The sequence below is a fragment of the Lissotriton vulgaris genome, unplaced genomic scaffold (assembly GCF_964263255.1).
Source record: "Lissotriton vulgaris unplaced genomic scaffold, aLisVul1.2 SCAFFOLD_9582, whole genome shotgun sequence".
Classification (NCBI taxonomy): Eukaryota; Metazoa; Chordata; class Amphibia; order Caudata; family Salamandridae; genus Lissotriton; species Lissotriton vulgaris.
Window position 1 is genome coordinate 1 of NW_028242701.1, and position 60559 is coordinate 60559.

The window sequence follows — 60559 nt, forward strand, 5'->3', positions numbered from 1 at the left end:
TTAGCGGCTGGAGAGTGATTTTACTAATATCTGTCTACCGCTCACAGTCAGTGACAATTGGAAAGGGGCGACCACTCGGTCCCCCCGAACGTATGGAGGAGTACCCCGATCCCCCCGGGAAGCCATTTTGGGCGGGAGGCGAGTCTCGGCTGGTATGCCCGAAGCGGCGTAGCCGGGGCGCGCCTTTTCCCGCCCAAGAGAGGGTTGTCCTAGACAACGACACCGCTAGCCACGCCCCTGAGGCGGATTGGAGGTGGGTCCACGCCCGCCCGAAGAAGGATAAAAGGAGCGACAAGCCAAGGAAGCATCCTCTTGTTCCTGTGCTCTGAAGCTGCACCTCCCCGTTGCACGTGAGCTCGAGACGGAACGAAGAGACAATTTTGAGAATTTAATTTTGTGTTTATTCTTTCAGTGAGTTCGGAGTTTCCTGGCCTAGGACCTCGTGGAGCATACGTGGACGATGCCTAGTAAGAAGGTCGGAAAGAGGGTCGGGACCGATCAGATGTTTCGTATGCTGATGAAGGACATGGCGGATATGAAGAAGCAGATGGCGGCAATGAATGGTGCGGGGGGACCTAAGAGAGTCATCGGACCAGCATTGCCGGGAGTGGTCCCTAACGGGAGAGGTAGAAGGGCCAAGAGGGGAGCGTCGGCTAGGGAGGCCCCGGTTCCCGAAGCACCCCCAGCACACCCGGTCACCCCGATCGAGGCCCCGACTCCGGTCCCGAACGCGGGGCAACCAATCCCTGTGGTAGTCACTCCTGTGAACGGGGAGGATATGCCTCCTGAGCTGGCTGCCCAGTTGGCGGCATGGTTGGGCAAAGAGAACGAGGGGGCCACGGCTGATGAAGCCAGGGCGATAATGAAGCAGTTGCGGCAATCGAAAGATGCTGCGAAGGCACCGTGTCCTTTTGTTTCCCCGCAGGCTCCTGTGGAACAACCAGTATCGGGCGTTGGTTCGGCAGGGACTACGGTCACAGTTATCGGTTCAGGTAAGCAGCCATTGCCGATGGCGGGGGAGGGATCGGTACCTTCAAGGAGGGAGAAAGTTGTTCAGCATATCCCAATTGAGGTAAAAGAAAGGATATGGGCTGATAAATATGTGAACATGTTTTCCTTGCTGACCGATCACTATGAGATTGAGCATGTAAAAAATCAAAAAGAGTTTCTGCATCCTAGTGTATGGCGCGCCAAGATGGCCGGTTTCAGAGTTGATGAATCGATAGGTAATTGGGGCAGAGCGTTTGGAATGTTCACTGCAATTATGGGGGAACGTAGGCCCGAATTATTGGTGGAATTAGCCGTGTATCAGACACGTATCATGGAATTTTATGAGACATATGGTGGCAATCAATGGTTTTGTTACGATAGCATATTTCGTAAGTCCAAGGAGCACGACACATCCCTGACGTGGGATTGTTTCGACTCCATTTCCTGGCAGAAAATGGAGAAGTCAGGTACGGCGAAGTCGCCATCTTTAGGGGGAAACGTGGTCGAGTTTTCCCGCCATTCGTCTGGGGCGCCCTTTCGGGCGGGATCAAGCAATGATCAGCACACAAGGAATAATGGCAACTCAGGTAAAAAAGGGGCATGCTGGAGCTTCAACAGAGGCAAATGTACTAGGCCGCAGGGGTCTTGCAGGTTTAGGCATGAATGTGCAGGGTGCGGGCAGTCCTCGCACCCCAAGACCATGTGCAGAGCCAAGACTGGTGATACGGGAAGTAGAGGGGGCGCCAAACAGGTCTGAAATAGTCCGAGGGGCGCCTCTCCCTACCCCGGTTGATATCATGGCAATGATTCCTTGGCTGAACGAATATCCGGATCATATCTCTGCTGGGGTGTTGCGAGATGGTTTTTCGTATGGTTTCCGCATCCCGGCGGGGGATTTTCAGGGTAAAGCACAATGTAGGAACCAACTGTCGGTTCTGCAGAATACGGCGGTGGTACAAGCAAAGATTGGGAAAGAGGTGACCCGAGGTCGGGTTGCCGGACCATATGACATGCCACCAGTTGCTAATTTTGTTTGTTCGCCTCTGGGAGTGGTCCCCAAAAAGGACCCAGGGGAATTCAGGTTGATACATAATTTGTCAGCTCCAAGGGGTCTTTCGGTGAACGATGCGATTGACCCGGAAGTTTGTTCGGTGCGGTACTCATCAAGACGTCGCCGTGTTGAATCGCCTGGGGCCCGGAGCGCTGATGGCCAAATCAGACATTGAGTCGGCGTTCCGGTTGCTCCCGGTACACACAGATGATCAGCGTCTCCTTGGTTTCGTGTTTCAGGGACGCTATTACATGGATAAATGTATGCCAATGGGTTGCTCCATCTCTTGTGCGTATTTTGAGAAATTTAGTAGTTTTTTGCAATGGGCGTTCACAAGAACAACGGGGTTTACACATGTTATGCATTATCTTGACGATTTTCTATTCCTGGGGGCAGCCGGGGACATAGAATGTGCACAGGCTTTGAATGAATTTTGTGATCTCATGAATCGCTTTGGCGTGCCATTGGCACCAGGTAAGACAGTAGGCCCGACTACTTCGCTCGGGTTTCTTGGAATAGAGCTCGATTCCGAAGAGGGGTGCTTCCGTTTGCCTAAGGAAAAGGTAACGAAATTTAAGGCATCGCTTGAAACATGTATTAGCGAGATGAAGGTAAATTTGCATCAGTTGCAGCAGGCTGTGGGTCAGCTGAATTTTGCCCTTAGAGTAATACCGATGGCTCGCCCCTTTTCCCGCTCTATTGCTCAAGCCATGGTCGGCCTTAAGGAAGGGCACCACCGCACAAGGCTCTCGGCAGAGGTTCGCCAGGACATGCGCATATGGTTGGCATTCCTGGCGGATTTCAACGGTCGTGTCGTGTGGAACAAACCAGCGGTTTCCTCCGAGGAGCTGGGGTTGTGGACTGACTCGGCAGGGAGTGTGGGCTTTGGCGCCATCTTTGGTAATCATTGGTCAGCACAAACCTGGCCGGCATGGTGGCACGAGAGTGGGCTGACAGGTAACATTGGGTTTCTCGAACTGTTCCCTATTCTGGTGGCCTTAAAAACATGGCCTGACGGCTTTCGTGATCGCTCTGTGGTGTTCTGGTCGGACAACATGACCGTGGTGGAGTGTATCAATAGTCAGGCAGCCCGCTGCAAATGGATCTTGAGATTGTTGAAGGAAATTGTCCTGCTGTGTATGAGACTGAACGTTCACTTTAGGGCAAGACATGTGCCAGGGGTGTTAAATCAGGCAGCTGATGCGCTTTCTCGTTCCCGTATGCAGGCCTTCTGGGGTTTTCTGCCCTCAGCGGACCCTGTGCCGGCACCATTTCCCGAAGCTCTCTGGTCTCTCGGTGCCCCGGATTACAAGACCTCGTGGGAGAGAGTCTAGCACCCAGGACAAGGAAGGCTTATGAAGGGGCGTTCCGTTCTTATTTGTCCTTTTTGGGTTCAGCTAGGGGGGAGCTTTGGGGCCAAGAGGAGTATGTCCTGAATTTTTTGTTATCATTACATCAGGCAGGCAAATCAGTGGCTACGGCCAATAGGCACCGGGCCGCCATTTCGTTCATGGCACGGGCCCATGGCATACAGGACCCCACAGCGTCTTTCTTAGTACAGAAGGCGCTGCGTGGGTGGCAACGCCGTGAGGGTTGCAGAGTGGATGAGAGGCACCCGATAGGTCTGGAAAGGTTGGCCCTGTTACTGTCCGTACTCCCCGCGACATGTTCATCTCAATCAGAGACAGTGCTATTCGGGCCGCTTTTGCATTAGCATTCCATGGGGCTATGCGGGTAAGCGAACTGGTAGCAAGGAACAAGCAGGATACGGGGGGAGGTCTGTGCCGAGAGCACATTCAAATTAAGGGGGAGACAATGGTAGTCTCATTTGCCAGGTCCAAGACCGATCAGAGAGCGATCGGGGACAGCGTAGTAGTCCAGCGGATTCCGGGATCCCCCATGTGCCCGGTAGCATGCGTTGAGGAGTATTTGGCGCAGAGGGCGGCATCGTGGGGGGGAAGCTTGCTGAGGCACGCCGATGCCACCCCACTGACTAGGTTTCAGTTCCAGCGGGTGCTAACAATGGCAATCGCAGCTGCGGGCTTGAACCTGTGCGAGTTTGGGACCCATTCCTTCCGGATAGGGGCTGCTACAGAGGCTACAGCCAGGGGTCTGAATGTGGAAAAAGTGAAACAGTTGGGGCGTTGGTCCTCGAATTGTTATAAAAGGTATGTGCGGTTGCACATGTTGTGAAGCTAATGTCATGCACTCACGCTTCTTGTTTTTGTTTGGTTTACAGTTTCGCGAGCTTACGAGGCGGGGCGGACTGTGCAGTCGACCCGACACCTGGGAACCAGCGGTCAAAGATCACCGGCTGAGGAAAGAGTGGTGTGGGTCGTGGGCCACTCATACGTGAGGCGTGCCGCAGACGTATTCAAAGCAGGTGACATGATTCACATGGCTGGGGAATACGGGTACAGGGTGACCTTCTACGGAAGGGGCGGGCTCTGTATTGACCAGTTCCAAACTTTTATGGAGGGTTTGTTAGGGCGGACGAGGTCACCGCCATCTGTAATCATAGTGCATCTTGGGGGCAATAATTTGGTGACCACTGGTCGACGAGTACTTCTCGAGTTGATACTATCCACAGTAAGTTGGTTGGCGAGAAGGGTTCCGGGGTGCACGATTGCATGGTCCCATATGATTCCACGGAAGGTGTGGCGGGGGGCTAACTCTGTGTCTGCTATAAATCATTCGGTGAAGAAAGTGAATAACAAACTTGGTAGATTGTTCCGTACAAGTACATTGCATTCTATTTCTCATGGATGTATCAGGGGGGACCAGATGTATCTAGAGGATGGGGTCCATTTGTCCCGGGTGGGGAATACTTTACTCATAGGAGACCTCGTAGCTTGGTTAAGGAGTTTGCAGCCATGACCTTTAAGTAGGAGTTTTGTGGGGGGTGCGGATAGCCGGTCAACTATCCGGCCTGTGGCGGTAAGGTCATGATCGGTGAGCAGTAATTGGAAGATCCCTAGAGGTGGGGGCGTCACCCATTATGGATGGGAGCGCCCGGGGGCAGGCGGCCATTGGCCCCTCAAACGGGGAGGCGGTCCCCTCTAAGGATGGGGATGCCGAAAGGGAAGGCGGCCATGGGCCCCTCCCTGGGGAGGAGGGGCTACGGGCCCCTCCTGGGAATTTCCCGGGGCCAGGACATCTGCGACGGCAGATGTGGTAAGTTGTGTGGGGTGGGAGGGAGGTCTACGCTACCTTCTAGACACCTCACACGAGTCCTCGGACGACCACTAAGATGGCGTCGAGTTAACAGGGGGCCCCCGCTAAGACAAGGGAAATTGGAAGTAGGCACAGAGGTACAGTCCTCTGTGCGACCGCCCCTCACAAGTGAGGTGGGAGTTCTGGTATTGGGGATCTGACACCGGTTACGACCTTGCCGCTGGCCCCTAATGTTAGGATGTACAATTTCAATTTTGAGAAATGCATTTGCAGGATGTTTAGTATCGGCTAGGAGAACCTTTGTATTAGAGATGTGTTAAGGTCAGCCAAGAACATCGTAATGTGGAAATGAAATTGTACATGATATGAAACTGTTATTTTAATGTTTTAATTTTGTTTCATATTTTAATAAATACGGCCGGGAGGGTAACTCCCTCCTGCCTTCCAAAAGTTCAGAACCGTTTCCGTCTTCCCATCCTTGGGGATTGTGTTGAGAGGGGGTGGTGGGTATCTCAGCCATATGGAAAGGGGCGACCACTCGGTCCCCCCGAACGTATGGAGGAGTACCCCGATCCCCCCGGGAAGCCATTTTGGGCGGGAGGCGAGTCTCGGCAGGTATGCCCGAAGCGGCGTAGCCGGGGCGCGCCTTTTCCCGCCCAAGAGAGGGTTGTCCTAGACACCGACACCGCTAGCCACGCCCCTGAGACGGATTGGAGGTGGGTCCACGACCGCCCGAAGAAGGATAAAAGGAGCGACAAGCCAAGGAAGCATCCTCTTTTTCCTGTGCTCTGAAGCTGCACCTCCCCGTTGCACGTGAGCTCGAGACGGAACGAAGAGCCAATTTTGACCCACCCACCAGCCCCTGATGACAGCGATTTGTTTGAATAAAGTCGAGTGACGTGATATTGTTTCTCTTACAGGTTCTTCTGAATAAAAGTTGGTAATTTGGTATGTAATAAAGTTGATAATTTTTCTTTTCAGCATGTTTTATTCAGCAAAGTAGTCGCACCAGAGTTGAACAGTAATGCTCAGTAGAACTTTTTGCTTAAGTGAAATTGTCTTTTCTCCTCTTTAGTCTTCGATTGCCGTATTTATTTTTGGTCGGGTGGTAAGGTCATGATCGGTGAGCAGTAATTGGAAGATCCATAGAGGTGGGGGCGTCACCCATTATGGATGGGAGCGCCCGGGGGGAGGCGGCCATTGGCCCCTCAAACGGGGAGGCGGTCCCCTCTAAGGATGGGGACGCCGAAAGGGAAGGCGGCCATGGGCCCCTCCCTGGGGAGGAGGGGCTACGGGCCCCTCCTGGGAATTTCCCGGGGCCAGGACATCTGCGACGGCAGATGTGGTAAGTTTTGTGGGGTGGGAGGGGGGTCTACGCTACCTTCTAGACACCTCACACGAGTCCTCGGACGACCACTAAGATGGCGTCGAGTTAACAGGGGGCCCCCGCTAAGACAAGGGAAATTGGAAGTAGGCACAGAGGTACAGTCCTCTGTGCGACCGCCCCTCACAAGTGAGGGGGGAGTTCTGGTATTGGGGATCTGACACCGGTTACGACCTTGCCGTTGGCCCGTAATGTTAGGATGTACAATTTCAATTTTGAGAAATGCATTTGCAGGATGTTTAGTATCGGCTAGGAGAACCTTTGTATTAGAGATGTGTTAAGGTCAGCCAAGAACATCGTAATGTGGAAATGAAATTGTACATGATATGAAACTGTTATTTTAATGTTTTAATTTTGTTTCATATTTTAATAAATACGGCCGGGAGGGTAACTCCCTCCCGCCTTCCAAAAGTTCAGAACCGTTTCCGTCTTCCCATCCTTGGGGATTGTGTTGAGAGGGGGTGGCGGGTATCTCAGCCATATAGTCCCTTTGCCCATATTTTTTCCGTAGGTCCCTGTAGGTGTTATGAGCCACCCTGTGGCCAGTGGAAGGGAAGCTGTCTATTGTCTTCCTGGAGTTGGTGTGACTACCCAGAGCCCACCCAGCACTAACAGGTCTTGTGGAGTCTCACATGAGGCTCCTGTAGGGATGAAAGCCAGCAAGAGGAGTGAGGGTCATATTTTGGGAGCATTTTACTTTTCCTGCTCCATTATCCTTAAAGGGTTAGACCACTGACAGAAACAGGGGTGCACCTCATGTTCATATTTTCATGTAAATAAGAGCACAATCAAAAAAGGCCTCAACCATGTATTCTGCCAGCAGAAAAACACCGACCTCCATACACCCTTTGAAGACCAGCAAGTCAGTACCACAAACATAAATCTTCTATTTCTACTGGCTGGTTTGTGAATACTGTAATGTAAGGGGGTCCAAATATTCAGGAAGAGTGATACTCCAAGAGTGAAACATAATTGTTGGACCCGGCCCGTTGGGCAGGTTCACCCCTAGACTTTTTTTGCTTTTTCCTAGCCTGTTTATGGAACCTGGTGTTGGTGATTTTAGGCCTCTGCGCACTTTTTCACTGTGGTACAGTGTAAAGTGCTTGAGCTCTCTGTATGTGTGGTGAGTGACCTGCCCTCCCATAGGAATGAATGGGGAATATGTATGGCCATGGTATTTCCTGATGTGTGGGGAGTGCAGGGGCGAGTTTGGTATGTATGAACTCGTGAGAATGAATGCTGCAAAATGATATATGCGGCATGACTTTGTCTAGTTTAGAAGTACTACTTTTGGAAGTTGGCATCTTTGTGTAAGTTGGTGCTGGCGTGTGATTGGCTGGTGAGCCTGGCCCAGAGTGCCTGGGCCTGCTTGTGGATTGACTGTCTGGTTTGAGGATGACAGGGGCTAGAGAGCCCAGGAGGTTGTCTGAAGTCAGCCCATGGATGAAAGGCAGCATCTGCTGCCAGGGAAGTGGGAGGAGATGGCACCTGATAGTGAAGGGCTGTGCCTGCCTAACTACAAAGCTGGCTCCACCTCCCGCTGGGCGACTGACACCTCTGTCCCTGATACTGAAGGGACTTCCCTATAACCAGTTCTAGCTGGTTCTCACACTGCCTGCTTCAAAGGACTTCAAAGGACTTCAAAGGCTTTTCTGTGTATAAAAAGGGGCTGTGTCCCCATCCAAAGTGTTCTTGTTTCTAACTTGAATCTGCCAGGGGCATGCTGCTGCTGGAGCTCAGGGGAATCCCTGGGCCCTGCCCATCCCCTGGACCTCTGATGGACTTTCCTGGACTCCTGGGGGACCCCTCTGCCTTGCTGGGCTGAGGGGGGGGACTTTGCTTTGCCCCCTGGGACTCTCTGGGACCTTTTTGCAGCATGGCGGAGCTGCATTTCCTGAAGGACCTTGCTGCTGGATACTATGCCCTTTGGCTAAGGCTTATTATAGCCTAAAGCGCCTGGAAGCGCTGTACTTTGGGCTTTAGCGCTTGAAAGCGATTTTTGCCGGTTTGCGGGCATTTCGTTGCACGCATTTTGCGTGAGGTTTGTCAGTTGCCGTTCTGCGAGTGCCCACCTCGCTTATTTTTGATTAATTTGCCCTCTGGCAGGTGCCTACCCTGCCAGGGACCTTGCCGCGATATATTATTTTCCACGAAGGAGCCCACTTCTCGCGAAACTTTGCCTGCCCGCCTGCCTGTCTGAAAACGGGCAGCTGCGCTGCCCGCGGTGACCCGGAAGTGCTTGGCCGGCCGGCCAATCGCAGCGCGGCCGGCCGGAAGTCCCGCCCCCGCAGCCCGAGAGGAGAGAAGCTGCTGAGTAATCACCGCCGGGCCCGGGGAGAAGAGGAGGAAGAGTGATGGCGGCTGGTCTGCGGGGCTCCCGTGAGCGGAGGGAGCCTTGCAGCGAGAGGAGCGGTAGCGGGGGGGAGCGAGGCACATTGTCGGTGCCTGCCCCCACCGCAAGTGAAGGAGAGCCGCCGCCCGGAGGAGCCCGCCCCTGAGAGCCCGGTGAGTCAGCAGGGCTGGGGGGGGCTCCGTGTGGCTGCGGTTAGGTGCCGGTCGAGGCACTGAGGAAGGGCGGCCCCGAATGGCAGTGGGTCGCCCCACCATGGTTGCAGAGCCCGTGAGAGGCTCTGGGGGGCATGTTGTAAAGCTAGAGTCCCCCGTAGGGGACTCCACCGTGAATGTCGAGTCAGGGCGGCCCCGATTGGCAGCGGGTCTCCCCAACGTTCTAGAGCCCCGAGAGGCTCCCTGGGGGGGCCATTTTAATTGGAGGGGGGCGCCGGGGTACATTGTCGGTGCCCGCCCCCTCCTACCAGAGAGCACATTGTTTTTAGAGCCTCTGTGGCTCCAACGATGGCCTGCCTTGTCCCAGAGCCTGTGTGGCTCCAACAGTGTGGCGCAGTTTGCGCCTAAGGGCCAGTGAGGGCCCTGGCGCAGTTTTGGTTGATTCTCCAGTTGCCCAGCACTTTGTGGGCAGCTGCCACGTTTAGGCTTTTTGTACTCTGTGACTGGCGCTGCATGGCAGCGCGCTCTGACATTGGACTCAGGGCATCCTTGCCCCACTAGGCCAGTTGGCCTAGGGACTGCCACAGGTGGTGGCTTATGTAAGTTATGCGCAATGTGATTCCTATGTTTTTAATAGTAATTGCCTACTGTGTGTTTTTGCGCTATTGACTTATGTTCTGGCACCTCTGAATGTGTAGGTTTATGCATTATGTGTCTTTCTTTCCATGCGCTGCACCTCTGAATGTTTAGTCATCATGTGTCTTCTTGCGCTGCACCCCTGAAGGTATTTTATTGCATCATGTGCTTTATTCTTAACACCTCTGAATGCTTTAGGCATCATGTGTTTCTCTTTATTACTCCTCTGAATGTAGGTTATTGCATCATGGGTAATGTGTTCTTTTCCTAGACCCCTAAACGCTGAGTGATACTTAGGTGGTTGTCTTTTCTACTCCTCTGAATGTAGGTTTATTGCATCATGAGTAATGTATTCTTTCTTAGACCCCTAAATGCTGTGTGGTACTTAGGTGGTTCTTCTTTTTTTTAGTACAGGTGGTCCTAGTAAGGTCCTGGTTCCTGTTACCAGTGGTTACTGGTTGTTATCTTTGATTATTATTTTAGGTTACATTTATTCTTTATTCTAGAAGTGATTTTATATTCTACATTTTATCTAGAAGTGCTACATCTGAATGTGACAGTGGCCCATGTGGCCCTGTCTTGTGAATAATCCCATGTGAATATTACCCGTGCCAGTTGGCACAATGTATATGTGTGATTTTTATCTGATGTGTGTTTTTACAACACAAAAGTTATTTTTATAATAACCTTGTGTGGAGTCCCTTTTGTGGTGTGCCTAGGATGTTGTTGCTGTTGTGCGCTGACGCAAATGCTTTACACATTGCCTCTGAGTTTAGCCTTACTGCTTGAGCCAAGCTACCAAGGGGGTGAGCAGAGGTTATCTTGGCGTGTGACTTCCTTGCCCTGACTAGAATGGTGGTTTCTGCCTGGCTTTGGCGTCAGCCTTAGCCTACCAGAAATAGCCAGTTCTAACATTGTTGGTCAGCGGTGCGGATTTGGACTTGTGTTTGCGCAGTGCCATAGCGACAACTGGCTACATTACAAAACTCTGCAATCGTTTTTTTTCAGATAGTCACATGTTTGGGATTATTGTTCTTGATTTTCGTTTTTCGTCAAAGTGTCATTTTCAAATGTGTTTCTGCGCTTTATGTTTAGTGGCAGATGAGAGAAAGTGACAGGGTGGGACGCCATTAGAGGGGGAGGTTCCCATAGATTAGGAATCCCTTGCTGGGTCCAGTGTCCAATCCCAAATCCTGTCCCTGTGTGGGTAGGTGGAAGAGAGGGAGTGTGAGGAGAAATGACTAGCTCAGGAGGGTGGTTGTTCCCTGAGTGTAGTGGGTGTGTCTGGATTCCCCAGTGTGGTAGGATCCAGTGGTGGCAGCTTAAATGTGTCCAGTGCGTGTGAAGTCCCATTCCCAGTTCCCAGAGTATGGTGCTTGGTGCTCAGTAAGAGGGTGACAGGTTGTGAGTCAAAGGCAGTAAGGAACTGTCTCACCAGTCTGGAGGGGGAGTGTGTGGATGAGTGGTGTCTTGAACTGGAGGAGTTGGTGTGAGTTGTTTTTAAAGAGCTTTCACGTGAGGTGTACCTCTGGTGGTGTGCAGGAGGTCCTGCAGAGGCACTGGACAAGAAGGTGGATGTCTGGCGGTGTGCTAGATGTCTTGCAGAGGCATTAGGTGGTGATTCTAAAAGGAGTGGCTTGTGTATCTGATGATCCTGTGAAGGGGAAGAGGTTCATGTGTAACCCAGCTAGGTCCCAGTAGTATGGTAGGGGTGTAGGGGCTCACGCCCTGTCTCAGTGGAGGCGGAGTGAGTGTGGGACGGTGTTTCCCACGTTGGCCTGAAACCCTATCTCAGGGCCTGGAGGGTTCCCTAAGGGAGCGCCAGGTCAGGGGCCTAAGCTGTACATAGGTCATTTGAGGAGGATCTTCCTGTGTCTGGAGGACGGGGAGTGTCTGTAACCAGAACTCCGGCGGTCCTAGTGTTGGGCAGTACCGCTCCTAGTGGAGGGTGCAGAAGTCCTGGCTCGCTGAGCATTTGACCGTCTAGAGTGCTTGACCATTTGTGGGGCCTCTGGAGGTCGTTCCCCGAGGAGGGGGGAAAGCCGGGTTGGGGTTGTGGCCTGACCTGGGAGGAGTACTGGAGGAAAGTGTGTCACTGATACGCCGCTGGTGTGTGCTCTGTCTAGCCTGGGACATACTGAGAATCACCCTGTGATAGGGAGTACTGGAGGAGAGTGTGTCGCTGATACGCCGCTGGCGTGTGCTCTGTCTAGCCTGAGACATACCGAACTGGAAGGGGGTGCAGAGGGACGGTGTCCTTACTTCTGACCCTGGTGTAACCTGAGAGTTTAGATCTTAGGTTGGGAGATTAGGAAACTTATTGGTCAAGAGGAATCTCTACCAAAGTGGATCAACTGAAGAGACTGAGGGGGCTGCCCTTGCTGTGTGTTCTGGGGCTCACCTGCAGTTTGTTGTTTCCACTAAGGTAGAGGAAAGGGGACTTTGCTGTGTGCTGTGTCCCCCCACCTGCTTGAAGAGGGACTGTGCTGTGTGCTTTGTACCTCAGAAGTGAAATAGTTTCCAGGTGGTAGACCAGTGATGGAGTGAGGTCCTGATCTGGTAGGAGAATTGTGTTCTGGTGAATGCTTCTCTGTGAGGGTGCGGAAACCCAGAAGTAGAGGTAGGGTGGGGCATTCTTGCCCGTGACCTCTGGTCAGCCTGAGGGTGTGGACCCTAGGTTGTTGGATCAGTGGTAGTTGTAGCTACACTGAGAGAGAGAGTGGAGAATGGCTATTGTGTGCCAGGGGTTACTACCCCCCACTCTTTGGATTAGTTAGGACCTATGATTTGGATGGCCTATGGCCTGGTCTTGGCTGTGGATGACTAGGGAGTACCAGTGTGGTATCCTAGTTGTGTCAGAGAGTTATTGTTTGGAGGTAACCAGGTGGGTTCAGAGTGGCGTAAAACCGGAGGGTGTCCCTGCCGTGCAGGTCCGTGTCCGTGTTTTGTCGCCCAAAGAAAGGAAGCCCATCAGTGGAGTGATTGGTCTTCCCTGCGTTTTGGCTGGAAGGGGGTTGTGTTGGACCCGGCCCGTTGGGCAGGTTCACCCCTAGACTTTTTTGCTTTTTCCTAGCCTGTTTATGGAACCTGGTGTTGGTGATTTTAGGCCTCTGCGCACTTTTTCACTGTGGTACAGTGTAAAGTGCTTGAGCTCTCTGTATGTGTGGTGAGTGACCTGCCCTCCCATAGGAATGAATGGGGAATATGTATGCCCATGGTAGTTCCTGATGTGTGGGGAGTGCAGGGGCGAGTTTGGTATGTATGAACTCGTGAGAATGAATGCTGCAAAATGTTATATGCGGCATGACTGTGTCTAGTTTAGAAGTACTACTTTTGGAAGTTGGCATCTTTGTGTAAGTTGGTGCTGGCGTGTGATTGGCTGGTGAGCCTGGCCCAGAGTGCCTGGGCCTGCTTGTGGATTGACTGTCTGGTTTGAGGATGACAGGGGCTAGAGAGCCCAGGAGGTTGTCTGAAGTCAGCCCATGGATGAAAGGCAGCATCTGCTGCCAGGGAAGTGGGAGGAGATGGCACCTGATAGTGAAGGGCTGTGCCTGCCTAACTACAAAGCTGGCTCCACCTCCCGCTGGGCGACTGACACCTCTGTCCCTGATACTGAAGGGACTTCCCTATAACCAGTTCTAGCTGGTTCTCACACTGCCTGCTTCAAAGGACTTCAAAGGACTTCAAAGGCTTTTCTGTGTATAAAAAGGGGCTGTGTCCCCATCCAAAGTGTTCTTGTTTCTAACTTGAATCTGCCAGGGGCATGCTGCTGCTGGGGCTCAGGGGAATCCCTGGGCCCTGCCCATCCCCTGGACCTCTGATGGACTTTCCTGGACTCCTGGGGGACCCCTCTGCCTTGCTGGGCTGAGGGGGGGGACTTTGCTTTGCCCCCTGGGACTCTCTGGGACCTTTTTGCATCATGGCGGAGCTGCATTTCCTGAAGGACCTTGCTGCTGGATACTTTGCCCTTTGGCTAAGGCTTATTATAGCCTAAAGCGCCTGGAAGCGCTGTACTTTGGGCTTTAGCGCTTGAAAGCGATTTTTGCCGGTTTGCGGGCATTTCGTTGCACGCATTTTGCGTGAGGTTTGTCAGTTGCCGTTCTGCGAGTGCCCACCTCGCTTATTTTTGATTAATTTGCCCTCTGGCAGGTGCCTACCCTGCCAGGGACCTTGCCGCGATATATTATTTTCCACGAGGGAGCCCACTCCTCGGGAAACTTTGCCTGCCCGCCTGCCTGTCTGAAAACGGGCCGCTGCGCTGCCCGCGGTGACCCGGAAGTGCTTGGCCGGCCGGCCAATCGCAGCGTGGCCGGCCGGAAGTCCCGCCCCCGCAGCCCGAGAGGAGAGAAGCTGCCGAGTAATCACCGCCGGGCCCGGGGAGAAGAGGAGGAAGAGTGATGGCGGCTGGTCTGCGGGGCTTCCGTGAGCGGAGGGAGCCCTGCAGCGAGAGGAGCGGTAGCGGGGGGGGCGCGAGGCACATTGTCGGTGCCTGCCCCCTCCGCGAGTGAAGGAGAGCCGCCGCCCGGAGGAGCCCGCCCCTGAGAGCCCGGTGAGTCAGCAGGGCTGGGGGGGGCTCCGTGTGGCTGCGGTTAGGTGCCGGTCGAGGCACTGAGGAAGGGCGGCCCCGAATGGCAGTGGGTCGCCCCACCATGGTTGCAGAGCCCGTGAGAGGCTCTGGGGGGCATGTTGTAAAGCTAGAGTCCCCCGTAGGGGACTCCACCGTGAATGTCGAGTCAGGGCGGCCCCGATTGGCAGCGGGTCGCCCCAACGTTCTAGAGCCCCGAGAGGCTCCCTGGGGGGGCCATTTTATTGGAGGGGGGCGCCGGGGTACATTGTCGGTGCCTGCCCCCTCCTACTAGACAGCACATTGTTTTTAGAGCCTCTGTGGCTTCAACGATGGGTCTGCCTTGTCCCAGAGCCTGTGTGGCTCCAACAGTGTGGCGCAGTTTGCGCCTAAGGGCCAGTGAGGGCCCTGGCGCAGTTTTGGTTGATTCTCCAGTTGCCCAGCACTTTGTGGGCAGCTGCCACGTTTAGGCTATTTGTACTCTGTGACTGGCGCTGCATGGCAGCGCGCTCTGACATTGGACTCAGGGCATCCTTGCCCCACAAGGCCAGTTGGCCTAGGGACTGCCACAGGTGGTGGCTTATGTAAGTTATGCGCAATGTGATTCCTATGTTTTTAGGTCTCGCCTGTCGATGCGCATGCGCATCGAGCTTGCGAGACTATGGGGGCTTATCCACTCTTTATCCAACTTTCAAGGAATCGTGGCGATTCCTTGCAGTGCACGAGACATTTTAGACTAATGCGCATGCGCAAACAGCTTAAAAGCGCGTGCACAAGCCTGCATTGCCTTCTCTCTCTTTGACAGCCTCCCCCAGCTCCGCCTCTTCACTTTTTGATTGCACGGATGTTAGGCCGTGCCTCCCCTACTCTACTCCCCCCTCCTTCTCCACTCCCCCTCACGACGCACCTCCGGATCCGCCCCCTCCCCATTTTGTCTACCACCGTGAAACTCTTTGGCACACGAAAGTCTTACCATTACCACGACATATTTCCTTTCAGCTCTAACTTCGGCTAATGTATTTTAGTGGACAATGAAACATACTTATTTGTTACGAAACATTTGTACAGCCTTCCACATGTCTTCCACAACCCACTAACGCCCGAACCCCCCCCCCCTCTGTCCCCGTACACAGCCACGCTCGCATTTCAACTCCCCCTCTCCAGACGCACTTTCGGATCCGCCCCCTCCCCATTTTGTGTACCCCCGTCAAAGTGTTTGGCACACGAAAGTATTACCATTATCCCGACTTTTTTATTCCTTTCAGAAAACATTTCACTCTTCAACGAAACATTTGTACAGCCTTCCACATGTCTTCCACAACCCACTAACGCCCGAACCCCCCCCCCTCTGTCCCCGTACACAGCCACGCTCGCATTTCAACTCCCCCTCTCCAGACGCACTTTCGGATCCGCCCCCTCCCCATTTTGTGTACCCCCGTCAAAGTGTTTGGCACACGAAAGTATTACCATTATCCCGACTTTTTTATTCCTTTCAGAAAACATTTCACTCTTCAACGAAACATTTGTACAGCCTTCCACATGTCTTCCACAACCCACTAACGCCCGAACCCCCCCCCTCTGTCCCCGTACACAGCCACGCTCGCATTTCAACTCCCCCTCTCCAGACGCACTTTCGGATCCGCCCCCTCCCCATTTTGTGTACCCCCGTCAAAGTGTTTGGCACACGAAAGTATTACCATTATCCCGACTTTTTTATTCCTTTCAGAAAACATTTCACTCTTCAACGAAACATTTGTACAGCCTTCCACATGTCTTCCACAACCCACTAACGCCCGAACCCCCCCCCTCTGTCCCCGTACACAGCCACGCTCGCATTTCAACTCCCCCTCTCCAGACGCACTTTCGGATCCGCCCCCTCCCCATTTTGTGTACCCCCGTCAAAGTGTTTGGCACACGAAAGTATTACCATTATCCCGACTTTTTTATTCCTTTCAGAAAACATTTCACTCTTCAACTCTAACTTCGGCAAATGTATTTTAGTGGACAATGAAACATACTTATTTGTTACCAAACATTTGTACATCCTTCCACATGTCTTCCACAACCCACTAACGCCCGAACCCCCCCCCTCTGTCCCCGTACACAGCCACGCTCGCATTTCAACTCCCCCTCTCCAGACGCACCTCCGCATCCGCCCCCTCCCCATTTTGTCTCCCCACGTGAAACTGTTTGGCACACGAAAGTATATACTTTCAACAGAAATCGTCTACACCACGAGATAATGACATACGCTTTAAAAGTTACATCGGCTTGTACATTGAGAAATCTGCAGGACTACCATTGAAATCGTCTACACCACGAAATAAAGCGTGCTACGTTAAAAATACCGATTGTATCTCTAGCATTGCACCTAAAATAAAACATTTTAGTCCCATTTACATGAACACAAAGTCAGGCCACAGACTGCAAGGCTTTCGTCACGAAAACTACAGGATGCTAGACTACTTTAAGCACCGTCGCCAAGATTGTAATCACTTGTGAAGTTCCTTTGGGGATGTGCTAATTTAGAACAGCAGGATGCGACGCGGGTGTTAGCTCGATAACAACAACAAACCCCCCCCCCCCCAACCCCCCAAAAAAAAAACCACTGAAAGGAAATACTTACACTACAAACGTAAAACTTTTTTGCGAAACGTAAGCAATGTCACTGTACGCAAATATTAACACTAGAAACGTGTCGTTATTTTAACAATACTTATTTACTTTACATAACCATGAATTTTTTGGGACAAGTTTCTCGACTGCGTGGTATGTAAATTTGTCTTATTCTACGTTTACGCTTTTACAGACTAAATTTTTTTATGTTTCCTCACTGAAACATTTCCGATTTTGCCTTCTTTTGTATAATCACCACTGTATTTTAACGTTCCCACACACACATTAATGTTGGCATGATATAACAAAAAAAAAGACAACTTTGAAGGCAAATACATCAGCTCTAAACATTTTTTTATGTTTCCTCACTGAAACATTTCCGATTTTGCCTTCTTTTGTATAATCACCACTGTATTTTAACGTTCCCACACACACATTAATGTTGGCATGATATAACAAAAAAAAAGACAACTTTGATGGCAAATACATCAGCTCTAAACATTTTTTTATGTTTCATCACTGAAACATTTCCGATTTGGCCTTCTTTTGTATAATCACCACTGTATTTTAACGTTCCCACACACACATTAATCTTGGCATGATATAACAAAAAACAAGACAACTTTGATGGCAAATACATCATCTCTAAACATTTCGCCACACGTCTCTAGATTTATTTTTTTCCATAAACAATATGTACCATCTTATAAATTTCCCACTCTATTTTTACGTTCCCACACACACATCAACCACTCACCCTCAACCACTCACCCTCAACCACTCACCCTCAACCACTCACCCTCAACCACTCACCCTCAACCATTCACCCTCACTCACCCTCCCTCACCCTCACTCACCCTCCCTCACCCTCAACCCCTCACCCACCCTCAACCCCTCACCTTCACTCAACACCTCAGCCTTGCCCTCACTCGCCATCACCCTCAACCCCTCACCCTCAACCCCTCACCCTCAACCACTCACCCTCAATCACTCACCCTCTACCACTCACCCTCAACCACTCACCCTCAACCACTCACCCTCAACCACTCACCCTCAACCACTCACCCTCAACCACTCACCCTCAACCACTCACTCTCAACCACTCACTCTCAACCACTCACCCTCAACCATTCACCCTCCCTCACCCTCCCTCACCCTCACTCACCCTCCCTCACCCTCAACCCCTCACCCACCCTCAACCCCTCACCTTCACTCAACACCTCAGCCTTGCCCTCACTCGCCATCACCCTCAACCCCTCACCCTCAACCACTCACCCTCAATCACTCACCCTCAATCACTCACCCTCAACCACTCACCCTCAACCACTCACCCTCAACCACTCACCCTCAACCACTCACCCTCAAACAGTCACTCTCAAACAGTCACACACAAACACTCACCCTCAATCACTCACCCTCAATCACTCACCCTCAAACAGTCACCCTCAAACAGTCACCATCAAACAGTCACCCTCAAACACTCACCCTCAAACACTCACCCTCAACCACTCACCCTCAACAACTCACCCTCACCCACTCACCCGCACCCAGTCGCCCCCACTCACCCTCAACCACTCACCCTCAACCATTCACCCTCACTCACCCTCCCTCACCCTCACTCACCCTCCCTCACCCTCAACCCCTCACCCACCCTCAACCCCTCACCTTCACTCAACACCTCAGCCTTGCCCTCACTCGCCATCACCCTCAACCCCTCAACCTCAACCACTCACCCTCAATCACTCACCCTCTACCACTCACCCTCTACCACTCACCCTCAACCACTCACCCTCAACCACTCACCCTCAACCACTCACCCTCAACCACTCACCCTCAACAACTCACCCTCAACCACTCACCCTCAACCACTCACCCTCAACCGATCACCCTCAACCATTCACCCTCCCTCACCCTCCCTCACCCTCACTCACCCTCCCTCACCCTCAACCCCTCACCCACCCTCAACCCCTCACCTTCACTGAACACCTCAGCCTTGCCCTCACTCGCCATCACCCTCAACCCCTCACCCTCAACCACTCACCCTCAATCACTCACCCTCTACCACTCACCCTCAACCACTCACCCTCAACCACTCACCCTCAACCACTCACCCTCAACCACTCACCCTCAAACAGTCACTCTCAAACAGTCACACACAAACACTCACCCTCAATCACTCACCCTCAAACAGTCACCCTCAAACAGTCACCATCAAACAGTCACCCTCAAACACTCACCCTCAAACACTCACCCTCAACCACTCACCCTCAACAACTCACCCTCACCCACTCACCCGCACCCAGTCTCCCACACTCACCCTCAACCACTCACCCTCAACCATTCACCCTCACTCACCCTCCCTCACCCTCACTCACCCTCCCTCACCCTCAACCCCTCACCCACCCTCAACCCCTCACCTTCACTCAACACCTCAGCCTTGCCCTCACTCGCCATCACCCTCAACCCCTCACCCTCAACCACTCACCCTCAATCACTCACCCTCTACCACTCACCCTCTACCACTCACCCTCAACCACTCACCCTCAACCACTCACCCTCAACCACTCACCCTCAACCACTCACCCTCAACCACTCACCCTCAACCACTCACCCTCAACCACTCACCCTCAACCACTCACCCTCAACAACTCACCCTCAACCACTCACCCTCAACCAATCACCCTCAACCACTCACCCTCAACCAATCACCCTCAACCAATCACCCTCACCCTCAACCCTCACCTACCCTCACCCTCAACACTCACCTACCCTCACCCACCCTCAACCCCTCACCCTCACTCAACACCTCAGCATCGCCCTCACTCCCCCTCACCCTCAACGTCTCATGCTATTTTAAAGGGTAACTTGGCGCTGACAGTTCAAGTCGAATGACAGTAAGGTAGAAAACGTCATTCACCCTCAACCACTCACCCTCAACCACTCACCCTCAACCACTCACCCTCAACCACTCACCCTCAACCACTCACTCTCAACCACTCACCCTCAACCATTCACCCTCCCTCACCCTCCCTCACCCTCACTCACCCTCCCTCACCCTCAACCCCTCACCCACCCTCAACCCCTCACCTTCACTCAACACCTCAGCCTTGCCCTCACTCGCCATCACCCTCAACCCCTCACCCTCAACCACTCACCCTCAATCACTCACCCTCAACCACTCACCCTCAACCACTCACCCTCAACCACTCACCCTCAACCACTCACCCTCAACCATTCACCCTCACTCACCCTCCCTCACCCTCACTCACCCTACCTCACCCTCAACCCCTCACCCACCCTCAACCCCTCACCTTCACTCAACACCTCAGCCTTGCCCTCACTCGCCATCACCCTCAACCCCTCACCCTCAACCACTCAACCTCAATCACTCACCCTCTACCACTCACCCTCAACCACTCAACCTCAACCACTCACCCTCAACCACTCACCCTCAACCAATCACCCTCAACCACTCACCCTCAACCACTCACCCTCAACCAATCACCCTCACCCTCAACCCTCACCTACCCTCACCCTCAACACTCACCTACCCTCACCCACCCTCAACCCCTCACCCTCACTCAACACCTCAGCATCGCCCTCACTCCCCCTCACCCTCAACGTCTCATGCTATTTTAAAGGGTAACTTGGCGCTGACAGTTCAAGTCGAATGACAGTAAGGTAGAAAAATTCTATAGTCACTCACCCTCAACGCCTCACCCAACATCTCACCTTGAATCACCATCAACATCTCACCCTCACTCACCCTCAAAACATCAGCCTCAATTCCTCACCTCAACCCCTCACCCTCAACCACTCACCCTCAACCACTCACCCTCAACCACTCACCCTCAAACAGTCACCCTCAAACAGTCACCCTCAAACAGTCACACACAAACACTCACCCTCAATCACTCACCCTCAAACAGTCACCCTCAAACAGTCACCCTCAAACACTCACCCTCAACAACTCACCCTCAACAACTCACCCTCACCCACTCACCCGCACCCAGTCGCCCTCACCATCAACCCCTCATGCTATTTTTAAGGGTAACTTACAGACTAAACATTTTCTATGTTGCCTCACTGAAACATTTACGATTTTGCATTTTTTGGATAATCAACACTGTATTTTAACGTTGCCACACACACATTAATGTAGGCATGCTCTAACCAAAAAAAAAAACAACTTTAATGGCAAGTACATCAGCTCAAAAAATTTCGCCACACCTGTCTCTAGATTTATTTATTGGCATAAGAAAAAAATGTACCATCTTATAAATACCCCACTCTATTTGAACGGTACCACACACACATCAACTACTCACCTTCAACCATTCACCCTCAACCACTCACCCTCAACCACTCACCCTCAACCACTCACCCTCAACCACTCACCCTCAACCACTCACCCTCAACCACTCACCCTCAACCACTCACCCTCAACCATTCACCCTCACTCACCCTCCCTCACCCTCACTCACCCTCCCTCACCCTCAACCCCTCACCCACCCTCAACCCCTCACCTTCACTCAACACCTCAGCCTTGCCCTCACTCGCCATCACCCTCAACCCCTCACCCTCAACCACTCACCCTCAACCACTCACCCTCAACCACTCACCCTCAACCACTCACCCTCAACCACTCACCCTCAACCACTCACCCTCAACCACTCACCCTCAACCACTCACCCTCAACCATTCACCCTCACTCACCCTCCCTCACCCTCACTCACCCTCCCTCACCCTCAACCCCTCACCCACCCTCAACCCCTCACCTTCACTCAACACCTCAGCCTTGCCCTCACTCGCCATCACCCTCAACCACTCACCCTCAACCACTCACCCTCAACCACTCACCCTCAACCACTCACCCTCAACCATTCACCCTCACTCACCCTCCCTCACCCTCACTCACCCTCCCTCACCCTCAACCCCTCACCCACCCTCAACCCCTCACCTTCACTCAACACCTCAGCCTTGCCCTCACTCGCCATCACCCTCAACCCCTCACCCTCAACCACTCACCCTCAATCACTCCCCCTCTACCACTCACCCTCAACCACTCACCCTCAACCACTCACCCTCAACCACTCACCCTCAACCACTCACCCTCAACCACTCACCCTCAACCACTCACCCTCAACCAATCACCCTCAACCACTCACCCTCAACCACTCACCCTCAACCAATCACCCTCACCCTCAACCCTCACCTACCCTCACCCTCAACACTCACCTACCCTCACCCACCCTCAACCCCTCACCCTCACTCAACACCTCAGCATCGCCCTCACTCCCCCTCACCCTCAACGTCTCATGCTATTTTAAAGGGTAACTTGGCGCTGACAGTTCAAGTCGAATGACAGTAAGGTAGAAAAATTCATTCACCCTCAACCACTCACCCTCAACCACTCACCCTCAACCACTCACCCTCAACCACTCACCCTCAACCACTCACCCTCAACCACTCACCCTCAACCACTCACCCTCAACCACTCACCCTCAACCATTCACCCTCACTCACCCTCCCTCACCCTCACTCACCCTCCCTCACCCTCAACCCCTCACCCACCCTCAACCCCTCACCTTCACTCAACACCTCAGCCTTGCCCTCACTCGCCATCACCCTCAACTCCTCACCCTCAACCACTCACCCTCAACCACTCACCCTCAACCACTCACCCTCAACCACTCACCCTCAACCACTCACCCTCAACCACTCACCCTCAACCACTCACCCTCAAACAGTCACCCTCAACCACTCACCCTCAAACAGTCACCCTCAAACAGTCACACACAAACACTCACCCTCAATCACTCACCCTCAAACAGTCACCCTCAAACAGTCACCCTCAAACAGTCACCCTCAAACACTCACCCTCAACCACTCACCCTCAACAACTCACCCTCACCCACTCACCCGCACCCAGTCGCCCTCACCATCAACCCCTCATGCTATTTTTAAGGGTAACTTACAGACTAAAGATTTTCTATGTTGCCTCACTGAAACATTTGCGATTTTGCATTTTTTGGATAATCAACACTGTATTTTAACGTTGCCACACACACATTAATGTAGGCATGCTATAACCAAAAAAAAAACCAACTTTAATGGCAAGTACATCAGCTCAAAACATTTCGCCACACCTGTCTCTAGATTTATTTATTGGCATAAGAAAAAAATGTACCATCTTATAAATACCCCACTCTATTTGAACGGTACCACACACACATCAACCACTCACCTTCAACCATTCACCCTCAACCATTCACCCTCAACCATTCACCCTCAACCACTCACCCTCAACCACTCACCCTCAACCACTCACCCTCAACCACTCACCCTCAACCACTCACCCTCAACCACTCACCCTCAACCACTCACCCTCAACCATTCACCCTCACTCACCCTCCCTCACCCTCACTCACCCTCCCTCACCCTCAACCCCTCACCCACCCTCAACCCCTCACCTTCACACCCACACCCTCAACACTTCACCCTACACACCTCACCCTCAGTAACTCTCAATCCCTCTATCACCCTTCCCCTCACTTACACTCAATACCTCACCCTCACTAACACTCAACCCCTCTCTTACTTTCACTTACACTCAAGACTTCAGCCTCACCCTCAACCCCTCATGCCACTTTTTAAGTTTAACTTTGAGTACACAGCTCAAGTTTATTTAGATTAAAGTAGAAAATGGTCTCTGGAAACGTTAACAAAACTCCTATAGTTTACATACTATGCCGTACACACACCCCAACATAATTCCTCGCATTTAAAATTACCAACAGACACATTCTAGGGCCGCATCCTCAGCAATGCTCACGATTTTAATACTACAAATAACAACACAACTTTGATGGCAAATAAATCAGCTCTGAACATTTCGCCACACCTATCGCTACATTTCTCTATTGACAAACAAAATCATCGACCAACTTTCTCAGTCTCCTACTGTACTTCTATGCTGACACTCACACATTAATGGAGGCATTTGCAGCAATGTCCTGTCTTTTCATACTAAACATAAACGCCACAACTTTGATCTTGTATATTACAAGACTTACATTAAGGGACGCACCCGCAGCCAAATTCTGTATTTACAACACGTACACACACAGCCAAAATTATACTAGCATTTACAAATACCCACAGACACATCTTTCTCATTCGCCGACTGGACGGCTCCACAGCCCTGTTCAGTATTTGCATACTAAACATAAACGCCACAACTTCGGCACATCTTTCACCCTGTATATTACAAGCGTTCTATGTTTCTAAATGAAACTTTGTATACTTTACAAGCTTTAGATATTCCACTTTTTAAGGGTTATTTCCAGCAAAAAAAGTTGAACTTCAATGACAGAAACGTTAAATAAAACAGACGACAAAAAAAAAAATTTACTTTGTCAGTTCCGAGCTAACTCTTATGTGCGCTTAAGTGAGTTGGCCAGGGAAGTCTACTGGCGCGCCAATGTCGAAACTCCATTTGCATACACATTCAAACATTCACACTTCTAATTCGCGCACATCAGCTAGTGTGACTTTTCCTTGGGGCAAGGGAAGGACTGCAATACGGGTGTTAGCTCGAGAACAACAACAGACATCCCCCCCCCACCCCAAAATCAAGTAGAAACGTGAATTTTTTTCGCTAAACTTAAACAATCCCACTGAACGTAAATACGAACATTAGAAACGTTATTTGTTTTATCAAAACTTATTTAGTTTACATAACCAGGCCTAGTATTTCACAATTTTGTGGGACAACGTAGTATGTAACATCGGCCTATTCTACTTCGACTCTTGTACAGACTACATATTTTCAATGTTGTCTTCAGTGGGAAAATTACGATGTTGCCTTCGTTTGGATAACCACCATATTTCTGATACACACACATTAAGGGACGCATCCGCAGCAGACTCACTCTCACTCACCCGTTTTTTTTTTTCTATTTACTTAAGGGTAACTTTCAGCCAACCTCTCTTGCTATTTTGTTAAGGGTCACTTGCAGCACACATTTCAAGACGAATTACAGTAAGGCAGAAAATGGCGTCTGGAAACGTTTTTTTTTTAACATCATAACTCTTATACTTTAAATACAATCTACCACTGTATTTTAACATGTCGCCACTCTTACTCACCACCAACCTCTCTTTCTATTTTCTTAAGGGTAACTTGCACCCAACCTCTATTCCTACTTTGTTGACTATGGCGCTTTTACAGACTAAAGATTTTCGATGTTGACTCACTCAAACATTCCAGATTTTGTCTTCTTTTGGATAATCACCACTGTATTTTAACGTTAAGACACACACATTAATGTAGACATGCTATCACAATAAAAAACAAAAGTTTGATGGCAAATACATCAGCTCAAAACATTTCGCCACACCTGTCTCAAGATTTATTGCCTGAAAAAATTATGTACCAGCTTCTAAATCCCCCACTCTATTTTACCGTTCCCACACACACATCAAACACTCACCCACAACCACTCACCCTCACACACTCACCCTCACCCACTCACCCTCACCCACTCACCCTCACCCACTCACCCTCACCCACTCACCCTCACCCACTCACCCTCACCCACTCACCCTCACCCACTCACACTCACCCACTCACCCTCACCCACTTACTCTCAACCACTCGCCCTCAACCACTCGCCCTCAACAACTCATCCTCAACCACTCATCCTCAACCGCTCACCCTCAACCGCTCACCCTCAACCGCTCACCCTCAACCACTCACCCTCAACCAGTCACCCTCAACCACTCACCCTCAACCGATCACCCTCAACCACTCACCCTCAACCACTCACCCTCAACCACTCACCCTCAACCACTCACCCTCAACCACTCACCCTCAACCACTCACCCTCAACCACTCACCCACAACCAATCACCCTCAACCAATCACCCTCACACTCAACCCTCACCTACCCTCACCCTCACCCTCAACACTCACCTACCCTCACCCACCCGCAACCCCTCATCCTCACTCAACACCTCAGCCTCGCCCTCACTCGCCCTAACCCTCAACGTCTCATGCTATTTTTAAGGGTAACTTGGCGCTGACAGTTCCAGTCGAATGACAGTAAGGTAGAAAAATTCTATAGTCACTCACCCTGAACGCCTCACCCAACATCTCACCTTGACTCACCATCAACATCTCACCCTCACTCACCCTGAAAACATAAGCCTCAATTCCTCACCTCAACCCCTCACCCTCAAGCATTCACCCTCACTCACCCTCCCTCACCCTCACTCACCCTCCCTCACCCACGTTCCAGTCGAATGACAGTAAGGTAGAAAAATTCTATAGTCACTCACCCTCAACGCCTCACCCAACATCTCACCTTGACTCACCATCAACATTTCACCCTCACTCACCCTGAAAACATCAGCCTCAAATCCTCACCTCAACCCCTCACCCTCAAGCATTCACCCTCACTTACCCTCCCTCACCCTCACTCACCCTCCCTCACCCACAACCCCTCACCCACCCTCAACCCCTCACCCTCACTCAACACCTCAGCCTTGCCCTCACTCGCCCTCACCCTCAACCCCTCACCCTCAACCACTCACCCTCAATCACTCATCCTCAACCACTCACCCACAACAACTCACCCTCAACCACTCACCCTCAACCACTCACCCTCAACCACTCACCCTCAACCACTCACCCTCAACCACTCACCCTCAACCACTCACCCTCAAACAGTCACCCTCAAACACTCCCCCTCAAACACTCACCCTCAACCACTCACCCTCAACCACTCACCCTCAACCACTCACCCTCAACCACTCACCCTCAACCACTCACCCTCAACAAGTCACCCTCAACCACTGTCCCTCAACATCTCACCCTCACTCACCCTCAACACCTCACCCTCAACCCCTCACCCCCAACCCTCACCCGCAACCCCTCACCTTTCACCCCTCCCCCACACCTCACCCTCAACACCTCACCCACAACCCTCACCCGCAACCCCTCACCTTGCACCCCTCCCTTTCACCCACCCTCCATCACCCTCAACCTCTCACCTACATCATCAACACTTCACCCTCAACACCTCACTCACCCTCAACCCCTCCCACTCACCCTCACTCACCCTCACCCTCACTCACCCTCAACACCTCACCATCACTGACATTCAACCCCTCACCCTCACTAACTCTCAATGACTCAATCACCCTTACCCTCACTCGCATTCAATATCTCACCCACAATAACACTGAACGCCTCACTCACCCTCACTTTTATCCTCACTCACACTCAACAGTTCAACCTCACCCTCACTCACATTCACCCTCTCCCTCAACTCCTTATGCCATTTGTAAAGCGTAACTTGGATCAGACAGTTACAGTCAAATTACATTAAGCTTGCAATTGGCGTCAGTAAACTTTATTGATTTTTATCAAAACTCCTCCACTCACCCTCAACCACTCACCCTCAACCACTCACCCTCAACAACTCACCCTCAACCACTCACCCTCAACCACTCACCCTCAACGAATCACCCTCACCCTCAACCCTCACCTACCCTCACCCTCAACACTCACCTACCCTCACCCACCCTAAACCCCTCACCCTCACTCAACACCTCAGCATCGCCCTCACTCCCCCTCACCCTCAACGTCTCATGCTATTTTTAAGGGTAACTTGGTCTGACAGTTCAAGTAGAATGACAGTAAGGTAGAAAAATTCTATAGTCACTCACCCTCAACGCCTCACCCAACATCTCACCTTGAATCACCATCAACATCTCACCCTCACTCACCCTCAAAACATCAGCCTCAATTCCTCACCTCAACCCCTCACCCTCAACCACTCACCCTCAACCACTCACCCTCAACTACTCACCCTCAACTACTCACCCTCAAACAGTCACCCTCAAACAGTCACCTTCAAACACTCACCCTCAATCACTCACCCTCAAACAGTCACCCTCAAACAGTCACCCTCAAACAGTCACCCTCAACCACTCACCCTCAACAACTCACCCGCACCCAGTCGCCCTCACCCAGTCGCCCTCACCATCAACCCCTCATGCTATTTTTAAGGGTAACTTACAGACTAAAGATTTTCTATGTTGCCTCACTGAAACATTTGCGATTTTGCATTTTTTGGATAATCTTTGCATTTTTTGGATAATCAACACTGTATTTTAACGTTCCCACACACACATTAATGTAGGCATGCTATAACAAAAAAAAAACCCTACTTTAATGGCAAGTACATCAGCTCAAAACATTTCGGCACACCTGTCTCTAGATTTATTTATTGGCATAAGAAAAAAATGTACCATCTTATAAATACCCCACTCTATTTTAACGGTACCACACCAAGTTGATTTACATTAAAGGATAAAATGGTGTCTGGAAACGTTAACAAAAGTACTATAGTTTACATACCATGCCGTACACACACACCAACATAATTCCTAGCATTTAAAATTACCCACAAACACATTCAAGGGCCGCATCCTTAGCAATGCTCACTATTTTTATACAACAAATAACAACACAACTTTGATGGCAAATAAATCAGCTCCGAACATTTCGCCACACCTATCGCTACATTTATCTATTGGCAAACAAAATCATCGGACATCTTTTTCATTCTCACACTGTATTTCTATGGTGACACTCACACATTAATGGAGGCATCTGCAGCAATGTCCTGTCTTTTTATACTAAACATAAACGCCACAACTTTGAGCCTGTATATTACAAGACTTACATTTATTGACGCACCCGCAGCGAAATTCTGTATTTACAACACGTACACACACAGCCAAAATTCCCATAGCATTTAAAAATACACACAGACACATGTAAGGGCCACTTACGCAGCAATGTTCACTATTTTCATACTGAAACGGAAAACACAACTTTTATGGCAAATATTGCATCCGCCCTTTGACCCGTTCAGCACCACACCTGTCTTTCCATTTTTTTTTTGCCAACCAAAATTATCCACCATCTTTCTCATTCACCCACTTTTTTTTTAACGTTGCCACACACACATTAATGGACGCATCCGCGCCAATTTTCAGTATTTTCATACTAAACCTAAACGGCACAACTTCGAGCCACTATATTACAAGAGTTGTTTGTTTTTAAGTGAAACTTTGTATACTTTTGATGCTTTATATATGCCATTTTTAAGTGTAACTTCGAGCAGACAGTTGAAGTCCAATTACACTAACGTAAAAAAAAAGGCCCTTTGCTTTGTGAGTTCCGAGCAAATTCTTATATGGCCTTAAGGGAGTTGCCCAGTGAAGTCTACTGGCGCGCCTATGTCGAAACTCCATCTGCATACACATTCAAACATTCACACTTCCAAGTCGCGCACATCAGCTAGTGTGACTTTTCCTTGGGGCAAGGGAAGGACTAAAAGCTTTGATCCTTTCTTAAACACAAAAAGAAAAAAAAGATTCTTGCATCGTTACCCCCTATTTAAGCAGAGGGACGGGTCACTTTAAGTCATACTCTCTTTTTACCAGCGAGGACAGAACTTCGACTTACAGAACGGCGCTGAACTTGCTGCTATCGACCAACAGCCACTGCAAAATTACGGCATTCAATCTTAGAACGTAAGTGCATGCAAGTGTTATTTCTATACATCTAAGGGACAGTATTGATATTTTTAGTTGCGTTTATTAGAACTGTTACTATATCAACATTGCACCTGTGTTAAATTATTCTGCGACATGTGTGTTTGCAAATCTTCATTTTCTATGGTAATACTTAGCAAAAGACTACGTAATTTCTAAAACAGGTCATACCTTGGTTTAAAACAACAGATACATATTGTTTTTTTTTTTTATCTCATGTAGGTTATTGGTACGCTTTCAACATTTCCTTGATAGGGGGAAAGAAACTGCGCACCAACATATATCATGTAAGTACAGCCAACTGTTCACTCTTCTACACAATTTTTACTTCCGTTCCTAACACTCCGACGTGGGAGCAGGGTCAGTGGTTAAGGGTCGGGTCGACAGCAACAACATAAAACTGACCATGAGGTTATTCACAGTACCCTGGAGGCGAAGTGTTCGTGCACTGAGCCCTCCTGGCAGACACATAATTTTGTCGCTCTCTTTCTCTCTTCGTCTCCCTCACTCTCTATAGCACACTAATCACACACACCCTGTCACATTAGGCAAAACACTGCATCTTACACTAATCACACACAGCCTGTCACATTAGGCAAAACAATGACTGCCACCCTTATACAACACGTGCAACTCCTACGCAATGTAACATCATGTCACTTCGCCACTACAGCAACAAACTTTCAGTCAGAACTTCTAATTGCACAGTAATTTGCATGTAAACAGGCAACACTTAACAACATTTACGCACAATGCATTAATTCGTTGCTTTACTTGCAGTTAGTAATCCAAGTTACAAGCTGACACACAGAAACAGCCACTCGTACAACTACTAGTATTACATTTTCACAAGCACACATCCAATAACACATTAGCCTGGATTAGCTGCCTACCCAAAAAAAAAATTGACCGTACACTTACTACACTATTCACAGGCACATTGGAACATTAGGGGGAATAGTACAGTCATAATCCGTTCTCAACACTTCGCCACACCACAACAAACTTTTCATACACACAATACACTATCAAGGGGAATTTCGCAAACACCCTCTATTACCTGGGTACTCACAATCTTTCAAACAGGTGAAAAATGTACTGTTTACTTTGTGTACAACGACCGCATTGGTGGGGGCAATGTTAGTTGTCAAGGGTCGTGGCGACAGCAACAACATTAAAATGACCATGAGGTTAAGCACAGGACCCTGCAGCCGAATGCTTCGTGCGCTGAGCCCTCCCGGCATACACATAATTTTATTTTACCAACACTTTGCCACACCACAACTAAATTTTTATACACACATTCCACGAACAAGGACACTTTCACACACACACTCTATTACATGCCTACTCACAATCTTTCTCTCAGGGGCAAAAGTTAATGTTTACTTAGTGTCCAATGACCGCATCGGTGGGGGCAGGGTCAGTGGTTAAGGCTCGGGGCGACAGCAACAACATAAAACTGTCCATGATGTTATTCACAGTACCCTGCAGCCGAAGGCTTCGTGCACTGAGCCCTCCCGGCATAGACATAATTTTTCGCTCTCTTTCTCTCTTCGTCTCCCTACCTCTCTATAGCACACTAATCACACACACCCTGTCACATTAGGCCAAACACTGCATCTTACACTAATCACACACAGCCTGTCACATTAGGCAAAACACTGACTGCCACCCTTATACAACACGTGCAACTCCTACGCAATGTAACATCATAGCACTTCGCCACTACAGCACCAAACTTTCAGTCAAAAGTTCTAATTGAACATTAATTTGCACGTAAACAGGCAACACTTTACAAGATTTACGCACAATGCATTCATTCGTTGCTTTACTTGCACAGTTAGTAATCCAAGTTACAAGCTGACACACAGAAACAGCCACTCGTACAACTAGTATTACATTTTCACAAGCACACATCCAATAACATATTAGCCAGGATTAGCTGCCTACCCCAAAAAATAATGCACCTTACACTTACTACACTATTCACAGGCACATTGGAACATTAGGGCGAATAGCACAGTCAGAATCCGTTCTCAACACTTCGCCACACCACAACAAAGTTTTCATACACTCAATCCACTATCAAGGGGACTTTCGCCCACCCCCTCTATTACATGGCTACTCACAATCTTTCAAGCAGGTTAAAAATGTACTGTTTACTTTGTGTACAAGGACCCCATTGGTGGGGGCAATGTTAGTTGTCAAGGATCGGGGCGACAGCAACAATATTAAACTGACCATGAGCTTAATCACAGGACCCTGCAGCCTAAGGCTTCGTGCACTGAGCCCTCCCGGCATACACATAACTTTCTCGCTCTCTTTCTCTTTCGGTCTCCCTACATCTCTGTAGCTCTCTCTCCCTCTCTATAGCTCCCCCTCCCTCTCTCCTATCTTCCTCTGTTTCACTCTAATTGTGTTCCTCCCTCTGTCTCACTCCCCCTTTTTTCTTCCTCCTCTCTCCCTCCCTCTCCGTCTCCGTCCCTATCACCCTGCATCTCACTCCCTTTCTCTTCCTCTCCCTCCATTTCCCTTCCTTTCCCTAACTTTCCCTTCCTCTCTGTCTTTGTACATAACTCTCCATTTGTCTACCATTTACTCCCTCTCTATCTTTCTACATTACTTGCACACTAACTGTGTACACTTTCAATATTACACGCACACCGCATTCATTTCATTTTCATATTCAATACAATATAGGAATTAATCTAAGTTACACGATGACACACACACACATTTTTCAGGACGTCTCGCACTATTAACTCTTCACGCACACACTCACTCCCTCTCCATCCCCAACAACAATTCCAAGCCAGAATTAGCTGCCTACCCAAAAAAAAATTGCCCATACACTTACTACACTAGTCACAGGCACATTACAACATTAGGGGGAATAGTACAGTCATAATCCGTTCGCAACACTTCGCCACACCACAACAAATTTTGCATACACACAATCCACTATCAAGGGGACTTTTGCTAACAACCTCTATTACATGGCTAATAACAATCTTTCAAGCAGGTGAAAAATGTACCGTTTACTTTGTGTCCAAGGACAGCATCGGTGGGGGCAGGGTTAGTTGTTAAGGGTCGGGTCAACAGCAACAACATTAAACTGACCATGAGGTTAATCACAGGACCCTGCAGCCGAAGGCTTCGTGCACTGAGCCCTCCCGTCATACACATAATTTTCGCGCTCTCTTTCTCTTTCGGACTCCCTACATCTCTATAGCTCTCTCTCCCTCTCTATAGCTACCCCTCCCTCTCTCCCATCTTCCTCTCTTTCACTCTAACTGTGTTCCTCCCTCTGTCTCACTCCCCCTTTTTTCTTCCTCCTCTCTCCCTCCCTCTCCGTCTCCCTCCCTATCACCCTGCATCTCACTCCCTTTCTCTTCCTCTCCCTCCATTTCCCTTCCTTTCCCTAACTTTCCCTTCCTTTCTGTCTTTGTACATAACTCTCCATTTGTCTCCCATTTACTCCCCCTCTATCTTTCTACATTACTTCCACAGTAACTGGGTACACCAACACTTCGCCACACCACAACAAAATTTTCATACACACATTCCACGAACAAGGACACTTTCACACACACACTCTATTACATGCCTACTCACAATCTTTCTCTCAGGGGCAAAATGTAATGTTTACTTAGTGTCCAATGACCGCATCGGTGGGGGCAGGGTCAGTGGTTAAGGCTTGGGGTGACAGCAACAACATAAAACTGAGCATCACTAGCCCTCAACACCTCACACACACACCCTCAACACTTCTCCTTCAACTACTCACTCACCCTCACTCTCACTCAACACTTCAACACGTCAGCCTCACTCACCCTCAACACCTCACTCACCCACAACACCTCATTCCCACTCACCCACACTCAGCCTCATCCTTACTCACCCTCAGCTTCTCACCATCACTCACCCTCAATCTCTAAGCCTAATCTACCTTCACTCACCCTCAACCCCTCACCCTCACTCACACTCACTCACACCATCCTCACTCACCCTCATGCTCACTCACCCTCATGCTCACTCACCCTCATGCTCACTCACCCTCATGCTCACTCACCCTCATGCTCACTTACCCTCAACATGTCATCCTCACTCACCCTCACCATTACTCACCATCAAACCGTCACCCTCACTCACCCTCACCCTCACCCTCACTCACCCTCATCCCCTCCCCCTCACTCACCCTCACCCTCACCCTCACCACCTCACCTCAACAACAATCAACACCTCACCCTCACACTCACACCCTCAACATTTCATCCTCATTCACCCTCAACCCCTCACCTACACTCACCCTCTCTCTCCTTCTCTAGCTCCCCCTCCCTCTCTCTTGCCTTCCTCTTTCGCACTCTAACTTTGTTAATCCCTCTGTCTCCCTCTCCCTCTCTCTCCCTCCCTCCATCCCCGTCTCACTTCCTATCACTCTCCCTCTCACTCCCTTTACCTTCCTCACACCTCATCCATTCTCTGATTCAATGCAACACATAACACACACACACACATTTTTTAACGTCTCTCAGTATTAACTTTTCACGCACTCACTCACTCTCTCTCTGTCCCCCTTTTCCTCCCACTCCCTCTCTCTCCCTCTATCATCTCACCCTGCCTGTGTGCCAGCCGTGGCACATACACTCACAGCAGCACTAGAGCTCTTAACAGGTCTTTAAAAGACTATTTACATGCTAATGTGTCTTTTATGGCAAAAATTCGGAGAAATATATTCTAAACAATATGTTTTTTTTCAACTTTCAGATTATTCAAACAACAACAAAAGAAACAGAAGTTAAGGTAAATACTACTTTGCCACTTCGTTTAAAAATTGTTAAAAGTTCATACCTTACAGTCCCCTAAAAAATTTTTTAGTTCACAAACCTTCTCAATTTACATTTGTTGATAACAACATTTCAGTATAACTTTGAAGATGCAGAAATGCTTAAAAGCAAGTTACCATCAAGGGAATAGCAAATTTAATAGCAAATCACAAGGTAAGCAATGCTTACCAAATAGTGCTTTTGCTGTCTTGCACAATTTATGCAAGCCAGTAACTACTTGGAACTCTAATGATCTGCATTATATAATGGACCGTGGGGACGCTTTATATCTCCAAATGCATTCTATTAACAAAGAAACACTTATGCATCCAGATGACCTGCCAAGGTATATAGACCACAATCAAGAGATATATTCACTTTTGCTACGGAATGCTTACTACGGTGATGTCCTTAAACGTTTTGATAAAGCCTACCCAGATATTAGCACAGCATTAAATGTTACTATTAAGAAGCACTGTGGTGTTCTACTTTGTATGAATGTTTATGTAATAGCTATTTTCAAACATATGCAATCATACTTTGTATTTGATTCACATAGTAGGGACCATGAAGGCATGCCTCATTCAAACGGAACATGTGTTACAATTGCATTTAATTCGTTTGAAGGGCTAATTCAATATGTTATGAAACTAGCATATAACTTAAAACATCAGGCTGAGCAATGTGTCCAATTTGAATTAACACCAATAGATATAAAAGTCATTCAAAGAAAATCCTTTACAAAAGCACTTACTGTGCACAAAAAAAATAGTCAACTGCCGCAAGAAAGAAAAATTTGGGTACATACTACAGAATGTACTCCTAATCAGACGATAACATCAACATCAATGTCTTCTGATCATTTACAGAATACAAGTAAGGGAGGGAATAGCAATAGCAATCATTTACCACAATTACCAGGTAATAGTAAAGCTATCCAGGGAACAAATAAACAGTCTCGGAAAAGAAAAAGGGATTCAAGTACATGTCCAACTACAGTTGTACAAAGAAAAAAAATTAATACAGCTGAAGAAGACATTACCAATAGTCAACTAAGTGCTACTGATAATAACATACCCATCTTCACGCAGGGCCAAAGACAGAAACGAGGTAAACAAATCCATACAATCATTCGCAAATTCCACCGGGAAATATTGCATGGGCCAGAGTACATTTGTACTCTTTGCAATCAACTGTGGCATAAACAAACGTTGCGAAATATACGCAGTGTTAGCCAATCCGAAATTTTCAACAAGTGTAACATTAGTAACAAGAAAACAACTTTTATTTGTAAGACTTGCTATTATTACATTCGCAAAAAAAAAATACCACCATGTTCAATTGTAAATGGCATGGGCTTCCCAAATGTACCAGTTGAATTAGAATTATATGATTTAGAAGAAAGATTAGTTTCACCTAGGATACCATTCTTACAAATTCGGAGTCTGCCACGCGGTTTTCAAAAATCATTATCAGGTGCAGTAGTTAATGTACCTGCAGATGTTATGACAACTGTTACAATTTTACCAAGGCAAATTAATGACGCCATGACAATCCCAGTGAAATTAAAAAGGAAATTAATCTATAAATCATATACACATTATGAGAATATTAGACCAAATACTGTAAAAAAGGCAGCTACATGGCTAGCGAAAAATAGTCGAATGTTTAATGAATATGGTGTTACCATTAACCCTGACTGGGAGTATATACCTCCAGAAATAGAATCTCACAATGAGACTTCTGAAACAAACAATTCATCTGATAGTTCGGACAACATAGAAGCTGGAAATTTGGATACTATGTTAACAAATGAAACTATTACTAGTAATTCGCTGAATGTGTTAAGTTTCGCTCCAGCTGAACATAACACGCCAAGAGGTTTATATGAGGATAAAGATTCAGAGTTTTTGGCTTTCCCTACTATTTTTTGTGGTGAACGAAGACCTAACAATAAGGAAAGACACATACCGGTACATTATAGTACTATTTGCCAAGCAGAGTTAAGGAGTTATGATAGAAGAGTCGCTAAATCTATTACTAATGTCTTTTTTAAACTGAAGAAATTACATATTAAGCAGATCCATGGTAAAATCAACATTTCCATCAGAAAACATTTTACAGATGGAAATAAAATAACTGCTAAAGACATTAAATGTAATATTGCCAATGTTTTACAGTTCAATGAGGGGTACAAAGTATTAAAAACTATACGCAGTTCACCTCCATATTGGGAAGGTTGCAAAAAAGATATTTTTGCTATGATAAGGCAACTTGGCATTCCCACTTTCTTTTTGACATTATCTGCTGCAGAAACAAAATGGCACCATTTAATAAATATACTATTGAGAGTTAGAAACTTACAGGAATGTACAGAGGAAGAATTCTTAAACATGTCTTGGGAAACTAAAAGTAAATTAATACAAGAAGATCCAATAACATGTGCAAGACAGTTTGACTATCAAGTTAGGAAATTCTTTAATTGTGTTTTGCTGAATGGCACTAATCCAATTGGGGAAATAGTAGACTACTTTTACAGAGTCGAATTCCAACAGAGAGGTTCTCCACATATACATGCATTACTCTGGGTAAACAAAGCACCATTGTATGGTGTTTCACCAGTGGAAGAAGTCAATAGCTTTATTGACAAATATATCACTTGTCATAAGTCTGAAAACCCTGTTTTACAACCGTTAATAAATCTACAAAGGCATGGTCACACCAAAAATTGCAGACGTAAACAGCAACGGACATGCAAATATCAATATCCCAAATATCCAATGTCAAGAACGCTCATATTAGAGCCATTAACACTGGAGGAGACAAATAACCAATGGCAAGATAATATGAAAATAATACATGAAGCTATGAATAATACTACTTTTAATACACTTTCTTTTGAGGAATTTTTGGACTTCATTAAAATGGATGATAAAGAATATATTACTTCTATACAAACTAGCTTACAAAAAACAACTATTTTTTTAAAAAGAACACCAGCCGAATGCTTCATCAATAACTACAATAGTACTCTTTTAGAAGCTTGGCGAGCAAATATAGACTTGCAGTTTATACTAGACCCTTATGCTTGTGCAGTCTATATTATCTCATATATCAGTAAATCGCAAAGAGGAATTAGCAAACTTCTAGCGCAAGCTGCTAAAGAGGTACCAAGCAATAGTAATATCAAAGATCAACTTAAACACATAGGGAACAAATTCCTCAACTGCACAGAAATTAGTGCTCAAGAAGCAGCATATCTAATTCTTCAAATACCATTACGGAAAAGCTCACGATCATTTGTATTTATTAATACTAGCCGTCCAGAGAAAAGAACTTATTTAATGCGTGATATCGAAACTATTAATAACTTGCCCGAAAATTCCACTGACATTCAATGTGAAAATATTATTATTAAGTACTGCAAACGGCCACAATCATTAGAGATGTGCACGTTAGCAGACTATGCGGCTAATTTCAACTATGTGAAGAAAAAAACACATGGGAAAGAAATAAATGATTGCGAAGATTTACTTGCAGAACAAAACTTTTACAGCTCAGATGAGGAAGAATTAGAAATAGAATGTAGTGACGGAAATAAACAACAGAAACATAATTATGATTATGCTTTAAATAAGCGCAGACAAGGGAAAATAATACGCTTTTGCAGATTTAGCAAAAATAATGAACCGGAAGAGTATTATAGAGAAATATTAATGTTGCACTATCCATGGAGGGAAGAAGAAAAAATACTAATCAACAAGGAAACTTACTATGATAGGTATCTGGAAGTTAAAACATTTGTTGACACACAACTAAAAATCTATAACAAACAGCATGGTGAACTTACAAACATTATTCATGAACAGTCTCATGAAAATGTCATTTCACCTCCTCTATCACCAACTGTGAATATACAGACAGAAGACCAAAATCCAGAACATAATAATAGATATGATTTGGCGCTAGATTTAGGAATTAGAACTACAACTGAAGAAGAAAGATCAACTAACGTTCTTTTACCCAATGAGAAATACCAACAACTTATGCAAAACTTAACGGAAGAACAACTTAACTTTGTTTACCATCACTTGCATTGGTTTAAAACTACTAGCACTCCATGCTATACTTTTTGCACTGGAGGGGCTGGTGTTGGGAAAAGTTTTGTAATATCTGCACTTTATCAAACTTTACTACGCTACTATAACACTAAGGCCGGTGAAAATCCGGATAATGTTTATATCTTACTTACTGCTCCAACAGGAAAGGCTGCCCATAATATTAATGGCAAAACACTGCATAGCACTTTCAAAATACCTGTGTCGCAAAGTTTGTCTTATAAACAACTGAGTCATGAACATAGAACTGCTCTACAAATGGAAATGATGCATGTTAGAGTTGTTATTATTGATGAAATTTCAATGGTAGGCCACAATATGTTGAATTTTATACATAACAGGCTTCAAGAAATTAAATCATCTAATGAACCATTTGGAGGAATTTCTATTTTAGCCATTGGTGACTTTTACCAATTAAAACCTGTATTTGACAGATACATTTTTCAGGATTCTACACAAATGTATGGTCCTTTAAGTGCTAACTTGTGGAAAGAACATTTTAAAATTTTTGAATTAACAAAAATTATGCGCCAAAAAGAAGATCTACAATTTGCTGAATTACTAAACAGATTGAGAGAAGGCAAGCATACTGAAGAAGATATTTCACAAATTAAGCAAAGGGAAATACAACCTGATGAGACTTTATTAGAAACAATTCCATATATTATGTCAACTAATCTAGAAGTTAATGAAATTAACAAAAAGGTTTTAGAACAACATTGCAAAGATTATCCTGTCTACATAACAGTAGCAAGCGATACTGTTAGTTCTGATTTGTCTGAAAGTGTGAAAAAAACGATTCTTAAGCAACTGCCCAAAGATCCACAGAAAACAATGGGCCTTTCACATACATTACACATTGCCTTACAACTTCGTTATGATTTAAGTTGCAATGTGGATGTCAATGATGGTTTAACAAATGGCGCAACTGGTGTTGTACAATTAGTAGAATTGATTAACAATACACCTATTATTGTTTGGTTGTTATTTGACAATCCCACTATAGGAGAAACAACCAGACAACAATATAAACACTTATTTCATTCACAAACCCAAAATACATGGACACCAATACATGCTATAGCTAGACATTTCCAATACACTAAGAAATTTATTACCATTATACGGAAGCAATTTCCTTTACGCCAAGCATCAGCACGCACTATACATCGCACACAAGGTGCAACTCTTGAACCACTTTATATACACTTTAATAACAGCAAGATTCATCATTTGCATTATGTTGCTATTAGCAGGGCAAAATCAATACAAAATGTCTATGTACACAATTTTGATGAACGTAAAATTGTAGTACATCCACAAGTTAATGAGGAAATGCACAGATTAAGGACAGAAATGCCACTTGAAATACATATCCCACAGTTACATACATACAGTGCACATTTCAATATCATTGCACACAATATAAGATCACTACAGAAAAATTTTTCATCTATGGTAGCGGATAGGAATATATTACAAGCAGACATTATTTGCTTAACAGATCAACACTACAAGAAATGCTACAGCTAATGATTTCAGTATAGAACAATATCATCACATTATATTTGATAAATTTCATACATACAACACAAACCATGGAATGATTATGTACTACAAAAAAGATTTATTTATATTGCCTATTTATGAGACACTTGAAGGGATAGACATTTTACATTTTACTCTACAGATTGATAACACAGATTACCTTATTATTATTTTATACAAACCACCCCTAAAAAGTATAACTTCTCTTTTTGATTTCATCACTAATATTACGGATTTTTACCCCATGCACAAATTGATTATTATAGGGGATTTCAATGTGGATGTATCTCAAACAAATGCAAACAGCAAGCAATTACTTGGATTCTTTGAAACAAAATTACAATGTCAACAACTCATTAACAGTTACACAACTAACTACCAATCCATTTTAGATCATATATATACAAATGACCAACTACACAACTATGGTACTTTAGAATGCTATTACAGTGATCATAAACCAATATGGGTTTGTATTTAACATGTTATATCACATTTTCTATTTCAGATGATGTCTATTGAAGAAATAATGAACATTAATACTGATGACAACAAACCATACCAGAAACCAATAAGAGTTAATGTCATCAGCTGCTCAGGGAAAACTACGTACAAAAATGCTAAACAAGAGCAGAAAATTTTATTCCATTTGGCTTTAGCAGATAAAACTGGAACAATTAAATGTACTTGTTACCAAGAAAATTTATATGAGCAAACGAAAATAAACTGTGGACTACTGATACGGAACTTTATTCTCAAAAACAAAACAATTTTAATTACCAAACAAACTAAAGTAACCAAATTTCCCGCAATGACAATCGAGGAGGGCCTGATCCAACAAGCAAACAACATTTTGCATCCGCCTGCACCATCGGCTTCTCCCATCAAGGAAATAAAACGGGCAAGTCTAAAAAGCCTGATGACCGTTTCAGGGACAATAATTGCCGTAAGTATGAACACAAACATGTTATCATGTCAACTAAAAAAAAAAAATTTCTTGCAGTGGAAGAGTTGGACTTATTAGGATTGTAAATGACATATCTTATGTATTTGTGCTTTTTAGAAATTGCAAGTATAAATAGTCTGATGACTGTTTCAGGGACAATATGTGCAAGATGTATCAACACAAACATGTCATCATGTCTAGTACAAAAATGCATAGTTGGCTTACACACAAATTACACATTTAGGGGCCCGGTGTAGGTAGCCCTTTAGCGATCCCAATCGGCCAAAAAAAAAAGATTTTGGCCCGTTTCACATCGGTAAAGGGCTATTGAGATGTAGGGGCACATTTTTGGTAACTTAAGCAAATCTGTTTATTAACCGAAACGGTAGATTTACAGATTCAATAAAATTAACTGAAATGTTATGTAGGTAGGCAATGTACCTTCTGTACATGGCTTACACAATCGGTATTTTACCATGGAATACAAATCCAGGGTAAAATACCTATGGCATGTGACAGGCAGACCTGCCCTTACAGCAGGTATGCTTGCCACATGGCACCTGTGCCTTTTTTGCCGGTTCCGGAGGGTGTCAAAGTGACACCACCTGCACCCTTCATAATTCTTTAATTACAGATTCAGTAAATACCGATTCGGTAATGCCTAATCATTCCTATGTCCTTCAAAACCCATATGAATTAATGCGCATTACCTATTCGCTATTTAACGATTTGGTAATTAAAGATTTGTTAAGGATTCTGTAATGAATACAGATGTTGGTACCTACATACAAAAATGGGATTTACCTACATCGGGCCCTTAGGAACTTCACGGACAACATCAAAAAAGCTTGCATTAGACACTCTTTCACACTCTTTCACACTATGTATAAAGGGATAGTTTTGAGATATATAATATGTGAGTACTTTGGGGTATATTACAAATTCAAGTACTCTCCACAATGACAATTTTTACTAAAAAAAAATTGCACTATGGTAGAAAGTATGTTCATTTTTTGTCGTGAAATATAATACATTATATTACAAGTGATACAATGCACTACTACTATGTTTTTTTACTGTCACTATTTTGTAGAATTGTTCTTTTTGGGTTTACCAAAAGTACGCAAATACTGTCTTTACATCAATGCCTCACCCTCAGTCAACATCACTCACCCTCAACACCCAACTCTCACTCTCACTCAACACCTCACCCTCAACAATTCAATTTTAATGCCTCACTCACCCTCAATCTCACTCAGCCGAGATCACCCTCAACACCTCCTCCTCACTCAGCCTCAATCACCCTCACTAGCCCTCAACAACTCCCACTCTAAAACTCTACCCTTCTCCCTCAAATACTCACTCACTCTCACTCAACACCTCAACACCTCAGCCTCACAATCAACATCAATGACTCACCCTCACTTAGCATCATCCTTACTCACCCTCAACTTCTCACCCTCAATAACTCTCAACACCTCATCCTCATTCACACACAACACCTCACACTCAACAATTCACCCTTAATGCCTCACTCAGCCTTAATCTCAATCACCCTCAATCACCCTCAACACCTCTCACTCAATCACCCTCACTCACCCTCACTCGCCCTCAACACCTCCCCCTCCAAAAGTCAACACTTCTCAGTCAACTCCTCAGTCACCCTCACTCTCACTCAACACCTCAACACCTCAGCCTCAACATCAACACCTCACCCTCACTCAATTAATCACCCTCACTCACCCACACTCACACTCATCCTTACTCACCTTCAACTTCTCACATTCAATCTTTCACCCTCAACACTCCCTCACTCTCACTCACCCTCAACGCCTCACCCTAACTCTGCCTCACTCACACTCACCCTCACGTAACACATCGTCCTCACTCACCCTCAACCCCACCCTCACTCACCACCTCACCCTCAATAACTCACCCTCACCCACACCCTCACTCATGTCATCAGGTCTACTAAAAATATGCATACTTGCCTTACTCAGCCTCACTCACACTCACGCTCATCGTTACTCACCCTCAACTTCTCACCCTCACTCACCTTCAAACTCTCACCCTCACCCTCTCACCCTCACCCACCCTCATTTACATTCAACCTCACCCTCACGTAACACCTCATCCTCACTCACCCTCACTCCCCATGAACTCCTCACACTCAACACCTCACCATCACACTCACTCATGTCATCATGTCTACTTAAAAAATGCATAGTTCACTTACACACACATTACACCTTTAGTAACTTCAAAAACTAACTGGACACATTTTTGATTATGCACTCTTCACACATAGTAGCAAGTACAACTTTTGAAAAATATAAGATGCCAGTGCTTTGGTGTATACTACAAAAAAAAGTACTATGTACAAGGCCATTTATTACAATAAACATTTCAATCTTTTAGAAAGGAGGTTCATTTGGGTCGTTAAATATGATACATTATATAGCCTTTCAGACAATGCACTAGTAATATCTGTTTTTACAATCACTATTTAATAGAATGCTTTCTTTTTGTGTAGGAAGAGGACGCAAAAACGGTGTTTATCAATGGGCAAGATACCCCACTCAAATCCATTACAATAAAAGATGCAACTGATGATATAAAAGTGACACTGTGGAGAGAAGCGTCACTATTTAAAATACATCTTGGGAAATATGTGACCCTGACTCATGTCACTGTACATGAATTCAATTGCCAAAAAATATTGAATACAACGCGCCATAGCAAAATGGAGGTAAGCACAACGAACAAACTAAGTTTTGCAAATATCTCTTTTCAGCCACTCTTGGAATTGCACCCAGTCTTGCACTTTCACCCACTCTGCCCCTTCCACCCACTCTGGACATTTTACCCACTCTGGACATTTCAGCCACTTGGGACCTTTCGCCCATTCGGGAGCTTTCACCCACTCGGGAGCTTTCACCCACTCGGAACCTTTCAACAACTCTGGCTCTTTCACACACTCTAGGCCTATCACCCAATCTAGACTTATCACCCACTCTAGACTTATCACCCACTCTCATACTCACTCACCCTCAACAACTCACCATCAACACCTCACCCTCATACTCACTCACCCTCAACTCTTCACGCTCATTCACCCTCACTCACCGTCAACACACTATCACACTACAACAACAAACAAATACTTACCACCACAGCAACACTTAACTCACCCTCAACACCTCACCCTTAACTCCTCACTCAACCTCAATCTCAATCATCAGCAATCACCTTCAACATCTCACACTCAACACCACTCTCATACTCACTCACCCTCACAACATCACCCTCATTTACACTCACTTACCGTCAACACACTATCACACTACAACTACAAAAAAACACTTACCACCACAACAACACTTCACTCACCCTAAACACCTCACCCTTAACTCCTCACACTCACTCATCCTCAATCACCCTCAACACCTCACCCTCACTCACCCTCAACGCCTCAGCCACACTCACCCTGACACTCAGCTTCTCACCCTCAGCCTCAACACCTCACTCTCACTCACACTCAACAGCTCACCCTCAGTCAATCTCAACACATCACTCAACATCACTCTCACTCATCCTCAATCACACTCAACACCTCACTCTCAACACCTCACTCACCCTCAGCCCCTCACCCTCACTCACTCTCAACTCCTCACCCTCACTCATCCTCACTCACCCTCAACACCTCCCCCTAATTCTCACTCACTCTCACTCTCACTCACCCTCATACTCACTCACCCTCAACACACTATCACACTACAACCACACCAAAACTTAGCACCACAACACCACTTCAATCACGCTCAAAACATCCCCATCAGCCACTTACTTAGCCTCACTCTCACTCATCCTCAAACACTGACTCACCCACAATCTCACTCACCCTCAACGCCTCACCCTCACTCACCCTCAACATCTCACCCTCACTCACCCTCAACACACTATGACACTACAACAACACAAAAAAATTATTACCACCACCTATCACCCAGTCTCGACCTATCACCCACTCAAACTCTATCAACAACTGTGACCCTTTCACCTACTCAGTCCATTTCACCCAATGTATCCCTTTCAACAACTCTGTCCCTTTCAACCACTATACGCCTTACAAAAAAAATAAAGTATACACATTTTAAAAATAATTATTGCTTTTCTTTTCTCTCAACAGGTAACTGCCCCACCAGAGGAAAAGATGGACATTCTAATTTATGGTGTTGAAAGCTCTACTGAGCAAACAAGTATCATCACAATAAAAGTGACAAACACAGACGAATTGCAATCGATGCCCATCGAAAACGAGATCTTAATTAAATGGTTTATGTTAGATGAGGACGTTGAGAACATCGGAGATGCCCTTGTCCATTTTTTGCCACAAAATTTTGAAGTTGTCTTTTGTAATGGGCAAATCATAAAGATTCTTAAAGAAAAAGACGATGAAATATGTTCTGAGTAAATTTTGCATGTTGCCAGGATATCTTTTTTTTGTACAAAGTTAAACAATAAATATTTGTGTTTTTTTATAAAAAATAAACAAGTGTGTAATAGAAATTTTACTACTTCTATGGTGATTTTTTCTAATCGAAATGCAAATTATAACTAAGAGACTCCATTTATACAACATAGTCACACCCACATACAAGATTTAGCCAATCCATTTGACATTAGAAAAACATATACAAAATACACATACTTTGTACCTTACACGCACTACAGTATTATGTATGAATGAGACTGTTGAGCTAAAGACGCCTGTGCTGGTGCTGAGTTATGCTGTGTTGTTGAGCAATGTTACTGTGGGGGGCAGAATGTTAAGGTGGTATTGATGCGTGTTCCATTGGTGGACATCACAAATTAGGTTGTTGGGAGAAGTGCAACTGTTGTTGGAATGAGTTATGCTGTGGTGGTAATAGTTGAACACTAACACAGCACAACTCATCATCAACACTTCACAACTACAGCATTAGGAAGCACCTCAGTAACAACACTCATCAACACACCAACATCACTCTACACCACCGCAACAGCATCATTCTACCACAACAACATACACAAATACAAACACACTTTACAATAACGAGTCACACATGCAAAACACTCACATTTGTCAATAACACCCTCTCTCACACTCACTCACCCTCAACTCATCACCCACCCTGAATTACACTCACTCACCCTCAACACCTCACACTCACTCTCCCTCAACACCTCATCCTCACTCACCCTCAACACATCACCATCAGCCTCAAACATCTTCACTCACCATCAACACCTCACCCTCACTCACCCTCCACCCTGCACCCTCAAACACTCAATCACCCTCGCTCTCAACACCTCTCCCTCAACGCCTCACCCTTAACCCCTCACTCACCCTCAACGCCTCACCAACACTCACCCTCAGCCCCTCACCCTCACCTACAACACGTCACTCTCACTCACCCTCAACACCTCACCCTCAACAACTCACCATCAACACATCACTCACCCTCACTCTCACTCATCCTCAATACTCTCAACACCTCACCCTCAATACCTCACTCACCCTCAGTACCTCACCCTCACTCACCCTCAACTCCTCACCCTCAACACCTCACCCACACTCATCCTCACTCACCCTCAAAAACTCACCATCAACACCTCACCCTCATACTCACTCACCCTCAACACCTCATCCTCATTTACCCTCACTCACCGTCAACACACTATCACACTACAACAACAAACAAATACTTACCAACACAACAACACTTCACTCACCCTCACTTCACTCACCCTCAACACCTCACCCTTAACTCCTCACTCACCCTCAATCTCAATCATCATCAATCACCCTCTACACCTCACACTCAACAAATCACTCTCATACTCTCACCCTCACTCACCCTCACTCACACTCAAAACATCACCCTCATTCACCCTCACTCATCGTCAACACACTATCACACTACAACTATAAACAAACACTTACCACAACAGCAACACTTCACTCACCCTAAACAACTCACCCTTTACTCCTCACTCACACTCACTCTCACTCATCAACAATAACGCTCAACACCTCACCCTCACTCAGCCTCAACGCCTCACCCACACTCACACCCTCACCCTCAGAACCTCACTCTCTATCATCCTCAATGCCTCACCCTCAACGCCTCACCCACTCACCCTCAGCTCTTCACCATCAGCCTCAACACCTCACCCTCACTCACCATCAATGCCTCACCCTCAGTCAACATCAACACATCACACACCCTCACTATCACTCATCCTCAATCACACTCAACACCTCACCCTCAACACCTCACTCACCCTCAGCCTCTCACCCTCACTCACCCTCAATTCCTCACCCTCACTCATCCTCACTCACCATCAACAACTCCCACTCATTCTCACTCACTCTCACCCTCACTCACCCTCATACTCACTCACCCTCAACACACTATCACACTACAAACACACACAATGCCTCACCCTCAACGCCTCACCCACACTCACCCTCAGCCTCAACACCTCACCCTCACTCACCCTCAACGCCTCACCCTAAGTCAATCTCAACACATCCCTCACCCACACTATCACTCATCCTCAATCACACTCAACACCTCACCCTCAACACCTCACTCACCCTCATCCTCTCACCCTCACTCATCCTCAACTCCTCACCCTCACTCACCATCAACACCTCACCCTCAGTCTCACTCACTCTCACCCTCACTCACCCTCAACACACTACAACAACACACAAACAATTACCACCACAACACCTCTTCAATCACGCACAACACCTCCCCATCAACACCTTCCTTGCTCTCACTCTCACTCAGCCTCAATCACCCTCAACACCTCACCCTCACTCCCCCTCAACGCCTCACTCACCCTCATAGCCTCACCCACCCTCAACACCTCACACTAACTCACCCTCAATCTCACTCACCCTCAACGCCTCACCCTCACTCAGCCTCAACACCTCACCCTCACTCACCCTCAACACACTATCACACTACAACAACACAAAAAAACAATTACCACAACAACACCACTCATCACAAATGCAGCAAACTAAGCTCATACAATCAAAACATGTACCCTTTTAACAGTCACACACACAACATCTATCAATGGCCACTTTCAACAAGCATACACACACAACAGTCATCGGTACTGCACTACTATGTCTAAATGAGACTGTTGGTGTGCAAAATACGGATGTGGAAGTGCAGAGTAATGCAGTGTAGTTGCTCAATGGTAATGTGGGGCTGCAGAAAGATAAAGTGGTATTGCTGCATGTTGCATTCGGGGACATCAGTGATGCCATTGTTGCGAGAAGTCCAACTGTTGTGGTGCAAAGTTATGTTGTGGTGGTAATTATTAAACATCAACACAGCACCACTCACCACTAGCACAGAACAACACATCACAACTACAGCATTACTAAGCACCACACACTCACATGCCCACACACTCACACACCACCACCCTCACACACATCCACACTCACACACTATCACACATCCTCGCACACCCACTCACATTCTCAATAAGCGTCATAGCCTCACGCTCGCCAGCAATCACTCACCCTCACACCGTCACCCTCACACCATCATCCTCTCACCCTGAACACCTCACCCTCACTCACCATCAACACACTATCACACTACAACTACACACAAACACTTACAACAACAGCACCACTCATTACCACTACAGCATTACACATCAGACAAACTACATACAATCCAAACATGTGCGCTTTTAACAGGCACACACACTATTAGCTAGCAATGGACACTTTCACAAGCCGTACACACACAACAGTCATCAGTGCATCCTTTCACCATGCATACACCCACACAAACAGCCATCAAGCCACGCTTTCAACAGTCACACACACCAACTGCCCAAAGTGCACACTGTACAAGAACTTTTGGTACGTTGCACACACAATCACAGCAATACAAGCATGCTTTGGTGCTGTACAGTACTGCAGTTCTATATCTAAATGAGACTGGGGGAGTTCTAAATACAGCTCTACTGCCAAAGACTGATGATCTCATGTTGCTCAATTGTAGTGTGGGGGTGCCGAATGTTAATAATGTGCTATTGCTGGCAAAATGGACATAAGGGAGGCCGTGCAAGAGGAAATTAATACACACAAGGCAAGTGCGACGGCAAAACACGTAAGGGGAAACGAAAATCGAACCATGTCAAACAATTAAACGAAATAGCAGCCATTGTTAACATACAAAAGACACTCAAATGAGAGGAGCCAGACAGGAAATACGTGCTAGCAAAGCAAGACCGAAAATAATCATTACAGTAACATCACGAAAAGGAAATGCATCAACAAATGTATAAAAACTCACAAAGGCACTCTTTCATAATAAGGCAATAAAATTGTCATTACCTGTCGATCGTAGCAGCTCATTCCCTGAAATGAAGAAATTAGAAAAGAAACACAGAAACAAAAAAAAACATACACAGTGCATACATAATACGTTTAAGTACAAAAGCCAACAAACGAAATAAATGAATCCCGGCGAAACAAGTCACAGCCCGTTACAAATGACACAAGAAAAAGCTAAGTCAGACGCAAAAATAAACATCACAGTGCCACCTCTGGCGAAACGAAACGCCGGAAAATACATTCCAGGAAGACACTAGCAAAGATTACTCAATGCATCCCGAACTATCAACTTAAACACGAGCCAACATTCGCATAAAGATCTAGAAATATTGCTAAACACAAGGAAAGTCAGCGCGAAATCACAACGGACGCAATGTCAAAGACATAATACATAAATAAAAAAACATTGCTTTATGTAACTTTTAGAAAAAATTTTTTTTAACAAACATATATCTTTTACAACACTACTAAAGAACATTGTAACTCAAAAATAGATAATACACAATGCGAAATACAAATAAAACACTCATACATCATAAAAAAACATTATGAATAACACGTATATACACACAAGTATTAATACATTCAAATTCATGTACTCAATGTTAATAAATGTACATCTTACCAGTCCAACGACGCACCAACAAAGACGGAGGAATAACACACCTTTACCGCTCAAACATTCACACCAATGTAGAAAACGCCCCGTTCACGCACGGAAAATGCAACGCTACGTCACACAACGTAGAGCTGCGATTGACTAAAAATAACGTAGCGCACAACATTACATCACCATCAAATACAAGATAGAACGCTAACATCCCTTACGTAACAAACGTAAAGGGAATACATTGCGTAATACCCTTTACTACAACAGAAATAATACACATTTTAAGTACATACACGAAAAAAAATTAAAAAGTTACACTCATACGAAAATAGTTTTTTTAACATTAGAATCAACATTAACACATGGGCGAGAATCACATATGCCAATCACACCCTCAGTCACCCTCACTCCCATTCACTCAAGCTCAATCACCCTCAGGACCTCACCCTCACTCACCCTTAACAACTCACCCTCACTCATCCTCAAAATACACCCTCACTCACCCTCAATACCTCACCCTCACTCACCCACAATACCTCCCCCTCACTCACACTCACCAACTCACTCGCACTCAGCCCCTCTTCCTCAACTCTTACTCACCCACACTCACACTCAACACCTCACCCTCACCTTTACTCACCTTCACCCTCATTCACCCTCAACACCTCACACTCAACTACGTAATCACTCACTCACACTCATTCTCACTCACACTCAAAACCTCACACTCACTGACCCTCAACACCTCACCCTCATTCACCCTCATCCCCTCACCCTCAACACCTCACCCTTACTCACCCTCAACACCTCAAAACAATCACTATCCCTCACTCACACTCAGCCCCTCACCCTCAACAACTCAATCCTCACTCACCCTCAGCCTCAAAACCTCAACACAATAACTAGCTCTCACTCACACTCAGCCTCTCACCCTCAACAACGCACCCTCAGTGACACAATCAACCTCACTCACATTACATCACCCTCACTCAACTTCAACACATCACCCTCAACAAGTCAATCACCCTCACTCACTAACGCTCAACAAGTCTCACCATCACTCAGCCTCAACACATCACACTCACTGACCCTCTACGCTTCACCCTCAATGTAACTCACGCACCCTCACCCACCCCCACACTCACACACATTCACACCCTCAACATAACAAATCCTCATTCACCCTCACACACCCTCACTCAACATCATGACTTCAACACCCTCACATGCCCCCACCCTCACACACCCCCCAACATTACACACAACAACACTCACACACTCACACATCCTCACACACCCACACACATTCGCAATAAGACACACCCTCACCTTCAGCCACAATCACTCACCCTCACCCTCACACCGTTACCCTCACACCATCATCCAATCCCCCTCAACGTCATTCGCCATCCCTCACCCTTACTCACCCACAGCCTCAAAAAGTCAACCACAATCAGACTCCATCACTCACCCTCAGGCCCTCACACTCATCAACTCACCCTCACTCACCCTCATCCTCACTGACCCTCAACTACTCACCCTGACTCAACCACAACACATCACCCTCACTCAACATCAACACATCACCCTCATCAACTCAATCACCCTCGCTCACTAACGCTCACCCACCCTCACCCTTAGTGAGCCTCAACACCTCACCCTCACTCAGCCTCAACGCTTTACCCTCAATTACACTCAGGCATCCTCAACAAGCCCCACCTTCACACACCTTCACATCCTCAACATCACACATACTCACTCACCCTCACACACTCACACACCCTCAATCAACTTCATAACCTCTACCACACACTCACATGCCCACACGCTCACACAACCCCACCCTCACACACATCCACACTCACACACTCACACAATCTAACACATCCTCGCACACCCACTCACATTCTCAATAAGACTCAGAGCCTCACCATCGCCAACAATAACTCACCCTCACCCTCACACAGTCACCATCACACCATCATCCCCTCACACTCAACACCTCACCCACACTCACCATCAACACACTATCACACTACAACGACACAAAAAATTACCACCACAGCACCACTAATCACCACCACAGCATGACTCAGCAGACAAAGGTCATACAATAAAAACTTGAACGGTTTTAACAGTCACACACAACAACAGCTATCAATGGGAACTTTCACCAGGCATACACACATAACAGTCATCAGTACTGCTGTAGTAGGTATAAATGACACTGTTGTTGTGTAAACAACACATGTGGTAGTGCAGGGTGATGCGGAGTTGTTGCTTAATGGTACTGTGGGGGTGCAGAAAGATAAAGTGGTATTGCTGCGCGTTGCATTCGTGGACATCAGTGATGGCGTTGTTGGGAGAAGTGCAACTGTAGGGGTGATGAGTTATGCTGTACTGGTAATTATTAAACACCAACACAGCACCAATCATCACTAGCACAGAAAAACACTTCACAACAACAGCATTACTAAGCACCACACTAACATCACTCAGCAACACACCAACATCACTCTGCCCCACCACAACAGCATCATTCAACAACAACACACTATCACACTACAACTACACACAAACACAATTACCACAACAGCACCACTCATCACCACTACAGCATTACTCAGCAGACAAACTTCATACAAGACAAAAATAGATTCTTTGAAGAAGCACACACACACACACATCAATGGACTCTATCACAAGGTGTATATACACAAGTCAGCATTACTGCTGTAGTATGTATGAATGGCACTGTTCAAGAGCTAAATGTGGCTGTGGTGGGGCAGAGTGATGCTGTATTGTTGCTCAATGGTACTGTGGGGGTGCAGAATGATAAAGTGGAATTGCTAGGTGTTGCATTCGTGGACATCAGTGATGACATTGTTGGGAGAAGTGCAACTGTTGTGGTGCTGAGATATGCTGTGCTGGTAATTATTAAACACCAACACAGCAACACTCATCACTAGCACAGAAAAACACTTCACAACAACAGCATTACTAAGCACCACACTAACATCACTCAGCAACACACCAACATCACTCTGCCCCACCACAACAGCATCATTCAACAACAACACACTATCACACTACAACTACACACAAACACAATTACCACAACAGCACCACTCATCACCACTACAGCATTACTCAGCAGACAAACTTCATAAAAAACAAACATAGATTCTTTGAAGAAGCACACACACACACACATCAATGGACTCTATCACAAGGTGTATATACACAAGTCATCATAACAGCTGTAGTATGTATGAATGGCACTGTTCGAGAGCTAAATGGGGCTGTGGTGGTGCAGAGTGATGCTGTATTGTTGCTCAATGGTACTGTGGGGGTGCAGAATGATAAAGTGGAATTGCTAGGTGTTGCATTCGTGGACATCAGTGATGCCATTGTTGGGAGAAGTGCAACTGTTGTGGTGCTGAGATATGCTGTGCTGGTAATTATTAAACACCAACACAGCACCACTCATCACTAGCACAGAACAACACATCACAAAAACAGCATTACTAAGCACCACACTGACATCACTCAGCAACACACCAACATCACTCTAGACCAACAAAACAGTATCATTCAACTAAAAAACACTATCACACTACAACCACACACAAACATTTAACACCAAAGCACCACTCATTACCACTACAGCATTACTCAACAGGCAAATGTCATACAATTAAAACATGTGCTCTTTTAACAGGCACATACACCAATAGATAGCAATGCCCACTTTCACCAGGCGTACACACACATCAGTCAGCAGTGCATCCTTTCAACATGCATACATGCACACAAACATGCATCAGTCCACGCTTTCAACAGTCACACACACCACCAGCCAGAAGTGCACGCTTTAGTACATTTTTTTTTACCTTCAACACACAATTACAGCAAAAAAAACATGCTTTGAACATGTACAGTACTGCAGTACTATATCTAAATAAGACTAGGGGTGTACTAAATACGGCTGTAGTGGGCAAAAGTGATAATGTGATGTTGCGCAATGGTACTGTGGGGGTGCCAAATGTTAATAATGTGCTATTGATCGGTGCTGCAAAAATGGACTTCAGGGATACCTTGGACGAGACAAATACTAAATACAAGCTAAGAGCGAAAAAAAAACACGTACGGCAAAACCTAACTCAATCCATGGCAACAAATACACCGAAATGGCAGACATTATGAAAATGCACAAAAACACTCTAATGCAAGAACAAAGTCAGAAAGTTAATGCGAGCACAAAAACATAAAACTATAATTACATTAGATTTACAATAAGAAAATGCATAAAAACAAGTATCACAGTCACAAAGACACTCTTTCATAATTTGCAAATTTAATTGTCATTACCTGTCGATCGGAGAAGCTCAGTGCCTGAAATAAAGAAAATATAAAAAAAGAAACAACACAAATAGAACATAAAATTTGCATACGTAAGAAATTTCACTACAACAAGACACACACACAAAAATATGCATCACGGGGAAAAAATTCACATACGGTTTAAAAAACACACAACTAAGCAAAGTCAGACGAATATAAAACATCATAGTGCTAACTCACTACATCACCCTCACTCACCCTCAAAACCTCACCCTCATTGACCCTCATACCCTCAGCCTCAACAAATCACCCTCACTAACTTCACCCTCAACACCTCACCCACAAATCCACACCCTCACTCACCCTCACCATCACTCACCCTCACTCAACATCAAGCCCTCACCCTCAGTCACACACACTCACCCTCTCAATCTTACCCGCAATCACGCACCACTTCAATCAACGTCAACAACTCACCCTCAATAACACTCAAGACATCACCCTCACTAACACACAACACCTTACCCTCACCCTCACTCACCATCAACACTTCACACACATCTACACTCACTAACACCCTCAAATTCAATCAAGCTCACTCACCCTTAACACCTCACCCTCTTTCACACTCACCCACACTCACCTGAATGACCACTAAAAAAAAACTGCACATGCTCCAACACTCACACAACACCACCCTCACACACACACGGCCTCACAAAGAATTACACTTCCGCACACACCCACACACATTCTCTAAAAGTCTCACTAACTCACACTCGCACAACATCATTCACCCTCAACATCACACCATCATCCCGTAACACTAACTCACCCTCAACATCAACACCTCATCCACAACTACTCATTCAACACTCATCCACAATCACCCTCAACTCCTCACCCATCTGCATCATTCACCCACTCTGCAGCATTCACCCACTCTGCTGCATTCACCCACGCAGAAATTTTACGAATGTTACCCCTTTTTCTTATACTTAACAAAATTTCACAACGGAAAACAATGGGGTCGAACGAGTACTGCTGCAGATACGTTAGACACAAACAAAATAAAACATAATTGACCTAAAAGGATGCAAGGATGTTAATTAGTCTTCAGGCCAACAATTATATCTAATTCGTACGATATTACAACTATAATACACAAAGGAAAAAATTATAAATATGTGTCAGTAAGGGAGGACGACGATGTACAAAGACACCAGTGAAACAGGCAACTTTTTCGCCGGACAAAAAACAATCACTATTCATCCGGAGAATGGGACGGATTATAGACATTAGTCAACATTTACACCAACTAAAACCGGACGCATACAACAATAGCACTTCTTTACACGGAATTCCATGAAAGAAAAATAAAATATGACGACAAAAAAACACATTCCGAAACTGTCAAATTTTTTGCAGGGAAACAAAGTAGAAAGAATAATCCGGAAAATGGGACACATTCAATACAATACTCTACAGTTACACAAAAATAGATACGCATATCACAAAAGCATTTATCCTGACAGAATTTGGTCGAATAGAAGAAACATATTACGAACTTAGAACTATTAAGTCGCAAAAAGCTAACGAATAACACATTGCTTCACTGTACATGTCGTTCATACATTGCTAAAAATACAACAGTCAGCAAATACACAAACTTTCAATTCATACTTCAACTACGTCACTAACAAATTATCCGGCTACTTCAGCATCACATACATAGATAATGCAAAAAACAACTTACATCAATATATTAAAACACATTTAGCAATTTCAATTAAACAAACACCTTTTGAACGTCAAATTACCAAATAAGGCAAAAAAATACATTCCATTACTGTTTAACAAAACATATCAAATAAATAATGCAAACACAACTTACATCAATATATTATCAAACACATTTAGCACGTGAAAATTAAACAAACACCTTTTGTACGTCTAATTAACGCAAAAAACACATTAATACTTTACATTACAGTTTAACAATACATATGCTTTACATATCGCAAATTAAAAACAGAAGTTTACGTTACATTACAAACATTTCCAAATATTACGAGCGAAATAAATACATTTCGAAAGTAATTAACTTTAACATACTATATAGACTACTGTACATTACATTTAAAAAAACTTAGAATTACATTCTTACCTGTCAAACGACGCAGCAACACCACAGGAACAAGAACACGCCTTCCGCGCACCAACATTCTCGATCTATGGGGAATTCCACAGTTGACGTATGCAAATCGGAACGCTACGTCAAAAACGTCGCGCTCCGATTGGCTAAAAAAAAACGTAAACACAAAACACACACAAGTCAAAAAAAAACTAGACCGCTAAACAGAGCATACGTCGACGTGACGCAATACGTCGGCCATTTTAACATAAAAATAAAAAAGGGACTCCACATACACGTTAACACAAAATAACACACTTACTACAATACATACACACGTACATTACATACTACTATACACATTAGCCAAAAGACATACAAAGGGGACATGTGACACATTTTATTACTAAACAGCACATTACTTTGTTACGATTAACATAGACACACACTCATAACATCACCTTCACACAAAAAAAAATCACACTCTTTCACACCCCCGCAATAACGTTAACACAACATCTCCATCATACACCCTCACACACCTTCAGCCTCACACACACTTACTCACACTCACACTCACACACTCACACCTCCTCACCCTCACACCCCATCACCCTCACACACCCACTCAATCCCAATTACTGAAATTCACACTCACACAACCTCACCCTCACACACCGTCAAACACCTTCAGACACACTCTAAAACACAACTCCACACACACCCTCAATAACGCTCACACACACACACCCCCTCAGCCTCAAAAAATTTACCCTCACACAAACACGCTTCACTAAAAAAAAAAACAACACTATCACACTCACAACACTTGAAACACTATCACGCAAACAACTTCACTCATCCACACCCCCTCACACCCCTTAACACTCACCCCCTCACACTCATCCCCTCTACATCAGCACTCACACACTAAAACTCACTCCCGACACACCCCACCCTCACCCCCAACACACCCCCTCATTCACCCTCATTCACCCTAACACACACTCACATTCTCACACACACTCTCACACACACCTCACACACCCCATCACTCACTCTCTCACACAACACCTCACACACTCCCTCACTTACACTCTCAAACACTCCCTCACTCACCCACTCACCCCCGCTCAGTCTCACCCTCACTCTCCCTTACACTCCCTTACCCCCTCAACATCACTCACTATGCCTACCCTCCCATCACACTCACACTCACCCCCTCACCCTCAAATCCCTCATACTAACAGCCCTCATACACAACAACCTTAACACTCACACCACTCACACACACACTCTCACACACCCCCCTCACCCACCCGAAACATCTCACCCTCACTAAGACTCAAACACTCACCATCACTCACCCTCAAACTCTCACCCTCATCCTCACCCTCACTCATCCTCACACTTATCTCCCTATCACTCACCCTCACCCTCACTCACCATCACTCACCCTCAACACATCACCCTCACTCACCCTCACCCTCACTCACCCTCTACGCCTCGCCCTCAACACTTCACCTTCAACACCTCACCCTCAACACCTCACTCACAATCACTCTCGAACATCCACACTCAACAACTATCAACAACACTCACCCTCAACAGCTCACCCTCAACACCTCGCCATCAACACCTCACCCTCAACACCTCACTCACACTCACTCTCAATCATCCGCACTCAACAACTAGCAGCAACACTCATCCTCAACAGCTCAACCTCAACACCTCACCCTCAACACCTCACAGTCAACACACCACCCTCACTCACTCACGCTCAATGCCTCACACTCAAAAACTCAACCTCATTCACCCACCCTCAACACCTCAACATCACTCACTCACACTCAACACCTTACCCTCACTCACTCACCCTCACTCACCTTCAACGCCTCCCCTTCAACTGCACACCCTCACTCACACTCAGTCACCCTCAACCCCTCACTCACACTCAACAACTCACCCTCAACACCTCAGCCAGCCTCACCCTGAGTTACCCTCAACACCTCACCCGCAACTACTCACTCACCCTCACTCTCACTCATCCTCACTCAACAACACACAACTTCACTCACCCTCAACGCCTCAACAAACACCTCTAATTCAATAACCATCAACATCTCACCCTCCCTCACTCACCCACAAAACATCAGCCTCAACACCTCACCCTCAATCACTCACCCTCAAACATTCATCCACAATCACCCTACCTCACCCACAATTCCTCACCCACACCCTCAACACTTCACCCTAAACACCTCACTCATCCTCAACGCCTCACAGTCCCACTCACTCACCCTCACCCTCACTCACCCTCAACACCTCACCATCTATAACCCTCAACACATCACCCTCACTAACTCTCAATACCACAATCACCCTTCCCCTCACTCACCCTCAACACCTCACACCCTCACACTCAAATACTCACCCTCAACACCTCTACCTCACTCACTCTCAACACCTCACCGTCACTCACTCACCCTCAACACCTCACCCTCACTCACTCACACTCAATAACACGCAAGACCTCACCCTCAACACCTCATCCTCAACACCTCACCATCAACACCTCACCCTCAACACCTCACCCACAACACCTCACCCTCACTCACTATGACTCACCCTCACACTCACTCAACCTCACTCATCCTCACTCACAATAACTCACACTCACTCACCCTCAATCACCCTCACTCACCCTCGACCCTACACTCACCCTCACTCATCCTCACTCATCCTCAACACCTCACCCTCACCCTCATCCACACTCAACAACTCACCCTAAATCACAATAACACTCTCTCATCCTCACCCACACTCACTCTCACTCACACTCACCCTCAACAACTCACTCACCCTCAACACCTCACTCACACTCAACTCCTCACTCACCCCCACACTCACTCACCCTCAACCCCTCACCCTCACACAGTGCTATAGGTCTCGCAGCATTTTTAGTTAAAGCTTTTACATTTGCTTATTGATTTTTGGATTTGTAATTCTTTTGCATTGCCTAAAAAAAAAAAAAAAAAAAAAAAAAAAAATACAAAAAAAATATTAACAAGTCTAAAAGCACTAACTCTAATGCTGCGAGACCTATTGCATTTCTAATGCTTGTTAATAGTAATTGCCTACTGTGTGTTTTTGCGCTATTGACTTATGTTCTGGCACCTCTGAATGTGTAGGTTTATGCATTATGTGTCTTTCTTTCCATGCGCTGCACCTCTGAATGTTTAGTCATCATGTGTCTTCTTGCGCTGCACCCCTGAATGTATTTTATTGCATCATGTGCTTTATTCTTAACACCTCTGAATGCTTTAGGCATCATGGGTTTCTCTTTATTACGCCTCTGAATGTAGGTTATTGCATCATGGGTAATGTGTTCTTTTCCTAGACCCCTAAACGCTGAGTGATACTTAGGTGGTTGTCTTTTCTACTCCTCTGAATGTAGGTTTATTGCATCATGAGTAATTTATTCTTTCTTAGACCCCTAAATGCTGTGTGGTACTTAGGTGGTTCTTCTTTTTTTTAGTACAGGTGGTCCTAGTAAGGTCCTGGTTCCTGTTACCAGTGGTTACTGGTTGTTATCTTTGATTATTATTTTAGGTTACATTTATTCTTTATTCTAGAAGTGATTTTATATTCTACATTTTATCTAGAAGTGCTACATCTGAATATGACAGTGGCCCATGTGGCTCTGTCTTGTGAATAATCCCATGTGAATATTACCCGTGCCAGTTGGCACAATGTATATGTGTGATTTTTATCTGATGTGTGTTTTTACAACACAAAAGTTATTTTTATAATAACCTTGTGTGGAGTCCCTTTTGTGGTGTGCCTAGGATGTTGTTGCTGTTGTGTGCTGACGCAAATGCTTTACACATTGCCTCTGAGTTTAGCCTTACTGCTTGAGCCAAGCTACCAAGGGGGTGAGCAGAGGTTATCTTGGCGTGTGACTTCCTTGCCCTGACGAGAATGGTGGTTTCTGCTTGGCTTTGGCGTCAGCCTTAGCCTACCAGAAATAGCCAGTTCTAACAATAATTATTTCC

The 60559-nt window shown here is 46.2% G+C and overlaps 1 protein-coding gene across 1 annotated transcript; it reads left to right on the top strand.

Annotated features, from left to right (window-relative positions):
* Positions 1-29498: 29498 nt before the first annotated feature.
* Positions 29499-45464, top strand: LOC147668868 (uncharacterized; the record flags this gene model as incomplete). The annotated part of the gene is made up of 6 exons (XM_086948386.1): positions 29499-29532; positions 29776-29840; positions 34324-34359; positions 40557-40994; positions 43528-43743; positions 45184-45464. Coding segments are annotated over exons 4-6 (935 nt in total), but the record flags the coding sequence as incomplete, so codon positions are not given.
* Positions 45465-60559: the final 15095 nt, after the last annotated feature.